Source organism: Oncorhynchus tshawytscha, linkage group LG29 (genome assembly GCF_018296145.1).
Source record: "Oncorhynchus tshawytscha isolate Ot180627B linkage group LG29, Otsh_v2.0, whole genome shotgun sequence".
Classification (NCBI taxonomy): Eukaryota; Metazoa; Chordata; class Actinopteri; order Salmoniformes; family Salmonidae; genus Oncorhynchus; species Oncorhynchus tshawytscha.
Window position 1 is genome coordinate 39,149,567 of NC_056457.1, and position 72,089 is coordinate 39,221,655.

The 72,089-nt window shown below is 45.2% G+C and overlaps 1 protein-coding gene and 1 long non-coding RNA gene across 3 annotated transcripts; one reads left to right on the forward strand and one right to left on the reverse strand.

Moving 5' to 3' along the window:
* The first annotated feature begins 33,902 nt into the window (after positions 1–33,902).
* Positions 33,903–59,329, forward strand: hhatlb (hedgehog acyltransferase like, b). 2 transcript variants are annotated; one of them, XM_042308815.1, is made up of 11 exons: positions 33,903–34,109; positions 45,786–45,968; positions 46,190–46,257; positions 46,377–46,490; positions 47,329–47,523; positions 53,672–53,881; positions 54,187–54,358; positions 57,436–57,580; positions 57,667–57,702; positions 58,266–58,467; positions 59,198–59,329. In XM_042308815.1, the coding sequence occupies exons 2-11, from the start codon at positions 45,863–45,865 to the stop codon at positions 59,294–59,296; spliced, it is 1,347 nt and encodes a 448-aa protein (XP_042164749.1). In that variant the 5' UTR covers positions 33,903–34,109; positions 45,786–45,862; the 3' UTR covers positions 59,297–59,329. The 2 variants fall into 2 exon arrangements, with proteins under 2 accessions (XP_042164749.1, XP_042164750.1); XM_042308816.1 differs by lacking the exon at positions 59,198–59,329 and adding an exon at positions 58,830–58,934.
* A 4,912-nt stretch (positions 59,330–64,241) lies between these two features.
* LOC121841338 lies at positions 64,242–64,889 on the reverse strand. The gene is made up of 3 exons (XR_006080309.1): positions 64,818–64,889; positions 64,682–64,731; positions 64,242–64,320 (listed from the first exon to the last, which is right to left on the reverse strand). It is a non-coding gene; the product is annotated as an uncharacterized LOC121841338 (long non-coding RNA).
* Between the last annotated feature and the right edge of the window lie 7,200 nt (positions 64,890–72,089).

Below are 72,089 nucleotides of genomic sequence, written 5' to 3' on the forward strand. Positions count from 1 at the left end.
CCACCAGCCTGTTGACTACACTTCCCAGCCTTCAGAATAACCACCAGCCTGTTGACTTCACTTCCCAGCCTTCAGGATAGCCACCAGCCTGTTGACTACACTTCCAGGCCTTCAGGATTACCACCAGCCTGTTGAGTACACTTCCCTGCCTTCAGCCTAACCACCAGCCTGTTGACTAAGCTTCCTAGCCTTCAGGAAAGCCACCAGCCTGTTGACTACACTTCCCAGCCTTCAGACTAACCACCAGCCTGTTGACTACACTTCCCTGCCTTCAGACTAACCACCAGCCTGTTGACGACACTTCACAGCCTTCAGGATTACAGCCAGCCAGTTGACTACACTTCACCAGCCTTCAGCCTAACCACCAGCCTGTTGACTACACTTCCCAGCCTTCAGCCTAACCACCAGCCTGTTGACAACACTTCCTAGCCTTCAGACTAAACACTAGCCTGTTGACTACACTTCCCAGCCTTCAGCCTAACCACCAGCCTGTTGACTACACTTCCCAGCCTTCAGGATTACCACCAGCCTGTTGACTACACTTCCCAGCCTTCAGTATGGCCACCAGCCTGTTGACTACACTTCCCAGCCTTCAGGATTACCACCAGCCTGTTGAGTACACTTCCCTGCCTTCAGACTAACCACAAGCCTGTTGACTACACTTCCCAGCCTTCAGGAAAGCCACCAGCCTGTTGACTACACTTCCCAGCCTTCAGGAAAGCCACCAGCCTGTTGACAACACTTCCCAGCCTTCAGGAAAGCCACCAGCCTGTTGACTACACTTCCCAGCCTTCAGACTAACCACCAGCCTGTTGACTACACTTCCCTGCCTTCAGACTAACCACCAGCCTGTTTACTACACTTCCCAGCCTTCAGGACAACCTCCAGCCAGTTGACTACACTTCCCAGCCTTCAGCCTAACCACCAGCCTGTTGACTACACTTCCCAGCCTTCAGGAAAGCCACCAGCCTGTTGACAACACTTCCCAGCCTTCAGGAAAGCCACCAGCCTGTTGACTACACTTCCCAGCCTTCAGACTAACCACCAGCCTGTTGACTACACTTCCCTGCCTTCAGACTAACCACAAGCCTGTTGACTACACTTCCCAGCCTTCAGGAAAGCCACCAGCCTGTTGACTACACTTCCCAGCCTTCAGGAAAGCCACCAGCCTGTTGACAACACTTCCCAGCCTTCAGGAAAGCCACCAGCCTGTTGACTACACTTCCCAGCCTTCATACTAACCATCAGCCTGTTGTCTACACTTCCCAGATTTCAGGATAGCCACCAACCTGTTGACTACACTTCCAGGCCTTCAGGATTACCACCAGCCTGTTGAGTACACTTCCCTGCCTTCAGACTAACCACCAGCCTGTTGACTACACTTCCCAGCCTTCATCCTAACCATCAGCCTGTTGACTACACTTCCCAGACTTCAGGATAGCCACCAGCCTGTTGACTACACTTCCAGGCCTTCAGGATTACCACCAGCCTGTTGAGTACACTTCCCTGCCTTCAGACTAACCACCAGCCTGTTGACTAAGCTTCCTAGCCTTCAGGAAAGCCACCAGCCTGTTGACTACACTTCCCAGCCTTTCAACCACCAGCCTGTTGACAGCCTAACCACCAGCCTGTTGACTACACTTCCAGCCTTCAGATTAACCACCAGCCTGTTGACTACACTTCACAGCCTTCAGGATTACCACCAGCCTAGTTGACTACACTTCACAGCCTTCAGGATTACCACCAGCCTGTTGACTACACTTCCCAGCCTTCAGCCTAACCACCAGCCTGTTGACTACACTTCCCAGCCTTCTCAGGATACCACCAGCCTGCCTGTTGACTACACTTCCCAGCCTTCAGGATGTACCAGGAACCACCAGCCTGTTGACTACACTTCCCAGCCTTCAGACTAACCACCAGCCTGTTGACTACACTTCCCCTTCAGCCTTCCAGCCTGACTACCACCAGCCACCAGCCAGTTGACTACACTTCCCAGCCTTCAGACTAACCACCAGCCTGTTGACTACACTTCCCAGCCTTCAGGATTACCACCAGCCTGTTGACTCCACTTCCAAGCCTTCAGCCTAACCACCAGCCTGTTGATTACACTTCCCAGCCTTCAGGATAGCCACCAGCCTGTTGACTACACTTCCCAGCATTCAGGATTACCACCAGCCTGTTGAGTACACTTCCCTGCCTTCAGACTAACCACCAGCCTGTTGACTACACTTCCTAGCCTTCAGGAAAGCCACCAGCCTGTTGACTACACTTCCCAGCCTTCAGACTAACCACCAGCCTGTTGACTTCACTTCCCAGCCTTCAGGATAGCCACCAGCCTGTTGACTACACTTCCAGGCCTTCAGGATTACCACCAGCCTGTTGAGTACACTTCCCTGCCTTCAGCCTAACCACCAGCCTGTTGACTAAGCTTCCTAGCCTTCAGGAAAGCCACCAGCCTGTTGACTACACTTCCCAGCCTTCAGACTAACCACCAGCCTGTTGACGACACTTCACAGCCTTCAGGATTACCACCAGCCAGTTGACTACACTTCCCAGCCTTCAGCCTAACCACCAGCCTGTTGACTACACTTCCCAGCCTTCAGCCTAACCACCAGCCTGTTGACAACACTTCCTAGCCTTCAGACTAAACACTAGCCTGTTGACTACACTTCCCAGCCTTCAGCCTAACCACCAGCCTGTTGACTCCATTTCCCAGCCTTCAGCCTAACCACCAGCCTGTTGACTACACTTCCCAGCCTTCAGGATTACCACCAGCCTGTTGACAACACTTCCCAGCCTTCAGGAAAGCCACCAGCATGTTGACTACACTTCCCAGCCTTCAGACTAACCACCAGCCTGTTGACTACACTTCCCAGCCTTCAGGAAAGCCACCAGCCTGTTGACAACACTTCCCAGCCTTCAGGAAAGCCACCAGCCTGTTGACTACACTTCCCAGCCTTCAGACTAACCACCAGCCTGTTGACTACACTTCCCTGCCTTCAGACTAACCACCAGCCTGTTTACTACACTTCCCAGCCTTCAGGACAACCTCCAGCCAGTTGACTACACTTCCCAGCCTTCAGCCTAACCACCAGCCTGTTGACTAAACTTCCCAGCCTTCAGGATTACCACCAGCATGTTGAGTACACTTCCCTGCCTTCAGACTAACCACCAGCCTGTTGACTCCACTTCCAAGCCTTCAGCCTAACCACCAGCCTGTTGACTACACTTCCCAGCCTTCAGGATTACCACCAGCCTGTTGACTACACTTCCCAGCCTTCAGGATAGCCTGTTGACTACACTTCCCAGCATTCAGGATTACCACCAGCCTGTTGAGTACACTTCCCTGCCTTCAGACTAACCACCAGCCTGTTGACTACACTTCCCAGCCTTCAGGAAAGCCACCAACCTGTTGACTATACTTCCCAGCCTTCAGACTAACCACCAGCCTGTTGACTACACTTCCCAGCCTTCAGGATTACCACCAGCCTGTTGACTATACTTCCCAGCCTTCAGCCTAACCACCAGCCTGTTGACTCCACTTCCCAGCCTTCAGCCTAACCACCAGCCTGTTGACTCCACTTCCCAGCCTTCAGGATTACCACCAGCCTGTTGACTCCTCTTCCCAGCCTTCAGCCTAACCACCAGCCTGTTGACTACACTTCCCAGCCTTCAGGGTTACGACCAGCCTGTTGACTACACATCCCAGCCTTCAGCCTAACCACCAGCCTGTTGACTACACTTCCCAGCCTTCAGGATTACCACCAGCCTGTTGACTACACTTACCAGCCTTCAGCCTAACCACCAGCCTAACCAACTATTCTCCTCGGCCCTCGTGCCACTGCAGGGGCCACTGTGTTTCCCAAGTTGGAAAACCTACCACCTGGTGCAGATTCGAGAGCGGGACGAGTGGAAGACCGCCTTCAACACAGCCAGTGGCCTCTACGAGTATCTGGTCATGGCCTTTGGCCTCACCAACACCCCTGCGGTGTTCCAGGCTCTGGTGAATGATGTCCTCCGCGACATGTTGAACCGGTTCATCTTCGTCAACATTGATGACATCCTCGTATTCTCCCGCTCCTTTCAAGAACACATGCTCCACATCGGCAGGTCCTTCAACGCCTTCTGGAATCAGCTGTATGTGAAGGCAGAGCAGTGTGAGTTCCATCGCTCCACCATCCCCTTTCTGGGTTACATCATCTCTGTTGGGAGTGTCCAGATGCATCCGAGGAAGGTGAGAGCAGAGATGGATTGGCCTCAGCCTACGTCCAGGGTGCAGCTGAAATGGTTCCTTGGGTTCGTCAACTTCTATCGCCGCTTTATCCAGGGATATAGCACACTGGCTTCACCCCTGTCAGCACTCACCTTGCCCAAGGTTCCATTCACGTGGTCTCCAGCTGCTGACCGGGCGTTCCGGGACCTCAAACATCGCTACACCACAGCTCCCATCCTGGTTCATCCTGACCCATCTTGTCAGTTTGTGGTGGAGGCCGATGCTTCGGATGTCGATGTGGGGGCTGTCCTGTCCCAGCATTCTGCCCTTGACCTCAAGCTACATCCCTGCACCTTATTTTACAATCGCCTCAACGCCACGGGAAGGAACTATGATGTGAGAAATCGTGAACTTCTCGTGGTGAAGATTGAAGGGAGACACTGGCTGGAGGAGGAGGAATATCCATTCATTGTGTGGACTGACAACAAGAACCTGGAGTATCGCCAAACCGCCAAGCGCCTCAACTCCAGGCAAGCCAGGTGGGTCCTGTTGTTTACACGGTTCAACTTCTCCCTCTCATAGTGGCCAGGATCCAAGAATGTCAAGCAGGATGCACTGTCCCATGACTATTACCCCAGAACCCATCCTTCCCACTTCATGTCTGGTGACATGAAGATGCAGATGCGTGAGGCACAGCATTCCCAGCCGAACCCCGAGGGGGCCTAATAACTGGATGTCCGTTCCTGACACCGTCTGCTCCATGGTCCTGGAGTGGGCCAAGTCCATCAGGCTTGCCTGCAACCGGGTGCCCGTCAATCCCTGGCCTTTGTGCGACAGCATCTTTGGTGGCTTACTATGGTTCCTGACGTGTCCGCATTTGTCGCCACTTGCGCTGTGTGTGCACAGAACAAGACTCCTCGGCAAGCTCCGGCTGGTCTCCTCCAACCTCTGCCTGTCCCCCACCGTCCCTGGTCTCATCTCTCCCTGGACTTTGTCACGGGTCTTCCCCCATCTGAGGGGAACACCACCATCCTGAGCGTGGTGGATTGATTTTCCAAAGCTGCCCACTTCCTTCCTCTCCCCCAAACTACCCTCTGCCAAAGAGACGGCCCAGCTCATGGTGCAGCACATCTTCGGGGCCCATGGACTGCCTGTGGACATGGTCTCCGACCGGGGTCCTCAGTTCTCGTCCCAGTTCTGGAAGTCGTTCTGCACCTTCATTGGGACGTCGGCCAGACTGTCCTTCAGGTTCCACTCCCAGTCCAACGGCCAGTCAGAGCGAACAAACCAGGACCTCGAGACCGCGCTGCCTGGTCTCCACCAACCCCACCACCTGAAGACAGCAGCTTGTTTAGGTCAAATACGCCCGCAACACCCCTCCCTGCTCTGCCACGGGCCTATCTCCCTTTGAGTGTTCCCTGGGGTATCAGCCCCCGCTCTTCCCTGAGCAGGAAGACGAGGTCGGCATACCTTCTACCCAGATGTTTTTTGTCCGCCTCTGTCGTCGTACCAGGAGGAGAGCCCGGTCGGCCCTATAATGTGGTGATCACAATATAATAGCCATATCTCAAATCAAATAAAATGTTATTTGTCACATACACATGGTTAGCAGATTTCATTGTGAGTGTAGTGCACTTCTTGTGCTTCTAGTTCCGACAGTGCAGTAATATCTAACAAGTAATCTAACAATTTCACAACAACTACCAAATACACACAAATCTAAAGGGATGGAATAAGAATATGTAAATATAAATATATGGATATATCTTTATAACAATTTTATTTAACCTTGCCTTTAACTAGGCAAGTCATTTAAGAACAAATTCTTATCTACAATGACAGCCTACCAAAAGGCAAAAGGCCTCCTGCGGGGACCTGGGATTAAAAATAAAAAAATATGTAAATATGTAAATATAGTACAAAACACACATCACGACAAGAAAGACAACACAACACTACATAAAGAGAGACCTAAGACAACAACACAGCAACGCAGCAACACATTTTATTTCTTATTTTGGTTAGGTCAGGGTGTGACGAGGGTAGTTTTTGTATTGTCTAGGTGTTAATGTAATTTCATAATTCCAATATGTTTTCATTAACCTCTAACCTTGAATTCACTTAGTCTATTTTATGAGAATTTGTAAGATTCTTATTTGCACAAAATAGACAGAGACCAGTCTTATCAAAATTAGATGATAGTACTTATTGTCAGAGCGCACTCCCATGTAACCACCAACAACAGTTTATATACAAAATATGACATCATAGGTTATAAAATGTTCTTCCTCCTATCGACCAGGACAGAACAGGTTCAACAGTTTATTCCAACCCCCTAGCTCGCTCACTCCAGACACACACTTATCTAGATTAACTTCTGGAATCTTCACCTTCATCCATCACTATTTAGAAGACAGTTCCAGATAATGGAAAACCCAGGAAAACACTCTCTGCCTATCTAAATATCCAGAGCTAAGTTGAGTCGGTTCAACCATAGGTTAAAGACCCTTTTTGCTTACTTAAAAACCCACAATTCCAGTCCCCTCCAACCTGGCTGGAATGGTATTTATTGCATTTAATTACCCCCTGTTTCATGCTCCACAAACCCTTCCTTATGAATTAATATTATTAATCAGATATAATAAAACAGAGTATAAGTTTCATTAGTTATAGTTCTATTTCAAATGTAGATATTTAGTCATTATTCATAAAATTCCTAACACTAGGGGTTTTTGTATGCCATGGGGTTTTTGTATATCTAGGTGTTTATATGTCTATGGTTGCCTTGATTGGTTCCCAATCAGAGGCAGCTGTTTATCGTTGTCTCTGATTGGGGACCATATTTAGGTAGCCATATTCCTTGGGTATTTTGTGGGTTATTGTCTATGTGTAGTTGCCTGTCAGCACTTGTGTTATATAGCTTCACATTAGTTTGTTCTGTGTTATTACTTCATTAAAAGAGGAATGTATTCATATCACGCTGTGCCTTGGTCTCATCCTTACGACGAACGTGACATGACCACACAGCATGGTAGCAACACAACATGACAATATGGATGAGCGATGATCGAGCAGCATAGGCAAGATGCAATAGATAGTATAAAATACAGTATATACATATGAGATGAGCAATGCAAGACATGTAAACATTATGAATTGAGTCTGTATGTAGGCAGCAACCTCTCTGTGTTAGTGATGGCAGTTTAACAGTCTGATGGCCTTGAGATAGAAGCTGTTTTTCAGTCTCTCTGTCCCAGCAATGTACTGACCTCTCCTTCTGGATGGAAACGGGGTGAACAGGCAGTGGATCAGGTGGATGTTGTCCTTGATGATCTTTTTGGCCTTCCTGTGACATCGGGTGCTGTAGGTGTCCTGGAGGACAGGTAGTTTGCACCCAGTGTTGCATTGTGCAGACCTCACCACATTCTGGAGATCCATACGGTTGTGGGTGGTGCAGTTGCCGTACCAGGCGGTGATACAGCCCGACAGGATGCTCTCGATTGTGCATCTGTAAAAGTTTGTGAGGGTTTTAGGTGACAAGCCAAATTTCTTCAGCCTCCTAAGGTTGAAGATGCGCTGTTGCGCCTTCTTCACCATACTGTCTGTGTAGGTGGGCCATTTCAGTTTGTCTGTGATGTGTACACCGAGGAACTTAAAACTTTCCACTGCTGTCTTGTCAATGTGGATAGTGGGGATGCTCCCTCTGCTGTTTTATTGAAGTCCACGATTATCTGTATTGTAACACTGTATTGATGAGGCTGTATTGCTGTATTGATAAGGCTGTAGTGTAACACTATTGATGAGGCTGTATTGATAAGGCTGTAGTGTAACACTATTGATGAGGCTGTATTGATAAGGATGTATTGCTGTGTTGTAACACTGTATTGATAAGACTGTAGTGTAACACTATTGATGAGGCTGTATTGATAAGGATGTATTGCTGTATTGTAACACTGCATTGATGATACTGTATTGCTGTATTGTAACACTGTATTTTTTTTATATATTTTTTTTTATATTTCACCTTTATTTAACCAGGTAGGCTAGTTGAGAACAAGTTTTCATTTGCAACTGCGACCTGGCCAAGATAAAGCATAGCAGTGTGAACAGACAACAACAATTGATAAGACTGTATTGTAACACTGTATTGATGAGGCTATATTGATGATACTGTATTGATGAGGCTGTATTGATGATACTGTATTGATGAGGCTGTATTGTAACACTGTATTGATGAGGCTGTATTGTAACACTGTATTGATAAGGCTGTATTGTAACACTGTATTGATAAGGCTATATTGATAAGGCTATATTGCTGTATTGTAACACTGTATTGATAAGGATGTATTGATAAGGCTGTATTGATAAGGATGTATTGTAGCACTGTATTGATAAAGCTATACTGTAACATTGTATTGGATTCACCAGTAGGAGGTGTGTATCACTCTACAAGTCAATACAGAGAACTACATGTTCAGACTCTCCCCAAACAGACCTGGCAACACAGAGAACTACAGGTTCAGACTCTCCCCAAACAGACCTGGCAACACAGAGAACTACAGGTTCAGACTCTCCCCAAACAGACCAGTCAACACAGAGAAATACAGGTTCAGACCCTCCCCAAACAGACCAGTCAACACAGAGAACTACAGGTTCAGACCCTCCCCAAACAGACCAGTCAACACAGAGAACTACAGGTTCAGACTCTCCCCAAACAGACCTGGCAACACAGAGAACTACAGGTTCAGACTCTCCCCAAACAGACCAGTCAACACAGAGAAATACAGGTTCAGACCCTCCCCAAACAGACCAGTCAACACAGAGAACTACAGGTTCAGACCCTCCCCAAACAGACCTGTCAACACAGAGAACTACAGGTTCAGACCCTCCCCAAACAGACCAGTCAACACAGAGAACTACAGGTTCAGACCCTCCCCAAACAGACCTAGCAACACAGAGAACTACAGGTTCAGACCCTCCCCAAACAGACCTGGCAACACAGAGAACTACAGGTTCAGAACGGTATTTGCACCTGCTCCTGTCCTGCTGCATAGATAACTGTGGTTTTCACTGTTCTGTTGAGACACAATATATTTTGAATAGATTATCAGAAGAAAATAATGGACTGTTAGGCAGCTGGTGGACAGTTAGCTTCAAGTTATTTCCTCAACTTTTAGTCAATTATTTATTGTAATGAAAATTATTTTGATATAATTCAACAAGCAAAGAAACTGAACATTTTCTCAGGACATCAGAGGAAGGAAGACTTAAAATTTGAATCCTGACATTGATACCCTTATGACCCTCTCTGTGTCAGCACATCCTGGCTATGAAACTATCTCCCTTGTTTCAGCTCATCCTGGCTATGCAACTAACTCCCTTGTGTCAGCACATCCTGGCTATGCAACTAACTCCCTTGTTTCAGCACATCCTGGCTATGAAACTATCTCCCCTGTTTCAGCTCATCCTGGTCATGACCCTCTCTCCCCTGTTTCAGCTCATCCTGGTCATGACCCTCTCTCCCCTGTTTCAGCTCATCCTGGTCATGACCCTCTCTCCCCTGTTTCAGCACATCCTGGCTATGCAACTAACTCCCTTGTTTCAGCACATCCTGGCTATGAAACTATCTCCCCTGTTTCAGCTCATCCTGGCCATGACCCTCTCTCTCATGTTTTAGCTGATCCTGGCCGTGACCCTCTCTCCCATGTTTCAGCTCATCCTAGTCATGACCATCTTTCCACTGTTTCAGCTCATCCTGGTCATGACCCTCTCTCCCTTGTTTCAGCTCATCCTGGTCATGACCCTCTCCCCCTTGTTTCAGCACATCCTGGCTATGCAACTAACTCCCTTGTTTCAGCACATCCTGGCTATGCAACTAACTCCCTTGTTTCAGCACATCCTGGCTATGCAACTAACTCCCTTGTTTCAGCACATCCTGGCTATGAAACTATCTCCCTTGTTTCAGCACATCCTGGCTATGAAACTCTCTCCCTTGTTTCAGCTCATCCTAGCTATGAAACTCTCTCCCCTGTTTCAGCTCATCCTGGTCATGACCCTCTCTCCCCTGTTTCAGCTCATCCTGGTCATGACCCTCTCTCCCCTGTTTCAGCACATCCTGGCTATGAAACTCTCTACCCTGTTTCAGCTCATCCTGGTCATGACCCTCTCTCTCTGTCCTGCTGCATAGATAACTGTGGTTTTCACTGTTCTGTTGAGACACAATATATTTTGAATAGATTATCAGAAGAAAATAATGGACTGTTAGGCAGCTGGTGGACAGTTAGCTTCAAGTTATTTCCTCAACTTTTAGTCAATTATTTATTGTAATGAAAATTATTTTGATATAATTCAACAAGCAAAGAAACTGAACATTTTCTCAGGACATCAGAGGAAGGAAGACTTAAAATTTGAATCCTGACATTGATACCCTTATGACCCTCTCTGTGTCAGCACATCCTGGCTATGAAACTATCTCCCTTGTTTCAGCTCATCCTGGCTATGACCCTCTCTCCCCTGTTTCAGCACATCCTGGACATGACCCTCTCTCCCCTGTTTCAGCTCATCCTGGCTATGACCCTCTCTCCCCTGTTTCAGCACATCCTGGCCATGACCCTCTCTCTCATGATTTAGCTGATCCTGGCCGTGACCCTCTCCCCCATGTTTTAGCTCATCCTGGTCATGACCCTCTCTCCCCTGTTTCAGCTCATCCTGGCTATGACAATCTCTCCCTTGTTTCAGCTCACTCTGGTCATGACCCTCTCTCCCTGTTTCAGCTCATCCTGGTCATGACCCTCTCTCCCCTGTTTCAGCTCATCCTGGTCATGACCCTCTCTCCCCTGTTTCAGCTCATCCTGGTCATGACCCTCTCTCCCCTGTTTCAGCTCATCCTGGCTATGACCCTCTCTCCCCTGTTTCAGCACATCCTAGCCATGACCCTCTCTCTCATGTTTTAGCTGATCCTGGCCGTTACCCTCTATCCCATGTTTCAGCTCATCCTAGTCATGACCATCTTTCCACTGTTTCAGCTCATCCTGGTCATGACCCTCTCTCCCTTGTTTCAGCTCATCCTGGTCATGACCCTCTCTCCCTTGTTTCAGCACATCCTAGCTATGAAACTATCTTGCTTGTTTCAGCACATCCTGGCTATGAAAATATCTCCCCTGTTTCAGCTCATCCTGGCTATGAAAATATCTCCCCTGTTTCAGCACATCCTGGCTATGAAACTATCTCCCCTGTTTCAGCTCATCCTGGCTATGAAACTCTCTCCCTTGTTTCAGCTCATCCTAGCTATGAAACTCTCTCCCCTGTTTCAGCTCATCCTGGTCATGACCCTCTCTCCCCTGTTTCAGCTCATCCTGGTCATGACCCTCTCTCCCCTGTTTCAGCACATCCTGGCTATGAAACTCTCTACCCTGTTTCAGCTCATCCTGGTCATGACCCTCTCTCTCCTGTCCTGCTGCATAGATAACTGTGGTTTTCACTGTTCTGTTGAGACACAATATATTTTGAATAGATTATCAGAAGAAAATAATGGACTGTTAGGCAGCTGGTGGACAGTTAGCTTCAAGTTATTTCCTCAACTTTTAGTCAATTATTTATTGTAATGAAAATTATTTTGATATAATTCAACAAGCAAAGAAACTGAACATTTTCTCAGGACATCAGAGGAAGGAAGACTTAAAATTTGAATCCTGACATTGATACCCCTATGACCCTCTCTGTGTCAGCACATCCTGGCTATGAAACTCTCTCCCTTGTTTCAGCACATCCTGGCTATGAAACTCTCTCCTTGTTTCAGCTCATCCTAGCTATGAAACTCTCTCCCCTGTTTCAGCTCATCCTGGTCATGACCCTCTCTCCCCTGTTTCAGCACATCCTGGCTATGAAACTCTCTACCCTGTTTCAGCTCATCCTGGTCATGACCCTCTCTCTCCTGTCCTGCTGCATAGATAACTGTGGTTTTCACTGTTCTGTTGAGACACAATATATTTTGAATAGATTATCAGAAGAAAATAATGGACAGTTAGCTTCAAGTTATTTCCTCAACTTTTAGTCAATTATTTATTGTAATGAAAATTATTTTGATATAATTCAACAAGCAAAGAAACTGAACATTTTCTCAGGACATCAGAGGAAGGAAGACTTAAAATTTGAATCCTGACATTGATACCCTTATGACCCTCTCTGTGTCAGCACATCCTGGCTATGAAACTATCTCCCTTGTTTCAGCACATCCTGGCTATGAAACTCTCTCCCCTGTTTCAGCTCATCCTGGTCATGACCCTCTCTCCCCTGTTTCAGCTCATCCTGGCTATGACCCTCTCTCCCCTGTTTCAGCACATCCTGGCCATGACCCTCTCTCCCCTGTTTCAGCACATCCTGGCTATGCAACTAACTCCCTTGTTTCAGCACATCCTGGCTATGCAACTAACTCCCTTGTTTCAGCACATCCTGGCTATGAAACTATCTCCCCTGTTTCAGCTCATCCTGGTCATGACCCTCTCTCCCCTGTTTCAGCTCATCCTGGTCATGACCCTCTCTCCCCTGTTTCAGCTCATCCTGGTCATGACCCTCTCTCCCCTGTTTCAGCACATCCTGGCTATGAAACTATCTCCCCTGTTTCAGCTCATTCTGGCTATGAAACTCTCTCCCTGTTTCAGCTCATCCTAGCTATGAAACTCTCTCCCTGTTTCAGCTCATCCTGGTCATGACCCTCTCTCCCCTGTTTCAGCTCATCCTGGCTATGACCCTCTCTCCCCTGTTTCAGCACATCCTGGCTATGCAACTAACTCCCTTGTTTCAGCTCATCCTAGCTATGAAACTCTCTCCCTGTTTCAGCTCATCCTAGCTATGAAACTCTCTCCCCTGTTTCAGCACATCCTGGCTATGCAACTAACTCCTTGTTTCAGCTCATCCTAGCTATGAAACTCTCTCCCCTGTTTCAGCACATCCTGGCTATGAAACTCTCTCCTTGTTTCAGCTCATCCTAGCTATGAAACTCTCCCCCTGTTTCAGCTCATCCTGGTCATGACCCTCTCTCCCTGTTTCAGCTCATCCTGGTATGACCTCTCTCCCCTGTTTCAGCTCATCCTGGCATGTTTTAGCTGATCCTGGCCATGACCCTCTCTCCCTGTTTCAGCTTCAGTTTCAGCTCATCCTGGTCATGACCCTCTCCCCCTTGTTTCAGCACATCCTGGCTATGAAACTATCTTGCTTGTTTCAGCACATCCTGGCTATGAAAATATAACTCCCTTGTTTCAGCACATCCTGGCTATGAAACTATCTCCCCTGTTTCAGCACATCCTGGCTATCCTTGTTTCAGCACATCCTGGCTATGAAACTCTCTCCCTTGTTTCAGCTCATCCTAGCTATGAAACTCTCTCCCCTGTTTCAGCTCATCCTGGTCATGACCCTCTCTCCCTGTTTCAGCTCATCCTGGTCATGACCCTCTCTCCCCTGTTTCAGCACATCCTGGCTATGAAACTCTCTACCCTGTTTCAGCTCATCCTGGTCATGACCCTCTCTCTCCTGTCCTGCTGCATAGATAACTGTGGTTTTCACTGTTCTGTTGAGACACAATATATTTTGAATAGATTATCAGAAGAAAATAATGGACAGTTAGCTTCAAGTTATTTCCTCAACTTTTAGTCAATTATTTATTGTAATGAAAATTATTTTGATATAATTCAACAAGCAAAGAAACTGAACATTTTCTCAGGACATCAGAGGAAGGAAGACTTAAAATTTGAATCCTGACATTAATACCCCTATGACCCTCTCTGTGTCAGCACATCCTGGCTATGAAACTATCTCCCTTGTTTCAGCTCATCCTAGCTATGAAACTCTCTCCCCTGTTTCAGCTCATCCTGGTCATGACCCTCTCTCCCCTGTTTCAGCTCATCCTGGCTATGACCCTCTCTCCCCTGTTTCAGCACATCCTGGCCATGACCCTCTCTCCCTTGTTTCAGCTCATCCTGGCTATGCAACTAACTCCCTTGTGTCAGCACATCCTGGCTATGCAACTAACTCCCTTGTTTCAGCACATCCTGGCTATGAAACTATCTCCCCTGTTTCAGCTCATCCTGGTCATGACCCTCTCTCCCCTGTTTCAGCTCATCCTGGTCATGACCCTCTCTCCCCTGTTTCAGCTCATCCTGGTCATGACCCTCTCTCCCCTGTTTCAGCACATCCTGGCTATGAAACTATCTCCCCTGTTTCAGCTCATTCTGGCTATGAAACTCTCTCCCTTGTTTCAGCTCATCCTAGCTATGAAACTCTCTCCCCTGTTTCAGCTCACCCTGGTCATGACCCTCTCTCCCCTGTTTCAGCTCATCCTGGCTATGACCCTCTCTCCCCTGTTTCAGCACATCCTGGCTATGCAACTAACTCCCTTGTTTCAGCTCATCCTAGCTATGAAACTCTCTCCCCTGTTTCAGCTCATCCTAGCTATGAAACTCTCTCCCCTGTTTCAGCACATCCTGGCTATGCAACTAACTCCCTTGTTTCAGCTCATCCTAGCTATGAAACTCTCTCCCCTGTTTCAGCACATCCTGGCTATGAAACTCTCTCCCTTGTTTCAGCTCATCCTAGCTATGAAACTCTCTCCCCTGTTTCAGCTCATCCTGGTCATGACCCTCTCTCCCCTGTTTCAGCTCATCCTTGCTATGAAACTCTCTCCCCTGTTTCAGCTCATCCTGGCCATGACCCTCTCTCTCATGTTTTAGCTGATCCTGGCCGTGACCCTCTCTCCCATGTTTCAGCTCATCCTAGTCATGACCATCTTTCCACTGTTTCAGCTCATCCTGGTCATGACCCTCTCCCCCTTGTTTCAGCACATCCTGGCTATGAAACTATCTCCTTGTTTCAGCACATCCTGGCTATGACCCTCTCTCCCCTGTTTCAGCTCATCCTGGCTATGACCCTCTCTCCCCTGTTTCAGCACATCCTAGCCATGACCCTCTCTCTCATGTTTTAGCTGATCCTGGCCGTTACCCTCTATCCCATGTTTCAGCTCATCCTAGTCATGACCATCTTTCCACTGTTTCAGCTCATCCTGGTCATGACCCTCTCTCCCTTGTTTCAGCTCATCCTGGTCATGACCCTCTCTCCCTTGTTTCAGCACATCCTAGCTATGAAACTATCTTGCTTGTTTCAGCACATCCTGGCTATGAAAATATCTCCCCTGTTTCAGCACATCCTGGCTATGAAACTATCTCCCTTGTTTCAGCACATCCTGGCTATGAAACTCTCTCCCTTGTTTCAGCTCATCCTAGCTATGAAACTCTCTCCCCTGTTTCAGCTCATCCTGGTCATGACCCTCTCTCCCCTGTTTCAGCTCATCCTGGTCATGACCCTCTCTCCCTGTTTCAGCACATCCTGGCTATGAAACTATCTACCCTGTTTCAGCTCATCCTGGTCATGACCCTCTCTCTCCTGTCCTGCTGCATAGATAACTGTGGTTTTCACTGTTCTGTTGAGACACAATATATTTTGAATAGATTATCAGAAGAAAATAATGGACTGTTAGGCAGCTGGTGGACAGTTAGCTTCAAGTTATTTCCTCAACTTTTAGTCAATTATTTATTGTAATTAAAATTATTTTGATATAATTCAACAAGCAAAGAAACTGAACATTTTCTCAGGACATCAGAGGAAGGAAGACTTAAAATTTGAATCCTGACATTGATACCCCTATGACCCTCTCTGTGTCAGCACATCCTGGCTATGACCCTCTCTCCCCTGTTTCAGCACATCCTGGCCATGACCCTCTCTCTCATGATTTAGCTGATCCTGGCCGTGACCCTCTCCCCCATGTTTCAGCTCATCCTGGTCATGACCCTCTCTCCCCTGTTTCAGCTCATCCTGGCTATGACAATCTCTCCCTTGTTTCAGCTCATTCTGGTCATGACCCTCTCTCCCCTGTTTCAGCTCATCCTGGTCATGACCCTCTCTCCCCTGTTTCAGCTCATCCTGGTCATGACCCTCTCTCCCTGTTTCAGCTCATCCTGGCCATGACCCTCTCTCCCCTGTTTCAGCTCATCCTGGTCATGACCCTCTCTCCCCTGTTTCAGCTCATCCTGGCTATGACCCTCTCTCCCCTGTTTCAGCACATCCTAGCCATGACCCTCTCTCTCATGTTTTAGCTGATCCTGGCCGTTACCCTCTATCCCATGTTTCAGCTCATCCTAGTCATGACCATCTTCCACTGTTTCAGCTCATCCTGGTCATGACCCTCTCTCCCTTGTTTCAGCTCATCCTGGTCATGACCCTCTCTCCCTTGTTTCAGCACATCCTAGCTATGAAACTATCTTGCTTGTTTCAGCACATCCTGGCTATGAAAATATCTCCCCTGTTTCAGCACATCCTGGCTATGAAACTATCTCCCTTGTTTCAGCACATCCTGGCTATGAAACTCTCTCCCTTGTTTCAGCTCATCCTAGCTATGAAACTCTCTCCCCTGTTTCAGCTCATCCTGGTCATGACCCTCTCTCCCCTGTTTCAGCTCATCCTGGTCATGACCCTCTCTCCCCTGTTTCAGCACATCCTGGCTATGAAACTCTCTACCCTGTTTCAGCTCATCCTGGTCATGACCCTCTCTCTCCTGTCCTGCTGCATAGATAACTGTGGTTTTCACTGTTCTGTTGAGACACAATATATTTTGAATAGATTATCAGAAGAAAATAATGGACTGTTAGGCAGCTGGTGGACAGTTAGCTTCAAGTTATTTCCTCAACTTTTAGTCAATTATTTATTGTAATTAAAATTATTTTGATATAATTCAACAAGCAAAGAAACTGAACATTTTCTCAGGACATCAGAGGAAGGAAGACTTAAAATTTGAATCCTGACATTGATACCCCTATGACCCTCTCTGTGTCAGCACATCCTGGCTATGAAACTATCTCCCTTGTTTCAGCACATCCTGGCTATGAAACTATCTCCCTTGTTTCAGCTCATCCTAGCTATGAAACTCTCTCCCCTGTTTCAGCTCATCCTGGTCATGACCCTCTCTCCCCTGTTTCAGCTCATCCTGGCTATGACCCTCTCTCCCCTGTTTCAGCACATCCTAGCCATGACCCTCTCTCTCATGATTTAGCTGATCCTGGCCGTGACCCTCTCCCCCATGTTTCAGCTCATCCTGGTCATGACCCTCTCTCCCCTGTTTCAGCTCATCCTGGCTATGACAATCTCTCCCTTGTTTCAGCTCATTCTGGTCATGACCCTCTCTCCCCTGTTTCAGCTCATCCTGGTCATGACCCTCTCTCCCCTGTTTCAGCTCATCCTGGTCATGACCCTCTCTCCCCTGTTTCAGCTCATCCTGGCCATGACCCTCTCTCCCCTGTTTCAGCTCATCCTGGTCATGACCCTCTCTCCCCTGTTTCAGCTCATCCTGGCTATGACCCTCTCTCCCCTGTTTCAGCACATCCTAGCCATGACCCTCTCTCTCATGTTTTAGCTGATCCTGGCCGTTACCCTCTATCCCATGTTTCAGCTCATCCTAGTCATGACCATCTTTCCACTGTTTCAGCTCATCCTGGTCATGACCCTCTCTCCCTTGTTTCAGCTCATCCTGGTCATGACCCTCTCTCCCTTGTTTCAGCACATCCTAGCTATGAAACTATCTTGCTTGTTTCAGCACATCCTGGCTATGAAACTATCTCCCCTGTTTCAGCTCATCCTGGCTATGAAAATATCTCTCCTGTTTCAGCACATCCTGGCTATGAAACTATCTCCCCTGTTTCAGCTCATCCTGGCTATGAAAATATCTCCCCTGTTTCAGCACATCCTGGCTATGAAACTCTCTCCCTTGTTTCAGCTCATCCTAGCTATGAAACTCTCTCCCCTGTTTCAGCTCATCCTGGTCATGACCCTCTCTCCCCTGTTTCAGCTCATCCTGGTCATGACCCTCTCTCCCCTGTTTCAGCTCATCCTGGTCATGAACATCTCTCCCCTGTTTCAGCACATCCTGGCTATGAAACTATCTCCCTTGTTTCAGCACATCCTGGCTATGAAACTATCTCCCTTCTTTCAGCACATCCTGGCTATGAAACTATCTCCCCTGTTTCAGCACATCCTGGCTATGAAACTCTCTCCCCTGTTTCAGCTCATCCTGGTCATGACCCTCTCTCCTCTGTTTCAGCTTATCCTGGTCATGACCCTCTCTCCCCTGTTTCAGCACATCCTGGCTATGAAACTCTCTCCCATGTTTCAGCTCATCCTGGTCATGATCTTCTCTCCCCTGTTTCAGCTCATCCTGGCCATGACGCTCTCTCCCATGTTTCAGTTCATCCTGGTCATGACCCTCTCTCCCCTGTTTCAGCTCATCCTGGCTATGACCCTCTCTCCCTTGTTTCAGCTCATTCTGGTCATGACCCTCTCTCCCCTGTTTCAGCTCATCCTGGTCATGACCCTCTCTCCCCTGTTTCAGCTCATCCTGGTCATGACCCTCTCTCCCCTGTTTCAGCTCATCCTGGCCATGACCCTCTCTCCCCTGTTTAAGCTCATCCTGGTCATGACCCTCTCTCCCCTGTTTCAGCTCATCCTGGCTATGACCCTCTCTCCCCTGTTTCAGCACATCCTGGCCATGACCCTCTCTCTCATGATTTAGCTGATCCTGGCTGTGACCCTCTCTCCCATGTTTCAGCTCATCCTGGTCATGACCCTCTCTCCACTGTTTCAGCACATCCTGGCTATTAAAATATCTCCCCTGTTTCAGCACATCCTGGCTATTAAAATATCTCCCCTGTTTCAGCACATCTTGGCTATGAAACTATCTCCCCTGTTTCAGCACATCCTGGCTATGACCCTCTCTCCCCTGTTTCAGGACATCCTGGCCATGACCCTCTCTCCCCTGTTTCAGCTCATCCTGGCTATGACCCTCTCTCCCCTGTTTCAGCACATCCTGGCCATGACCCTCTCTCTCATGATTTAGCTGATCCTGGCCGTGACCCTCTCTCCCATGTTTCAGCTCATCCTGGTCATGACTCTCTCTCCCCTGTTTCAGCTCATCTTGGCTATGACAATCTCTCCCTTGTTTCAGCTCATTCTGGTCATGACCCTCTCTCCCCTGTTTCAGCTCATCCTGGTCATGACCCTCTCTCCCCTGTTTCAGCTCATCCTGGTCATGACCCTCTCTCCCCTGTTTCAGCTCATCCTGGCCATGACCCTCTCTCCCCTGTTTCAGCTCATCCTGGCTATGACCCTCTCTCCCCTGTTTCAGCACATCCTAGCCATGACCCTCTCTCTCATGTTTTAGCTGATCCTGGCCGTTACCCTCTATCCCATGTTTCAGCTCATCCTAGTCATGACCATCTTTCCACTGTTTCAGCTCATCCTGGTCATGACCCTCTCTCCCTTGTTTCAGCACATCCTGGCTATGAAACTATCTCCCCTGTTTCAGCACATCCTGGCTATTAAAATATCTCCCCTGTTTCAGCACATCTTGGCTATGAAACTATCTCCCCTGTTTCAGCTCATCCTGGCTATGAAACTCTCTCCCTTGTTTCAGCTCATCCTAGCTATGAAACTCTCTCCCCTGTTTCAGCTCATCCTGGTCATGACCCTCTCTCCCCTGTTTCAGCTCATCCTGGTCATGACCCTCTCTCCCCTGTTTCAGCACATCCTGGCTATGAAACTCTCTACCCTGTTTCAGCTCATCCTGGTCATGACCCTCTCTCCCTTGTTTCAGCTCATCCTGGTCATGACCCTCTCTCCCTTGTTTCAGCACATCCTAGCTATGAAACTATCTTGCTTGTTTCAGCACATCCTGGCTATGAAACTATCTCCCCTGTTTCAGCTCATCCTGGCTATGAAAATATCTCCCCTGTTTCAGCACATCCTGGCTATGAAACTATCTCCCTTGTTTCAGCACATCCTGGCTATGAAACTCTCTCCCTTGTTTCAGCTCATCCTAGCTATGAAACTCTCTCCCCTGTTTCAGCTCATCCTGGTCATGACCCTCTCTCCCCTGTTTCAGCTCATCCTGGTCATGACCCTCTCTCCCCTGTTTCAGCACATCCTGGCTATGAAACTCTCTACCCTGTTTCAGCTCATCCTGGTCATGACCCTCTCTCTCCTGTCCTGCTGCATAGATAACTGTGGTTTTCACTGTTCTGTTGAGACACAATATATTTTGAATAGATTATCAGAAGAAAATAATGGACTGTTAGGCAGCTGGTGGACAGTTAGCTTCAAGTTATTTCCTCAACTTTTAGTCAATTATTTATTGTAATTAAAATTATTTTGATATAATTCAACAAGCAAAGAAACTGAACATTTTCTCAGGACATCAGAGGAAGGAAGACTTAAAATTTGAATCCTGACATTGATACCCCTATGACCCTCTCTGTGTCAGCACATCCTGGCTATGAAACTATCTCCCTTGTTTCAGCACATCCTGGCTATGAAACTATCTCCCTTGTTTCAGCTCATCCTAGCTATGAAACTCTCTCCCCTGTTTCAGCTCATCCTGGTCATGACCCTCTCTCCCCTGTTTCAGCTCATCCTGGCTATGACCCTCTCTCCCCTGTTTCAGCACATCCTGGCCATGACCCTCTCTCTCATGATTTAGCTGATCCTGGCCGTGACCCTCTCCCCCATGTTTCAGCTCATCCTGGTCATGACCCTCTCTCCCCTGTTTCAGCTCATCCTGGCTATGACAATCTCTCCCTTGTTTCAGCTCATTCTGGTCATGACCCTCTCCCCCTGTTTCAGCTCATCCTGGTCATGACCCTCTCTCCCCTGTTTCAGCTCATCCTGGTCATGACCCTCTCTCCCCTGTTTCAGCTCATCCTGGCCATGACCCTCTCTCCCCTGTTTCAGCTCATCCTGGTCATGACCCTCTCTCCCCTGTTTCAGCTCATCCTGGCTATGACCCTCTCTCCCCTGTTTCAGCACATCCTAGCCATGACCCTCTCTCTCATGTTTTAGCTGATCCTGGCCGTTACCCTCTATCCCATGTTTCAGCTCATCCTAGTCATGACCATCTTTCCACTGTTTCAGCTCATCCTGGTCATGACCCTCTCTCCCTTGTTTCAGCTCATCCTGGTCATGACCCTCTCTCCCTTGTTTCAGCACATCCTAGCTATGAAACTATCTTGCTTGTTTCAGCACATCCTGGCTATGAAACTATCTCCCCTGTTTCAGCTCATCCTGGCTATGAAAATATCTCCCCTGTTTCAGCACATCCTGGCTATGAAACTATCTCCCCTGTTTCAGCTCATCCTGGCTATGAAAATATCTCCCCTGTTTCAGCACATCCTGGCTATGAAACTCTCTCCCTTGTTTCAGCTCATCCTAGCTATGAAACTCTCTCCCCTGTTTCAGCTCATCCTGGTCATGACCCTCTCTCCCCTGTTTCAGCTCATCCTGGTCATGACCCTCTCTCCCCTGTTTCAGCTCATCCTGGTCATGAACATCTCTCCCCTGTTTCAGCACATCCTGGCTATGAAACTATCTCCCTTGTTTCAGCACATCCTGGCTATGAAACTATCTCCCTTGTTTCAGCACATCCTGGCTATGAAACTATCTCCCCTGTTTCAGCACATCCTGGCTATGAAACTCTCTCCCCTGTTTCAGCTCATCCTGGTCATGACCCTCTCTCCCCTGTTTCAGCTTATCCTGGTCATGACCCTCTCTCCCCTGTTTCAGCACATCCTGGCTATGAAACTCTCTCCCATGTTTCAGCTCATCCTGGTCATGATCTTCTCTCCCCTGTTTCAGCTCATCCTGGCCATGACGCTCTCTCCCATGTTTCAGTTCATCCTGGTCATGACCCTCTCTCCCCTGTTTCAGCTCATCCTGGCTATGACCCTCTCTCCCTTGTTTCAGCTCATTCTGGTCATGACCCTCTCTCCCCTGTTTCAGCTCATCCTGGTCATGACCCTCTCTCCCCTGTTTCAGCTCATCCTGGTCATGACCCTCTCTCCCCTGTTTCAGCTCATCCTGGCCATGACCCTCTCTCCCCTGTTTAAGCTCATCCTGGTCATGACCCTCTCTCCCCTGTTTCAGCTCATCCTGGCTATGACCCTCTCTCCCCTGTTTCAGCACATCCTGGCCATGACCCTCTCTCTCATGATTTAGCTGATCCTGGCTGTGACCCTCTCTCCCATGTTTCAGCTCATCCTGGTCATGACCCTCTCTCCACTGTTTCAGCACATCCTGGCTATTAAAATATCTCCCCTGTTTCAGCACATCCTGGCTATTAAAATATCTCCCCTGTTTCAGCACATCTTGGCTATGAAACTATCTCCCCTGTTTCAGCACATCCTGGCTATGACCCTCTCTCCCTGTTTCAGGACATCCTGGCCATGACCCTCTCTCCCCTGTTTCAGCTCATCCTGGCTATGACCCTCTCTCCCCTGTTTCAGCACATCCTGGCCATGACCCTCTCTCTCATGATTTAGCTGATCCTGGCCGTGACCCTCTCTCCCATGTTTCAGCTCATCCTGGTCATGACTCTCTCTCCCCTGTTTCAGCTCATCCTGGCTATGACAATCTCTCCCTTGTTTCAGCTCATTCTGGTCATGACCCTCTCCCCCCTGTTTTAGCTCATCCTGGTCATGACCCTCTCTCCCCTGTTTCAGCTCATCCTGGTCATGACCCTCTCTCCCCTGTTTCAGCTCATCCTGGCCATGACCCTCTCTCCCCTGTTTCAGCTCATCCTGGCTATGACCCTCTCTCCCCTGTTTCAGCACATCCTAGCCATGAACCTCTCTCTCATGTTTTAGCTGATCCTGGCCGTTACCCTCTATCCCATGTTTCAGCTCATCCTAGTCATGACCATCTTTCCACTGTTTCAGCTCATCCTGGTCATGACCCTCTCTCCCTTGTTTCAGCACATCCTGGCTATGAAACTATCTCCCCTGTTTCAGCACATCCTGGCTATTAAAATATCTCCCCTGTTTCAGCACATCTTGGCTATGAAACTATCTCCCCTGTTTCAGCTCATCCTGGCTATGAAACTCTCTCCCTTGTTTCAGCTCATCCTAGCTATGAAACTCTCTCCCCTGTTTCAGCTCATCCTGGTCATGACCCTCTCTCCCCTGTTTCAGCTCATCCTGGTCATGACCCTCTCTCCCCTGTTTCAGCACATCCTGGCTATGAAACTCTCTACCCTGTTTCAGCTCATCCTGGTCATGACCCTCTCTCTCCTATCCTGCTGCATAGATAACTGTGGTTTTCACTGTTCTGTTGAGACACAATATATTTTGAATAGATTATCAGAAGAAAATAATGGACTGTTAGGCAGCTGGTGGACAGTTAGCTTCAAGTTATTTCCTCAATTTTTAGTCAATTATTTATTGTAATGAAAATTATTTTGATATAATTCAACAAGCAAAGAAACTGAACATTTTCTCAGGACATCAGAGGAAGGAAGACTTAAAATTTGAATCCTGACATTGATACCCCTATGACCCTCTCTGTGTCAGCACATCCTGGCTATGAAACTATCTCCCTTGTTTCAGCACATCCTGGCTATGAAACTATCTCCCTTGTTTCAGCTCATCCTAGCTATGAAACTCTCTCCCCTGTTTCAGCTCATCCTGGTCATGACCCTCTCTCCCCTGTTTCAGCTCATCCTGGCTATGACCCTCTCTCCCCTGTTTCAGCTCATCCTGGCTATGACCCTCTCTCCCCTGTTTCAGCACATCCTGGACATGACCCTCTCTCCCCTGTTTCAGCTCATCCTGGCTATGACCCTCTCTCCCCTGTTTCAGCACATCCTGGACATGACCCTCTCTCCCCTGTTTCAGCTCATCCTGGCTATGACCCTCTCTCCCCTGTTTCAGCACATCCTGGCCATGACCCTCTCTCTCATGATTTAGCTGATCCTGGCCGTGACCCTCTCCCCCATGTTTTAGCTCATCCTGGTCATGACCCTCTCTCCCCTGTTTCAGCTCATCCTGGCTATGACAATCTCTCCCTTGTTTCAGCTCATTCTGGTCATGACCCTCTCTCCCCTGTTTCAGCTCATCCTGGTCATGACCCTCTCTCCCCTGTTTCAGCTCATCCTGGTCATGACCCTCTCTCCCCTGTTTCAGCTCATCCTGGTCATGACCCTCTCTCCCCTGTTTCAGCTCATCCTGGCTATGACCCTCTCTCCCCTGTTTCAGCACATCCTGGCCATGACCCTCTCTCTCATGATTTAGCTGATCCTGGCCGTGACCCTCTCTCCCCTGTTTCAGCTCATCCTGGTCATGACCCTCTCTCCCCTGTTTCAGCTCATCCTGGCCATGACCCTCTCTCCCCTGTTTCAGCTCATCCTGGTCATGACCCTCTCTCCCCTTTTTCAGCTCATCCTGGCTATGACCCTCTCTCCCCTGTTTCAGCACATCCTGGCCATGACCCTCTCTCTCATGATTTAGCTGATCCTGGCCGTGAACCTCTCTCCCATGTTTCAGCGCATCCTGGTCATGACCCTCTCTCCACTGTTTCAGCTCATCCTGGTCATGACCCTCTCTCCCTTGTTTAAGCTCAACCTGGTCATGACCCTCTCTCCACTGTTTCAGCACATCCTGGCTATTAAAATATCTCCCCTGTTTCAGCACATCCTGGCTATTAAAATATCTCCCCTGTTTCAGCACATCCTGGCTATGACTATCTCTCCCCTGTTTCAGCACATCCTGGCCATGACCCTCTCTCCCCTGTTTCAGCTCATCCTGGCTATGACCCTCTCTCCCCTGTTTCAGCACATCCTGGCCATGACCCTCTCTCTCATGATTTAGCTGATCCTGGCCGTGACCCTCTCTCCCATGTTTCAGCTCATCCTGGTCATGACTCTCTCTCCCCTGTTTCAGCTCATCCTGGCTATGACAATCTCTCCCTTGTTTCAGCTCATTCTGGTCATGACCCTCTCTCCCCTGTTTCAGCTCATCCTGGTCATGACCCTCTCTCCCCTGTTTCAGCTCATCCTGGTCATGACCCTCTCTCCCCTGTTTCAGCTCATCCTGGCCATGACCCTCTCTCCCCTGTTTCAGCTCATCCTGGTCATGACCCTCTCTCCCCTGTTTCAGCTCATCCTGGCTATGACCCTCTCTCCCCTGTTTCAGCACATCATGGCTATGAAACTCTCTCCCATGTTTCAGCTCATCCTGGTCATGATCTTCTCTCCCCTGTTTCAGCTCATCCTGGCCATGACGCTCTCTCCCATGTTTCAGTTCATCCTGGTCATGACCCTCTCTCCCCTGTTTCAGCTCATCCTGGCTATGACCCTCTCTCCCTTGTTTCAGCTCATTCTGGTCATGACCCTCTCTCCCCTGTTTCAGCTCATCCTGGTCATGACCCTATCTCCCATGTTTCAGCTCATCCTGGTCATGACCCTCTCTCCCCTGTTTCAGCTCATCTTGGCCATGACCCTCTCTCCCCTGTTTCAGCTCATCCTGGTCATGACCCTCTCTCCCCTGTTTCAGCTCATCCTGGCTATGACCCTCTCTCCCCTGTTTCAGCACATCCTGGCCATGACCCTCTCTCTCATGCTTTAGCTGATCCTGGCCGTGACCCTCTCTCCCATGTTTCAGCTCATCCTGGTCATGACCCTCTCTCCACTGTTTCAGCACATCCTGGCTATGACCCTCTCTCCCCTGTTTCAGCACATCCTAGCCATGACCCTCTCTCTCATGTTTTAGCTGATCCTGGCCATTACCCTCTATCCCATGTTTCAGCTCATCCTAGTCATGACCATCTTTCCACTGTTTCATCTCATCCTGGTCATGACCCTCTCTCCCATGTTTCAGCTCATCCTAGTCATGACCATCTTTCCACTGTTTCATCTCATCCTGGTCATGACTCTCTCTCCCCTGTTTCAGATCATCCTGGCTATGACAATCTCTCCCTTGTTTCAGCTCATTCTGGTCATGACCCTCTCTCCCCTGTTTCAGCTCATCCTGGTCATGACCCTCTCTCCCCTGTTTCAGCTCATCCTGGCTATGAAACTCTCTCCCTTGTTTCAGCTCATCCTAGCTATGAAACTCTCTCCCCTGTTTCAGCTCATCCTGGTCATGACACTCTCTCCCCTGTTTCAGCTCATACTGGTCATGACCCTCTCTCCACTCTTTCAGCTCATCCTGGCTATGACCCTCTCTCCCCTGTTTCAGCACATCCTAGCCATGACCCTCTCTCTCATGTTTTAGCTGATCCTGGCCGTGACCCTCTCTCCCATGTTTCAGCTCATCCTAGTCATGACCATCTTTCCACTGTTTCAGCTCATCCTGGTCATGACCCTCTCTCCCTTGTTTCAGCACATCCTGGCTATGAAACTATCTTGCTTGTTTCAGCACATCCTGGCTATGAAACTATCTCCCCTGTTTCAGCACATCCTGGCAATGAAAATATCTCCCCTGTTTCAGCACATCCTGGCTATGAAACTCTCTCCCTTGTTTCAGCTCATCCTAGCTATGAAACTCTCTCCCCTGTTTCAGCTCATCCTGGTCATGACCCTCTCTCCCCTGTTTCAGCTCATCCTGGTCATGACTCTCTCTCCCCTGTTTCAGCTCATCCTGGTCATGAACATCTCTCCCCTGTTTCAGCACATCCTGGCTATGAAACTATCTCCCTTGTTTCAGCACATCCTGGCTATGAAACTATCTCCCTTGTTTCAGCACATCCTGGCTATGAAACTATCTCCCTGTTTCAGCACATCCTGGCTATGAAACTCTCTCCCCTGTTTCAGCTCATCCTGGTCATGACCCTCTCCCCTGTTTCAGCTTATCCTGGTCATGACCCTCTCTCCCCTGTTTCAGCACATCCTGGCTATGAAACTCTCTCCCATGTTTCAGCTCATCCTGGTCATGATCTTCTCTCCCCTGTTTCAGCTCATCCTGGCCATGATGCTCTCTCCCATGTTTCAGTTCATCCTGGTCATGACCCTCTCTCCCCTGTTTCAGCTCATCCTGGCTATGACCCTCTCTCCCTTGTTTCAGCTCATTCTGGTCATGACCCTCTCTCCCCTGTTTCAGCTCATCCTGGTCATGACCCTCTCTCCCCTGTTTCAGCTCATCCTGGTCATGACCCTATCTCCCCTGTTTCAGCTCATCCTGGCCATGACCCTCTCTCCCCTGTTTCAGCTCATCCTGGTCATGACCCTCTCTCCCCTGTTTCAGCTCATCCTGGCTATGACCCTTTCTCCCTGTTTCAGCACATCCTGGCCATGACCCTCTCTCTCATGATTTAGCTGATCCTGGCCGTGACCCTCTCTCCCTTGTTTCAGCTCAACCTGGTCATGACCCTCTCTCCACTGTTTCAGCACATCCTGGCTATTAAAATATCTCCCCTGTTTCAGCACATCTTGGCTATGAAACTATCTCCTCTGTTTCAGCACATCCTGGCTATGACCCTCTCTCCCTTGTTTCAGCACATCCTGGCCATGACCCTCTCTCCCCTGTTTCAGCTCATCCTGGCTATGACCCTCTCTCCCCTGTTTCAGCACATCCTGGCCATGACCCTCTCTCTCATGATTTAGCTGATCCTGGCCGTGACCCTCTCTCCCCTGTTTCAGCTCATCCTGGTCATGACCCTCTCTCCCCTGTTTCAGCTCATCCTGGCTATGACAATCTCTCCCTTGTTTCAGCTCATTCTGGTCATGACCCTCTCTCCCCTGTTTCAGCTCATCCTGGTCATGACCCTCTCTCCCCTGTTTCAGCTCATCCTGGTCATGACCCTCTCTCCCCTGTTTCAGCTCATCCTGGCCATGACCCTCTCTCCACTCTTTCAGCTCATCCTGGCTATGACCCTCTCTCCCCTGTTTCAGCACATCCTGGCCATGACCCTCTCTCTCATGTTTTAGCTGATCCTGGCCGTGACCCTCTCTCCCATGTTTCAGCTCATCCTAGTCATGACCATCTTTCCACTGTTTCAGCTCATCCTGGTCATGACCCTCTCTCCCTTGTGTCAGCACATCCTGGCTATGAAACTATCTCCCTTGTTTCAGCACATCCTGGCTATGAAACTATCTCCCTTGTTTCAGCTCATCCTAGCTATGAAACTCTCTCCCCTGTTTCAGCTCATCCTGGTCATGACGCTCTCTCCCTGTTTCAGCTCATCCTGGCTATGACCCTCCCCTGTTTCAGCACATCCTGGCTATTAAAATATCTCCCGTTTCAGCAAATCCTGGCTATTAAAATATCTCCCCTGTTTCAGCACATCCTGGCTATGAAACTCTCTCCCTTGTTTCAGCTCATCCTAGCTATGAAACTCTCTCCCCTGTTTCAGCTCATCCTGGTCATGACCCTCTCTCCCCTGTTTCAGCTCATCCTGGTCATGACCCTCTCTCCCCTGTTTCAGCACATCCTGGCTATGAAACAACTCCCTTGTTTCAGCACATCCTGGCTATGCAACTAACTCCCTTGTTTCAGCACATCCTGGCTATGACACTATCTCCCCTGTTTCAGCACATCCTGGCTATGAAACTCTCTCCCCTGTTTCAGCTTATCCTGGTCATGACCCTCTCTCCCCTGTTTCAGCACATCCTGGCTATGAAACTCTCTCCCATGTTTCAGCTCATCCTGGTCATGACCCTCTCTCCCCTGTTTCAGCTCATCCTGGTCATGATCTTCTCTCCCCTGTTTCAGCTCATCCTGGCCATGACGCTCTCTCCCATGTTTCAGTTCATCCTGGTCATGACCATCTCTCCCCTGTTTCAGCTCATCCTGGCTATGACCCTCTCTCCCTTGTTTCAGCTCATTCTGGTCATGACCCTCTCTCCCCTGTTTCAGCTCATCCTGGTCATGACCCTCTCTCCCCTGTTTCAGCTCATCCTGGCTATGACCCTCTCTCCCTTGTTTCAGCTCATTCTGGTCATGACCCTCTCTCCCCTGTTTCAGCTCATCCTGGTCATGACCCTCTCTCCCCTGTTTCAGCTCATCCTGGTCATGACCCTCTCTCCCCTGTTTCAGCTCATCCTGGCCATGACCCTCTCTCCCCTGTTTCAGCTCATCCTGGTCATGACCCTCTCTCCCCTGTTTCAGCTCATCCTGGCTATGACCCTCTCTCCCCTGTTTCAGCACATCCTGGCCATGACCCTCTCTCTCATGATTTAGCTGATCCTGGCCATGTCCCTCTCTCCCATGTTTCAGCTCATCCTGGTCATGACCCTCTCTCCACTGTTTCAGCTCATCCTGGTCATGACCCTCTCTCCCTTGTTTCAGCTCAACCTGGTCATGACCCTCTCTCCACTGTTTCAGCACATCCTGGCTATTAAAATATCTCCCCTGTTTCAGCACATCCTGGCTATTAAAATATCTCCCCTGTTTCAGCACATCCTGGCTATGAAACTATCTCCCTTGTTTCAGCACATCCTGGCTATGAAACTATCTCCCTTGTTTCAGCACATCCTGGCTATGAAATGATCTCCCTTGTTTCAGCACATCCTGGCTATGAAACTATCTCCCCTGTTTCAGCACATCCTGGCTATGAAACTCTCTCCCTGTTTCAGCTCATCCTGGTCATGACCCTCTCACCCCTGTTTCAGCTTATCCTGGTCATGACCCTCTCCCCCTGTTTCAGCACATCCTGGCTATGAAACTCTCTCCCATGTTTCAGCTCATCCTGGTCATGACCCTCTCTCCCCTGTTTCAGCTCATCCTGTCATGATCTTCTCTCCCCTGTTTCAGCTCATCCTGGCCGGCCATGACGCTCTCTCCCATGTTTCAGCTCATCCTGGTCATGACCCTCTCTCCCCTGTTTCAGCTTATCCTGGTCATGACCCTCTCTCCACTCTTTCAGCTCATCCTGGCTATGACCCTCTCTCCCCTGTTTCAGCACATCCTGGCCATGACCCTCTCTCTCATGTTTTAGCTGATCCTGGCCGTGACCCTCTCTCCCATGTTTCAGCTCATCCTAGTCATGACCATCTTTCCACTGTTTCAGCTCATCCTGGTCATGACCCTCTCTCCCTTGTGTCAGCACATCCTGGCTATGAAACTATCTCCCTTGTTTCAGCACATCCTGGCTATGAAACTATCTCCCTTGTTTCAGCTCATCCTAGCTATGAAACTCTCTCCCCTGTTTCAGCTCATCCTGGTCATGACGCTCTCTCCCCTGTTTCAGCTCATCCTGGCTATGACCCTCTCTCCCCTGTTTCAGCACATCCTGGCTATTAAAATATCTCCCGTTTCAGCAAATCCTGGCTATTAAAATATCTCCCCTGTTTCAGCACATCCTGGCTATGAAACTCTCTCCCTTGTTTCAGCTCATCCTAGCTATGAAACTCTCTCCCCTGTTTCAGCTCATCCTGGTCATGACCCTCTCTCCCCTGTTTCAGCTCATCCTGGTCATGACCCTCTCTCCCCTGTTTCAGCACATCCTGGCTATGAAACAACTCCCTTGTTTCAGCACATCCTGGCTATGCAACTAACTCCCTTGTTTCAGCACATCCTGGCTATGACACTATCTCCCCTGTTTCAGCACATCCTGGCTATGAAACTCTCTCCCTGTTTCAGCTTATCCTGGTCATGACCCTCTCTCCCCTGTTTCAGCACATCCTGGCTATGAAACTCTCTCCCATGTTTCAGCTCATCCTGGTCATGACCCTCTCTCCCCTGTTTCAGCTCATCCTGGTCATGATCTTCTCTCCCTGTTTCAGCTCATCCTGGCCATGACGCTCTCTCCCATGTTTCAGTTCATCCTGGTCATGACCATCTCTCCCCTGTTTCAGCTCATCCTGGCTATGACCCTCTCTCCCTTGTTTCAGCTCATTCTGGTCATGACCCTCTCTCCCCTGTTTCAGCTCATCCTGGTCATGACCCTCTCTCCCCTGTTTCAGCTCATCCTGGCTATGACCCTCTCTCCCTTGTTTCAGCTCATTCTGGTCATGACCCTCTCTCCCCTGTTTCAGCTCATCCTGGTCATGACCCTCTCTCCCCTGTTTCAGCTCATCCTGGTCATGACCCTCTCTCCCCTGTTTCAGCTCATCCTGGCCATGACCCTCTCTCCCCTGTTTCAGCTCATCCTGGTCATGACCCTCTCTCCCCTGTTTCAGCTCATCCTGGCTATGACCCTCTCTCCCCTGTTTCAGCACATCCTGGCCATGACCCTCTCTCTCATGATTTAGCTGATCCTGGCCATGTCCCTCTCTCCCATGTTTCAGCTCATCCTGGTCATGACCCTCTCTCCACTGTTTCAGCTCATCCTGGTCATGACCCTCTCTCCCTTGTTTCAGCTCAACCTGGTCATGACCCTCTCTCCACTGTTTCAGCACATCCTGGCTATTAAAATATCTCCCCTGTTTCAGCACATCCTGGCTATTAAAATATCTCCCCTGTTTCAGCACATCCTGGCTATGAAACTATCTCCCTTGTTTCAGCACATCCTGGCTATGAAACTATCTCCCTTGTTTCAGCACATCCTGGCTATGAAATGATCTCCCTTGTTTCAGCACATCCTGGCTATGAAACTATCTCCCCTGTTTCAGCACATCCTGGCTATGAAACTCTCTCCCCTGTTTCAGCTCATCCTGGTCATGACCCTCTCACCCCTGTTTCAGCTTATCCTGGTCATGACCCTCTCTCCCCTGTTTCAGCACATCCTGGCTATGAAACTCTCTCCCATGTTTCAGCTCATCCTGGTCATGACCCTCTCTCCCCTGTTTCAGCTCATCCTTGTCATGATCTTCTCTCCCCTGTTTCAGCTCATCCTGGCCGGCCATGACGCTCTCTCCCATGTTTCAGCTCATCCTGGTCATGACCCTCTCTCCCCTGTTTCAGCTTATCCTGGTCATGACCCTCTCTCCCCTGTTTCAGCACATCCTGGCTATGAAACTCTCTCCCATGTTTCAGCTCAACCTGGCCATGACCCTCTCTCCCCTGTTTCAGTTCAACCTGGTCATGACCATCTCTCCACTGTTTCAGCTCATCCTGGTCATGACCCTCTCTCCCTTGTTTCAGCTCATCCTGGCTATGACCCTCTCTCCCTTGTTTCAGCTCATCCTGGTCATGACCCTCTCTCCCCTGTTTCAGCTCATCCTGGCTATGACCCTCTCTCCCTTGTTTCAGCTCATCCTGGTCATGACCCTCCCTCCTTTGTTTCAGGTTATCCTGGTCATGACCCTCTCTCCCCTGTTTCAGGTCGTCCTGGCTATGACCCTCTCTTCCTTGTTTCAGCTCATCCTGGTCATGACCCTCTCTCCCCTGTTTCAGCTCATCCTGGTCATGACCCTCCCTTGTTTCAGCTCATCCTGGCTATGACCCTCTCTCCCTTGTTTCAGCTCATCCTGGTCATGGCCCTCTCTCCACTGTTTCAGCTCATCCTGGTCATGACCCTCTCTCCCCTGTTTCAGCTCATCCTGGTCCTGACCCTCCCTTGTTTCAGCTCATCCTGGCTATGACCCTCTCTTCCTTGTTTCAGCTCATCCTGGTCATGACCCTCTCTCCCCTGTTTCAGCTCATCCTGGTCATGACCCTCCCTTGTTTCAGCTCATCCTGGCTATTAAAATATCTCCCCTGTTTCAGCACATCCTGGCTATTAAAATATCTCCCCTGTTTCAGCACATCCTGGCTATTAAAATATCTCCCCTGTTTCAGCACATCCTGGCTATGAAACTATCTCCCTTGTTTCAGCACATCCTGGCTATGAAACTATCTCCCTTGTTTCAGCACATCCTGGCTATGAAACGATCTCCCTTGTTTCAGCACATCCTGGCTATGAAACTATCTCCCCTGTTTCAGCACATCCTGGCTATGAAACTCTCTCCCCTGTTTCAGCTCATCCTGGTCATGACCCTCTCGCCCCTGTTTCAGCTTATCCTGGTCATGACCCTCTCTCCCCTGTTTCAGCACATCCTGGCTATGAAACTCTCTCCCATGTTTCAGCTCATCCTGGTCATGACCCTCTCTCCCCTGTTTCAGCTCATCCTTGTCATGATCTTCTCTCCCCTGTTTCAGCTCATCCTGGCCGGCCATGACGCTCTCTCCCATGTTTCAGCTCATCCTGGTCATGACCCTCTCTCCCCTGTTTCAGCTTATCCTGGTCATGACCCTCTCTCCCCTGTTTCAGCACATCCTGGCTATGAAACTCTCTCCCATGTTTCAGCTCAACCTGGCCATGACCCTCTCTCCCCTGTTTCAGTTCAACCTGGTCATGACCATCTCTCCACTGTTTCAGCTCATCCTGGTCATGACCCTCTCTCCCTTGTTTCAGCTCATCCTGGCTATGACCCTCTCTCCCTTGTTTCAGCTCATCCTGGTCATGACCCTCCCTCCCTTGTTTCAGCTTATCCTGGTCATGACCCTCTCTCCCCTGTTTCAGGTCGTCCTGGCTATGACCCTCTCTTCCTTGTTTCAGCTCATCCTGGTCATGACCCTCTCTCCCCTGTTTCAGCTCATCCTGGTCATGACCCTCCCTTGTTTCAGCTCATCCTGGCTATGACCTTCTCTCCCCTGTTTCAGCTCATCCTGGCCATGACCCTCTCTCCCATGTTTCAGCTCATCCTGGTCATGACCCTCTCTTCCTTGTTTCAGCTCATCCTGGTCATGACTTCCAGAACCAACAGAGCTCTTCTGTATAACCTGGACTTGTCATGGAAACCCAATGAACCTTTATCTATTTGATACGGGATGAATTGACAGATAATAATAGTTACATTAGAGATATTACTGGGCAACAGATATAACGGTGAGCTACAGTTACCACTATATTTTGTTGTGACAGGCACTAAAACGGGTCCGCCCCCTCTGAGAAAATAAATAAATCCAGATGCACCTTTAATTGTTGTCCGCTTCCTCCCGGGGAGTCAGTGGTCCCGCGCTACGACCACACCACTGGACCGATAACAACACTGCAGATGCACGAGACTGCTTTTTTTCCCCACCTTCATTTTCCATTTGGTCTTTTTATTTAGTTTTAAGGGGGATTGCATTTACTTTGTTGACTTGTTTGGGGGTTACAGCTACTTTGCCTCCTCAAGGTCAGTACCGCAACAGGTGTTGCTATTATAAGCGCAATAAGGTTACAAACTGCAATGCATGACCATGTGACATTTAACCAGCTAACATCACAGAGAAGTGATTTTAATAGCAGCAACAGTTTTCATTATGGAGATCAAATGTGCATGTTTAATGCAATGTGGGCTATTATTCCTAGCAAGCAGAATAAAGTAGCCTAGTAAAAATATTAAGTAGACTAAAATTGGTCAATAGTCAATGACCCTTCGACTAATACAATAGGCTACACTGGAAAACCATGAAACGTGACACGTTCATAACCTAAATATCAATGTTTAAAACGTAAAGATAAAGCATTTATATTAGCCAACAAGTGTTTAGCATGCTAGATTAAACACTATAGTCAGCTTTTTCCAGTCCGTTTCCAACCAGGATAACACCTACATCTGCAAAGTATTCAGATGTTAAACACTAGTGTTTACCTTCACATGGTCCTGTTTAGAGTCTATTTAGTCATTAGAAATGTATGTGACTTTCCATGGCTTTTTTTTCAGATCAGTGTTATGAATGTCTGTCACCTTATCTACATTTCAGGACAACTGAACAGGACATTTGATTCAATAAATAGGTTTAACCGCATGTTGTTGTTTTTACTTGACTGTATTGAGGTAATTACCATGAACTTTCTAGAGTGAAAAAGACGTGAAAGGGGCCTCATTATCATATTTCCCAGCATGCTTTGTTGCAGGTTAGTTTTTAGAATAGTTTGTTTTAATATCTATGGTTTTATCATGTATGTTGATTGATTTATTGATCTTTTACTATACAAAGATAAATAACTTACATTTTTCTAAAATAATCCAATCTGTAAAGGGGTTGGACATATTGCACCTGAAAACTAATCCAATCTGAAAGGGGTTGGATTTATTGCACCCGAAAACTAATCCAATCTGAAAGGGGTTGGACATATTGCACCTGAAAACTAATCCAATCTGAAAGGGGTTGGATTTATTGCACCCATTACTGAGATGGTTGTTCCAGTTGAGATGGTTGAGCTAGTACTGTTTGATAAGTGAATTGCCATAGCAGTAATAATGATTGCAGATTGTGGGTGATACAAATATTTCAATTGTTGGATACTCTCTCTTTGGCTGGATTCAGATAGGAATTTCTAATCACTTCACAAACCAGTGTAATTTGACTTGTTCTGATGTGGCCCTTTATCCTGGATTTTTAGGACACAATTTCGAGGATAACTAGGTCATAACTAAAGACTGAGGATAACTAGACCATAACTAAAGACTGAGGATAACTAGGTCATAACTAAAGACTGAGGATAACTAGACCATAACTAAAGACTGAGGATAACTAGGACATAACTAAAGACTGAGGATAACTAGGTCATAACCTGAGGATAACTAGGTCATAACTAAAGACTGAGGATAACTAGACCATAACTAAAGACTGAGGATAACTAGGTCATAACTAAAGACTGAGGATAACTAGACCATAACTAAAGACTGAGGATAACTAGGACATAACTAAAGACTGAGGATAACTAGGTCATAACTAAAGACTGAGGATAACTAGGTCATAACTAAAGACTGAGGATAACTAGGACATAACTAAAGACTGAGGATAACTAGGTCATAACTAAAGACTGAGGATAACTAGTCCATAACTAAAGACTGAGGATAACTAGACCACAACTAAAGACTAACTAGTCCATAACTAAAGGCCTTATGACCTGTCTAATTAATATGTGGTCATAAAAGGTTAACTTTTTATTGAAAGACATTCACTTAGACGGTTTCTGATAAAAGGCTTCCAGAGTAGATCTTACTAAATGCAACAACCATGACTCTGTCACTAACAAACACAGTCATGGGTGGGTATCTCTCACATTCACTCGAAAGGAAAGCTTGGATATACGCAAATACAGCTTTATACCCTACAGTGTTAAAACAACACCCCCAGTATTTAGTGTTTAAAATGCCTTGTGCTGAATAAATGTGTTCTTGTGTTTAAAAAATGCTACATGTTTTGGTGTTTACAATCTAAACACTGACGCGTTTGCATTGAAATTCTAAATGCCTTGACGCGTTTAAATAGAGTTTCATAAAAGCGTTTAGTTATATGTTCAGATCGTAAACACTTGGTTTAGCAGTTTAGGCAGTTCCATATATGTTACAATGTCATTTGAGACCAAAAAAGCACTAATAATCAATGTAATGAACATACACCACCGTTCAACAGTTTGGGGTCACTTAGAAATGTCCTTGTTTTCCATGAAAACAGACATGAAATTAGTTGCAAAATGAATAGGAAATACAGTCAAGACGTTGACAAGGTTATAAATAATGATTTTTAATGGAAATAATAATTGTGTCCTTCAAACGTTGCTTTCGTCAAAGAATGCTACTTTTGCAGCAATTACAGTTGTCAATTTGTTGAGGAAATCTGGAGAGATTTCACCCCATGCTTCCTGAAGCACCTCCCACAAGTTGGATTGGCTTGATGGGCACTTCTTACGTACCATACGGTCAAGCTGCTCCCACAACAGCTCAATAGGGTTGGGATCCGGTGACAGTGCTGGCCACTCCATTATAGACAGAATACCAGCTGACTGCTTCTTCCCTAAATAGTTCTTGCATAGTTTGGAGCTGTGCTTTGGGTCATTGTCCTGTTGTAGGAGAAAATTGTCTCCAATTAAGGACCGTCCACAGGGTATGGCATGATGTTGCAAAATGGAGTGATAGCCTTCCTTCTTCAAGATCCCTTTTACCCTGAACAAATCTCTCACTTTACCACCACCAAAGCACCCCCAGACCATCACATTGCCTCCACCAGGCTTGACAGATGACGTCACTCCTCCAGCATCTTTCCATTTTTTCTGCGTCTCAGTAATGTTCTTCTTTCTGATCCGAACACCTCAAACTTAGACTCGTCTGTGTCTGTGTTCTCTCTTTTGCCCATCTTAATCTTTTATTTTTATTGGCCAGTCTGAGATATAGCTTTTCACTTTGCAACTCTGCCTAGAAGGCCAGCATCCTGGAGTCGCCTCTTCACTGTTGACGTTGAGACTGGTGTTTTGCAGGTACTGTTTAATGAAGCTGCCAGTTGAGTACTTGTGAGATGTCTGTTTATCGAACTAGACGCTCTAATGTACTTGTCCTCTTGCTCAGTTGTGCACTGATGCCTCCCACTCCTCTTTCTATTCTGGTTAGAGCCAGTTTGCGCTTTTCTGTGAAGGGAGTAGTACACAGCGTTGTACGAGGATTTTCATTTTCTTGGCAATTTCTCACATGGAATAGCCTTCATTTCTCAGGACAAGAATAGACTGACGAGTTTCAGAAAAAAGGTCTTTGTTTCTGTCCATTTTGAGCCTGTAATCGAACCCGCAAATTCTGATGCTCCAGATACTCAACTAGTCTAAAGAAGGCCCGTTTTATTGCTTCTTTAACCAGAACAAAAGTTTTCAGCTGTGCTAACATAATTACAAAAGGGTTTTCTAATGATCAATTAGCCTTTTAAAATGATAAACTTGGATTAGCTAACACAACGTGCCATTGGAACACAGGAGTGATGGTTGCTGATAATGGGCCTCTGTACGCCTATGTAGATATTCCATAAAAAATCTGCCATTTCCAGCTACAGTAGTCATATACAACATTAACAATGTCTACACTGTATTTCTGATCAATTTGATGTTATTTTAATGGACAAAAAAATATGCCTTTCTTTCAAAAACAAGGACATTTCTAAGTGACCCCAAACTTTTGAATGGTAGTCTATATATATATAACAAATCAGTGTCAGAAATGTTCAGCAGTTAGCTCCAAATAGGCAACAGCTGCTGTATAGGAATAGATGACCTCTCAGAGTCCTTGTCTGTCCTGTTGTTCCTCTCCTTCTAGATACACATGAACCATGTTCAAAGACATTATATTAAAGGTCCAGTCAGATATAAAGCTGATGACAGCCTATCCGTCCTGTGTCTGGACAAACATTGACAAGTGATCAGTATCTTGTAGTAATAATATGTTAATATGATCTAGTATCTACACAACATCTAAATGGAGGAAGAAGTGCTGTACATCGGACCATATGCATGTCAAGGTAAAATAACAACCCGATGTTCATCTCCCAGGACAAAATAGCTAGCTAAAGCTAGCTAGCTGAAATGTCCATCAGCGACTCTGATCCACCCGTAAAATACATTGTGCCCTTGGACTGAGAGGATGGAAGTTCAATATGTAGCAAGATGTAGAAAGCTAATGTTAACTAGCTAACGTTGCCCATGAAAGGACGTATCTAATAACACTACTGTATATAATTCCAGAGAAATAGAGAGAGGTCTCTAGGTTCTCTACCATCTCTGATAACACTACTGTATATAATTCCAGAGAAATAGAGAGAGGTCTCTAGGTTCTCTACCATCTCTGATAACACTACTGTATATAATTCCAGAGAAAGAGAGAGGTCTCTAGGTTCTCTACTATCTCTAATAACACTACTGTATATAATTCCAGAGAAATAGAGAGAGGTCTCTAGGTTCTCTACCATCTCTGATAACACTACTGTATATAATTCCAGAGAAAGAGAGTGGTCTCTAGGTTCTCTACCATCTCTGATAACACTACTGTATATAATTCCAGAGAAATAGAGAGGTCTCTAGGTTCTCTACCATCTCTGATAACACTACTGTATATAATTCCAGAGAAAGAGAGTGGTCTCTAGGTTCTCTACCATCTCTGATAACACTACTGTATATAATTCCAGAGAAAGAGAGAGGTCTCTAGGTTCTCTACCATCTCTGATAACACTACTGTATATAATTCCAGAGAAAGAGAGAGAGGTCTCTAGGTTCTCTGCTATCTCTGATAACACTAGTGTATATAAATGACCGCTTTTTATGACTCAGAGAGGGAGAGTTACTGTGAATACAGTAGTCATTAGTCTACTAGTACTGCAGCCAAATACAGTAGTTTGTCCAAACGTGACACTGACCTGAATGTAAACTGGAGGGCGAGGGACTATTTTTAAGTCATAGCCTGCCGCTCCATCACATTGATATCTGACTCTGATTGAAACAGTGGTAACTATAGACCAGGCCTGACTGCATCTCAAATGGGACACTATTCCATATTTAGTGCACTACTTTTGACCAAGACCTTTAGGAAATAGGGTGCCATTTGGGACACAGCCCTAGCCTGTTGATGACATGGGGCTGGTGCTAACAGAGAGAATTGCTAGCTTTACAGATAGCTGAGCTACAATGTGACATTTGTTCACTTTGAGAGAGTGAGAGAGACTCATGGCTCTATTCAATACAGATTGCCCACTAGAAATGTGAAGGTAATTTCCCATTGAGCTGACATATGCAGCATTTACCGTGAATGTACAGTCGTCTCCGAAACCACGGGAACATTGCCAATAATTGTCAATTTCACTATGAAGCTGAATTTATATGGATTGAATAGAGCCCTAAGTTCAGAAAAGGTTTAGGAAAGAGGAAGTCCAATTCAATCAAGGTTTATTGGTCGCCTACACAGCTTTACAGATGTTCAAATCATATCAAAGTAACTTGTTATCATGCTGTGAAATGCTCATTTTTCTAGCTCCAATAGAGCAATAATATACATCAACACAATAACAATACACACTGAATACACAAAGTTACAAATATCAGAGTCTGGAATAGATATACAGGACCAGTCAATAGTTTAGACACACCTACTCATTCCAGGGTTTGTCTTTATTTTTACTATCTTCTACATTGTAGAATAATAGTGAAGACATTAAAACTATGAAATAACATATATGGAATCATGTAGTAACCAAAAAAAGTGTTAAACATATCAAAATACAGATTCTTTAACGTAGCCACCCTTTGCCTTGATGACAGCTTTTCACACTCTTGGCATTCTCTCAACCAGCTTCACCTGGAATGATTTTCCAACAGTCTTGAAGACTGTTGCTGAGCACTTGTTGACTGCTTTTTCTTCACTCTGCGCTCCAATTCATCCCAAACCATCTCAATTGGGTTGAGGTTGGGTGATGCAGCACTCCATCACTCTCCTTCTTGGTCAAATAGCCAATACACAACCTGGAGGTGTGTTGGGTCATTGTCCTGTTGAAAAACAAATTATTGTCCCACTAAGCGCAAACCAGTTAGGATGGCATATCGCTGAAGAATTCTGTGTCAGCCATGCTGGTTAAGTGTGCCTTGAATTGTAAATAAATCACAGACAGTGTCACCAGCAAAGCACCCCCATACCATCATACCTCTTCCTCCATGCTTCACGGTGGGAACCACGCATGTGGTAATCATCCGTTCAACTACTCTGCTTCTCACAAAGACACGGCGGTTGTAAACAAACATCAAATGTGGTCTCATCAGACCTAAGGACAGATTTCCACCAGTCTAATGTCCATCTAATGTGGACTCATCAAACCTGAGGACAAATTTCCACCAGTCTAATGTCCATCTAATGTGGACTCATCAGACCTAAGGACAGATTTCCACCAGTCTAATGTCCATCTAATGTGGACTCATCAAACCTGAGGACAAATTTACATCAGTCTAATGTCCATCTAATGTGGTCTCATCAAACCTGAGGACAAATTTCCACCAGTCTAATATCCATCTAATGTGGACTCATTATACCAAAGGACAGATTTCCACCAGTCTAATGTACATCTAATGTGGTCTCATCAGACCTAAGGACAGATTTCCCCCAGTCTAATGTCCATCTAATGTGGACTCATCATACCAAAGAACAGATTTCCACCAGTCTAATGTCCATCTAATGTGGACTCATCATACCAAAGGACAGATTTCCACCAGTCTAATGTCCATCTAATGTGGACTCATCATACCAAAGGACAGATTTCTACCAGTCTAATGTCCATCTAATGTGGTCTCATCAGACCTAAGGACAGATTTCCACCAGTCTAATGTCCATTGTGCGTGTTTCTTGGATCAATCAAGTCTCTGACTAGAATACAGTACATCCTGTACATATATACTGTGCATAAACTCAGCAAAAAAATAAATGTCCTCTCACTGTCAACTGCATTTATTTTCAGCAAACTTAACATGTGTAAAAATACGTATGAACACAACAAGATTCAACAACTGAGACATAAACTGAACATGTTCCACAGACATGTGACTAACAGAAATGGAATAATGTGTCCCTGAACAAAGGGGGGGTCAAAATCAAAAGTAACAGTTAGTATCTGGTGCATCTCCTCCTCATGAACTGGACCAGATTTCCCAGTTCTTGCTGTGACTATCCTGTCTTGCAGGAAATCACGCATAACAGGTCCCAGACATGCTCAGGGATTGAGATCAGTATGGCTGGTGGCATTGTCATGCTGGAGGGTCATGTCAGGATGAGCCTGCAGGAAGGGTACCACATGAGGGAGGAGGATGTCTTCCATCTAACGCACAGCGTTGAGACTACCTGCAATGACAACAAGCTCAGTCCGATGATGCTGTGACACACCATGACAGACCCTCCACTTCCAAATCGATCCCGCTCCAGAGTACAGACCTCGGTGTAATGCTCTTTCGACGATAAACGCGAATCCGACCATCACCCCTGGTGAGACAAAACCGTGACACATCAGAGAAGAGCACTTTTTGTCAGTCCTGTCTGGTCCGGCGACGGTGGGTTTGTGACCATTAGCGACGGTGTTACCGGTGATGTCTGGTGAGGATCTGCCTTACAACAGGACTACAAGCCCTCAGTCCAGCCTCTCTCAGCCTATTGCGGACAGTCTGAGCACTGATGGAGGGATTGTGCGTTCCTGGTGTAACTCGGGCAGTTGTTGTTGCCATCCTGTACCTGTCCCTCAGGTGTTCGGATATACCGATCCCGTGTTGTTACATGTGGTCTGAAACTGCGTGGACGATCAGCTTTCCGCCCTGTCTCCCTCTATCTCCGTCTTAGGTGTCTCACAGTACGGACATTGCAATTTATTGCCCTGGCCACATCTGCAGTCCTCATGCCTCCTTGCAGCATGCCTAAGTCACATTCATGCAGATGAGCAGGGACCCTGGGAATCTTTCTTTTGGTGTTTTTCAGAGTCAGTAGAAAGGCCTCTTTAGTGTCCTAAGTTTTCATAACTGTGACCTTAATTGCCTACCGTCTGTACACTGTTAGTGTCTTAACGACCGTCCCACAGGTGCAGGTTCATGAATTGTTTATGGTTCATTAAACAAGCATGGGAAACAGTGTTTAAACCCTTTACAATGAAGATGTGTGAAGTTATTTGGATTTTTACGAATTACCTTTGAAAGACAGGGTCCTGAAAAAGGGACGTTTCTTTTTATAAAGTGGGTAAAACAGCATGTAAACATTGTTAAAGTTCCCAGTGTTCAATGTCTCTAAGGTGCTGGGCAGAGTACCAGGCGGTGGCTGGCCAGTGATGGCTGTTCAAAAGTCTGATGGCCTTTTTATCAACCTCTTGGTCTCGGCAAACTGGCTCTAACCAGAATAAAAAGCAGAGTCGGAGGCCCCAGTGCACAAATGAGCAAGAAGACAAGTACATTAGAGTGTCTAGTTTGAGAAACAGACGCCTCACAAGTCCTCAACTGGCAGCTTCATTAAATAGCACGTGCAAAACACCAGCTTCAACAGTGAAAAGGCGACTCCGGGATGCCATTTCTCAGACTGGCCAATAAAAATAAAAGATTAAGATGGGCAAAAGAACACAGACACTGGACAGAGAAACTCTGCCTAGAAGGCCAGCATCCAGGAGTCACCTCTTCCATGTTGATGTTGAGACTGATGTTTTGCGTGTACTATTTAATAACGCTACCAGTTGAGGACTTGAGGCGACTGTTTCTCGAACTAGACGCTCTAATGTACTTGTCCTCTTGCTCAGTTGTGCACCAGGACCTCCCACTCCTCTTTCTATTCTGGTTAGTGCCAGTTTGTGCTGTTCTGTGAAGGGAGTAGTACACAGCGTTGTACGAGATCTTCAGTTTCTTGGCAATTTCTCACATGGAATAGTTTTCATTTCTCAGAACAGGAATAGACTGACGAGTTTCAGAAGAAAGGTCTTTGTTTCTGTCCATTTTAAGCCTGTAATTTGCTTGCTTGGGTATCGGAAACAATGGTGGACGTCTTGAAGCAAGTGGGGATGACAGACCTGGATAGGGAGAGATCGAATATGTTTGTAAATACTCCAGTCAGCTGGTCTGCCATACTCTGAGGACGCGGCTAGGGATGCCATCTGGGCCAGCAGCCTTGCGAGGGGTAACAATATTAAATGTTTTACTCATGTCGGCCACGGAGAACGAGAGCTCACAGTCCTCGAGAGAGGTTGTGGCCCTTGTTGGCAGCATTATGTTTTCCTCAAAGTGGACGAAGAAGGTGTTTAGCTTGTCCGGGAGCAAGCCATCGATGGCTGGTTTTCCCTTTATAATCTGTGATGGTCTAGAGTCCCTGCCACATACGTCTAATGTCCGAGCCATTGAATTGCATCTCCACTTTGTCTCTGTACTGATGTTTTGCCTCTTTATTTGCCTTTCAAAGGGCATAACTGGACTGTTTGTACCCAACCATGTTCTCAGTCCCCTTGTTCGCTCTTTCAGTTTTGTGCGAATGCTGCCCTTCTATCCATGTTTTTTGGTTTGGATAGGTGCAACATCCTCTATACACTTCCTGATGAACCTAGTGACTGAGTCAGTGTAATCATCAATGCTATTCTCAGAGGCAACCCGGAATATAATCCAGTCCACTTGATCAAAACAGTCCTGATGTTAGTGATGTTAACTGATGTTAACTGATATTAGTGATGTTAACTGATGTTAGTGATGTTAACTGATATTAGTGATGTTAACTGATATTAGTGATGTTAACTGATATTAGTGATGTTAACTGATGTTAACTGGTGTTAGTGATGTTAACCGATGTTAAGTGATGTTAAGTGATGTTAGTGATGTTAACTGATGATAGTGATGTTAACTGATGTTAACTGGTGTTAACTGATGTTAACCGATGTTAAGTGATGTTAAGTGATGTTAACTGATATTAGTGATGTTAAGTGATGTTAACTGATATTAGTGATGTTAACTGATGTTAACTGATATTAGTGATGTTAACTGATATTAGTGATGTTAACTGATATTAGTGATGTTAACTGATATTAGTGATGTTAACTGATATTAGTGATGTTAACTGATATTAGTGATGTTAACTGATATTAGTGATGTTAACTGATATTAGTGATGTTAACTGATATTAGTGATGTTAACTGATGTTAGTGATGTTAACTGATGTTAACTGATATTAGTGATGTTAACTGATGTTAGTGATGTTAACTGATATTAGTGATGTTAACTGATATTAGTGATGTTAACTGATATTAGTGATGTTAACTGATATTAGTGATGTTAACTGATATTAGTGATGTTAACTGATATTAGTGATGTTAACTGATATTAGTGATGTTAACTGATATTAGTGATGTTAACTGATATTAGTGATGTTAACTGATGTTAGTGATGTTAACTGATATTAGTGATGTTAACTGATATTAGTGATGTTAACTGATATTAGTGATGTTAACTGATATTAGTGATGTTAACTGATATTAGTGATGTTAACTGATATTAGTGATGTTAACTGATATTAGTGATGTTAACTGATATTAGTGATGTTAACTGATGTTAGTGATGTTAACTGATGTTAACTGGTGTTAGTGATGTTAACCGATGTTAAGTGATGTTAAGTGATGTTAACTGATATTAGTGATGTTAACTGATGTTAACTGATATTAGTGATGTTAACTGATGTTAACTGATGTTAACTGATGTTAGTGATGTTAACTGATGTTAACTGATGTTAACTGGTGTTAAGTGATGTTAAGTGATGTTAACTGATATTAGTGATGTTAACTGATGTTAACTGATGATAGTGATGTTAACTGATGTTAACTGACATTAGTGATGTTAACTGATGTTAACTGATATTAGTGATGTTAACTGATGTTAACTGGTGTTAGTGATGTTAACCGATGTTAAGTGATGTTAAGTGATGTTAACTGATATTAGTGATGTTAACTGATGTTAGTGATGTTAACTGATGTTAGTGATGTTAACTGATGTTAGTGATGTTAACTGATGTTAGTGATGTTAACTGATGATAGTGATGTTAACTGATGTTAACTGGTGTTAGTGATGTTAACTGATGTTAAGTGATGTTAAGTGATGTTAACTGATGTTAGTGATGTTAACTGATATTAGTGATGTTAACTGATGTTAAGTGATGTTAAGTGATGTTAACTGATGATAGTGATGTTAACTGATGTTAACTGATATTAGTGATGTTAACTGATATTAGTGATGCTAACTGATGTTAGTGATGTTAACTGATGATAGTGATGTTAACTGATGTTAACTGGTGTTAGTGATGTTAACCGATGTTAAGTGATGTTAAGTGATGTTAACTGATATTAGTGATGTTAACTGATGTTAGTGATGCTAACTGATGTTAGTGATGTTAACTGATGATAGTGATGTTAACTGATGTTAACTGATGTTAACTGATATTAGTGATGTTAACTGATGTTAACTGATGTTAACTGATGTTAACTGATATTAGTGATGTTAACTGATGTTAACCAATGATAGTGATGTTAACTGATGTTAACTGATGTTAGTGATTGTTCCACCTCTGCAGGTCCCTTCTGAGTGGAGGGTGTCTGTCCCTACCCTCCAGGTTCTGAGTGTGTGGGTTCCACCAGCTGATCGGTCACCATGGGGATCAAGGCAGCCCTGCCCAGATATGAGCTGTACTTCTATAACACAGTGGTCTATCTGGGCTTGTTGTGGGCTGCCAGCTGGATCTTTGATGTGTCCAGCTGTAAGTATACGCACACACATACACGCACGCAGGCGCGCATGTACGCACAAACACACACACACACACCCCCACACACCCCCACGCACACACACACACACACACACACACACACACACACACACACACACACACACACACACGGTCCTAAGCATTACAGAATGGATTTTTTTGTCACATTTTTCTAACTTAAAATCTAAGCTAATCAAAGTTGTATTTTCCAGCGAATGCAAACAGAAAGACGTTCAAGTCCAGCGTGACACCAGGATGGTACTACTTCGGCAGGAGGATGGTGAGAGGAACGCTTTAAATTCAGGCTGACTTGTGGACCTTTTATATGTTAGTAACAACTAAGATCCAAATCATCCTCTGATATGACTGAGATCCCTACTCTATTTTATCTGGCTGCAGGATACGGCTGACTTTGAGTGGGTGATGTGGTTCTCTACGTTCCGGGACCACATCCTCTTCGCCCTGTCTGGTCATGTGATCTTCGCTAAGATCTGCTCCATGCTGGCTCCACAGGTGGATTTACATCTGCAACTCTGTATCCAACATGGTCAAATGTAGTGCCCTATGTAGGGAATAGGGTACCATTTAGGACACAGACATCATCTTTCCAGTTAAGAATATCAGCTTCATCATCCTTTGGAACCAGTTTTGTCACCCTCCAAAGCCATGCTACATTGTACAGTAGCTTTTAATATCTTTAGATACTTAGTGATGGGAGGGAGGGAGGGAGGGAGGGAGGGAGGGAGGGAGGGAGGGAGGGGGAGGGAGGGAGGGAGGGAGGGAGGGAGGGAGGGAGGGAGGGAGGGAGGGAGGAGCTAACCTGGTTGTGTCTGTGTGACTGCCCTGTCAGCAAACTCATTCTATAGAGGACAAGGATCTTCAGAAATATATATATATCCATACGTTTAAATATATACAGTACATAAAGATCTATCCATAGATTTGTCTCTGTGTATGCTTACGACCTTGGAGAAAAAAGAAAACAGTTTATAATTGGTGCATCACATCAAGGACTGAATCAAGGTACCTACACCCAATATCATGATGTACACAGAGGACTGAATCAAGGACAGCCTGTCTGTCTCTCCACATCATAGGTCCCAGTTGTACATGTTGATTCTGTCTGTCTGTCTGTCTGTCTGTCTGTCTGTCTGTCTGTCTGTCTGTCTGTCTGTCTGTCTGTCTGTCTGTCTGTCTGTCTGTCTGTCTGTCTGTCTGTCTGTCTGTCTGTCTGTCTGTCTGTCTGTGTCTGTCTGTCTGTCTGTCTGTCTGTCTGTCTGTCTGTCTGTCCACAGCAGAGGAGCCTGATGTACCTGTGTTACGGTACCCCTGTCTGTCTGTCTGTCCACAGCATAGGAGCCTCATGTACCTGTGTTACGGTACCCTGGCGGTGCTGGTCACTATGGGTTGGACCTACACCACTCTGATCCTGTCCCACTGTGTGCTGCTCTACAGTATCTCTCTGGTTAAACTGCGCTGGCTCTGCTTCCTAGCTGGACTCACCACCCTGTCCACATTCAAGATGGAACCATTCATATCCTGGCAGGTAAGAAGAATACACTACAATACATTACTACTGGGTGGCAGGTAGCCTCGTGGTTAGAGAGGTGAGCCAGCAACTGGAGGGGAGAAATCCTTCGGGAAGTGAGCTGGTTAGAGGTTAAAGGTTAGGGTTAGGGCTTCCAGTGTTGAGTTAGAGGTTAGAGGTTAGGGTTAGAGGTTAAAGGTTAGGGTTAGGGCTTCCAGTGTTGGGTTAGAGGTTAGAGGTTAGGGTTAGAGGTTAAAGGTTAGGGTTAGGGCTTCCAGTGTTGGGTTAGAGGTTAGGGTTAGAGGTTAAAGGTTAGGGTTAGGGCGTCCAGTGTTGGGTTAGAGGTTAGAGGTTAGGGTTAGAGGTTAAAGGTTAGGGTTAGGGCTTCCAGTGTTGGGTTAGAGGTTAGAGGTTAGGGTTAGAGGTTAAAGGTTAGGGTTAGGGCTTCCATTGTTGGGTTAGAGGTTAGGGTTAAGGTTAGAGGTTAGGGTTAGGGTTAGGGCGTCCAGTGTTGGGTTAGAGGTTAGAGGTTAGGGTTAGAGGTTAAAGGTTAGGGTTAGGGCTTCCAGTGTTGGGTTAGAGGTTAGGGTTAGGGTTAGGGTTAGGGCGTCCAGTGTTGGGTTAGAGGTTAGGGTTAGGGTTAGGGTGTCCAGTGTTGGGTTAGGGTTAGGGCATCCAGTGTTGGGTTAGGGTTAGAGATTAGTGGTTAGAGTTAGGGTTAGGGCGTCCAGTGTTGGGTTAGGGTTAGAGGTTAGAGTTAGGGTTAGGGTTAGAGGTTAGAGGTTAGGGTTAGGTTTAGGGCGTCCAGTGTTGGGTTAGGGTTAGGGTTCGGGTCAGAGGTTAGAGGTTAGAGTTAGGGTTAGGGCGTCCAGTGTTGGGTTAGGGTTAGGGTTAGTGCGTCCAGTATTGGGTTAGGGTTAGAGGTTAGGGTTAGGGTTAGGGCGTCCAGTGTTGGGTTAGGGTTAGGGTTAGAGGTTAGGGTTAGGGTTAGAGGTTAGAGGTTAGGGTTAGAGGTCAGAGTTAGGGTTGGGGCGTCCAGTGTTGGCTTAGGGTTAGGGTTAGAGGTTAGAGTTAGGATTAGGGCATCCAGTGTTGGGTTAGGGTTAGGGTTATTGCTACTACCATAGTATTAATGTACTATTACTACTACACTACTACTATCATATTGCTATAATGCTACTATACTGCTACAACTATTACTGTACTATTGCTACTATACTACTACTACTATCATATTACTATACTGCTACTACTATAGTATTAATGTAATATTACTACTATACTACTCGTAGGCTAACCCTATTATTATACTTCTACTATATTATTACTGTTTTAATACTATACTTTTACTATACTATTACTATTGATGGGTTCGTATTTCAAACTTTAAATATTGTTAATCATCAGCTAAACTAGAGACATGAGGAGTGCCATAGTCTGGTTTCTACACCAGAAGTGAATGGGTATCTGTAGGAGGGTCAAGTTGGATAGGAGCCAGGGGGCTTTGGGAGATGCTGAGTAGAGGAGAGGCAATCGCATGATTGCAGTCACTGATGATAATGGCAGGAGAGCTGTGGAGTAGTGAGGAAGGGGTTTAGGTCATGTCAGGTCACCTTAAGGGAGAATGAACAGTTTGAGGGCCGTATTACTTAACTTCCTGCCTAGTAATAAAGCTGTTTAGAAGGAAGGAGGAGACCCAAGTCTGTTTTTTTTTACCACTGGTGGAAATATGTCTTTGTCTTATGCAGCTGTATCGACCCAATGGGTGAATAAACTTGGTTTAAACTTTACTAATCGTCAGTGAGTTTTACTAGGTTATATTAGAACCTAACAGTATACGAGTAACATACTGCTACTCTACTATTACTAATATACCATGACGATACTACTACAACATTATTAATGTACTATCACTGTAATACCACTATACTGTTACTAAACTACTACTGCACTATTACTACACTACCACTGTACTAAAGCTATATACTAGTAAACTAATACTATACTATGGCAATACTATTACTACACTACCACTACACTAAAGCTATATACTAGTAAACTAATACTATACTATGGCAATACTATTACTACACTACCACTACACTAAAGCTATATACTAGTAAACTAATACTATACTATGACAATACTATTACTACACTATTACTACACTACCACTACACTAAAGCTATATACTATTAAACAATTACTATACTATGGCAATACTATTACTACACTACCACTACACTAAAGCTATATACTAGTAAACTAATACTATACTATGGCAATAGTATTATTGCACTACCACTACACTAAAGCTATATACTAGTAAACTAATACTATACTATGGCAATACTATTACTACACTACCACTACACTCAAGCTATACACTAGTAAACTAATACTATACTATGACAATACTATTACTACACTAGTACAACACTAAAGCTATATACTAGTAAACTAATACTATACTATGGCAATACTATTACTACACTACCACTACACTAAAGCTATATACTAGTAAACTAATACTATACTATGACAATAATATTACTACACTATTACTACACTACCACTACACTAAAGCTATATACTAGTAAACTAATACTATACTATGGCAATAGTATTACTGCACTACCACTACACTAAAGCTATATACTAGTAAACTAATACTATACTATGGCAATAGTATTACTACACTACCACTACACTAAAGCTATATACTCGTAAACTAATACTATACTATGGCAATACTATTACTACACTAAAGCTATATACTAGTAAACTAATACTATACTATGACAATACTATTACTACACTATTACTACACTACCACTACACTAAAGCTATATACTATTAAACAATTACTATACTATGGCAATACTATTACTACACTACCACTACACTAAAGCTATATACTAGTAAACTAATACTATACTATGGCAATAGTATTATTGCACTACCACTACACTAAAGCTATATACTAGTAAACTAATACTATACTATGGCAATACTATTACTACACTACCACTACACTAAAGCTATATACTAGTAAACTAATACTATACTATGGCAATACTATTACTACACTATTACAACACTGCTGCTATACTACAACAATATTACTATGCTGTTGCTGTAGTATTACTATAATACTACCATACTGCTACTATACTGCTACTATACTATTTCTACTATACTAACACCATGGTACAACTACACTGGTACTATACTATCACTATAGCATTACTATATACAACCATACTATTAATACACTACTATAATAATATTACTGAACTGCTACTGCACTACTACTATATCGCCACCACTAAACTATTACTATACTACTACTATACTATTACTACATGTGTACTATACTGTTACGGTACTACCACTATACTATTGATATACTGGTACTATACTATTGCTATGCTACCGATGTACTATACTGATACTATGATATTACTATACTATTATAATACTGCTACTGTACTGTTACTATACTGCTGATATACTAGTATTATACTATTACCAAACCACTACTATACTGCTACTATACAAGTACTATACTGCTACTATACTATTACTATGCTACCACTATGATATTACTATACTACTACTACTACTACTATACAATCACTGTACTATTTTTACTGATATAATACTATTACTATTCCACAACTATATATTAATATAATGTTACCATACTATTACAATGTGTTACTTACTATTACAATACCATTACTATCTAGCTGCACTATCTATCACTATACTATACTGCCAATATTCCATTACTACTACTGCTACTATACTACCACTATACTATTTCTGCACTACTACTATACTACTATGCCACCACTATGCTACCACTATTTTATCACTATACCATTACTATAATATTGCTATGCTGCCACTGTACTACTACTATACTGCTACTATACTATTACTATGCTGCTACTATACAAATACTATGCTTCCACTATACTACCACTATTACTACTTCTGCAACTATACTATCACTATGATACCACTATACTATTAAAATCTACCACTATACTAATACTATACTGCTGGTATACTATTAATACCCTATTACTATACTGCCACTATACTATTAATATGCTGCCACTATACTATTGCTATACTGCTAATATACTATTAATAGACTGAATATGCTGCTCCTATACTATTACTACACTATTGCCATACTCTTAGTGTACTGCTGCTATACTATTACTACACTATTGCCATACTCTTACTGTACTGCTGCTATACTATTACTACACTTTTGCCATACTCTTATTGCTATACTATCACCATACTATTACTATACTGCAACCATACTTTTAATATGTTACCATTATACTATTGGTGTACTAATATGACTATACTATTACTCTACTATCTACTATTTACTTATTACTCTACTATACTGCTACTATACTATTACTATAACAGTACTACACTGCTACTACTGTACTATTACTGCACTGCTTTACTATACTATTGATATTCTGTTTCTATACTATTACTGCACTGCTACTACTCTACTATTACTGTACTTCTTTTAATACTTTACTATACTATTACAATTCTGTTTCTATACTATTACTGCACTGCTACTACTCTACTATTACTGTACTACTTTTAATACTTTACTATACTATTAATATTCTGTTTCTATACTATTACTGCACTGCTACTACTCTACTATTACTGTACTTCTTTTAATACTTTACTATACTATTACAATTCTGTTTCTATACTATTACTGCACTGCTACTACTCTACTATTACTGTACTACTTTTAATACTTTACTATACTATTACAATTCTGTTTCTATACTATTACTGCACTGCTACTACTCTACTGTTACTGTACTACTTTTAATACTTTACTATACTATTACAATTCTGTTTCTATACTATTACCGCACTGCTACTACTCTACTATTACTGTACTACTTTTAATACTTTACTATACTATTACAATTCTGTTTCTATACTATTACTGCACTGCTACTACTCTACTATTACTGTACTACTTTTAATACTTTACTATACTATTACAATTCTGTTTCTATACTATTACTGCACTGCTACTACTCTACTATTACTGTACTACTTTTAATACTTTACTATACTATTACTATTCTGTTTCTATACTATTACTGCACTGCTACTATACAATTACTGTGCTACACATATACTGTTACTATACTACTGCTACTGCACTATTACTATAATATTACTATTACATTACTTTGCTAAAACAATACTATTACTATACTTTTACTGTATTTATATTACTATATTATTACTGTAACTAGACTATTACTATGCTACCCCTATACTATTACTATACTATTAATGTACTACTTATACTATACTATTACTATGCTATTACCATGGTAGTACTATGGCATTACTATACTGCTACTGTACTACTACTACTATACTATTACCATACTATGCCTGTACTATTTATATGCTACCGTTATACTACTACTGCTATAATATTACTGTACCATTATACTACTACTACCATTACTATGCAGCTACTATGCTATTATTAAGCTACCACTATACTATTACTGTAATATTACTATACTGCTACCACTATACTATTACTGTAATATTACTCTACTGCTACCACTGTACTATTACCATGCTACTAACATACTACAGCTAAACAATTACTATACTTACACTATAATATTACTATACTACCGCTGTACTACACTCCTACTATACTACTCCTATAATACCACTATGCTATTACTTTACTAAAACTGTAATGTTGTACTATCACTCTAACCATCCTTTTCCTCTCTTTCCTCTCCCTCTCCATCCTCTCCTACAACCCTCCTCTTCCTCTCTTTCCCCTCCCTCTCTGTCCTCTCCTACAACCCTCCTCTTCCTCTCTTTTGTCTCCCTCTCCGTCCTCTCCTACAACCCTCCTCTTCCTCTCTTTTGTCTCCCTCTCTGTCCTCTCCCTGCTCCCCTCTAACCCTCCTCTAACCCTCCTCTTCCTCTCTTTCCTCTTCCTCTTCCTCCTCCCCTCTAACACTTCTCTTCCTCTCCTTCCTCCCCTCTAACCCTCCTCTTCCTCTCTTTCCTCTCCCTCCTCCCCTCTAACCCTCCTCTTCCTCTCCCTCTCCACCAGGCTGGTTTTGTGACGGGGGATTTTGAGCTCCGTTCCGTCCTGTTCTACGGCGGTTGTGGGTTCACCATCATGCGCTGTATGAGTTTTGCTCTGGAGAACTGTGAGAAGAAAGAAGGAAACTACAGCATTCTGGAACTCCTCAAGTACAACTTCTACCTGCCCTTCTTCTACTTCGGACCAATTATGACCTTCGACAAGTTCTATGTTCAGGTACACATCATGTAACCAATGGATTCAGTTCTATGTTCAGGTAAACATTATGTAACCTACGATTTCAGTGCTATGTTCAGATAAACATTATGTAACCAATGGATTCAGTGCTATGTTCAGGTACATATCACGTATATGCACACAGAATATCATATGCAAAATGGAGAGAGCATCGGTGACTGGCATTTTTGATGTCTCCTGTCATCTATAGGCTCATCTTACCTGTGTGTGTGTGTGTGTGTGTGTGTGTGTGTGTGCGTGCGTGTGTGTGTGTGTGTGTGTGCGTGTGTGTGTCTCTCCTCCAGGCCAACAAGGCTGACCTGACCCGACAGGAGGGGGCGATATGGAACATATCTCTGCAGGGACTCATTCACCTGGGGGCCATATTAACAGTGGACATCCTCTTCCACTTCCTGTACATCCTGAGCATCCCTACGGACATGAAGCTGCTCAAACACATGTCTGACTGGGCTGTAGGTCTGTAACAGTAACATGTCTGACTGGGCTGTAGGTCTGTAACAGTAACATGACTGACTGGGCTGTAGGTCTGTAACATTAACATGACTGACTGGGCTGTAGGTCTGTAACAGTAACATGTCTGACTGGGCTGTAGGTCTGTAACAGTAACATGTCTGACTGGGCTGTAGGTCTGTAACAGTAACATGACTGACTGGGCTGTAGGTCTGTAACAGTAACATGACTGACTGGGCTGTAGGTCTGTAACAGTAACATGTCTGACTGCGCTGTAGGTCTGTAACAGTAACATAACTGACTGGGCTGTAGGTCTGTAACAGTAACATGACTGACTGGGCTGTAGGTCTGTAACAGTAACATGTCTGACTGCGCTGTAGGTCTGTAACAGTAACATGTCTGACTGGGCTGTAGGTCTGTAACAGTAACATGTCTGACTGGGCTGTAGGTCTGTAACATTAACATGTCTGACTGGGCTGTAGGTCAAATCAAATCAAATCAAATTTATTTATATAGCCCTTCGTACATCAGCTGATATCTCAAAGTGCTGTACAGAAACCCAGCCTAAAACCCCAAACAGCAAGCAATGCAGGTGTAGAAGCACGGTGGCTAGGAAAAACTCCCTAGAAAGGCCAAAACCTAGGAAGAAACCTAGAGAGGATCCAGGCTATGTGGGGTGGCCAGTCCTCTTCTGGCTGTGCCGGGTGGAGATTATAACAGAACATGGTCAAGATGTTCTACTGTTCATAAATGACCAGCAGGGTCAAATAATAATAAGGCAGAACAGTTGAAACTGGAGCAGCAGCACGGCCAGGTCTGTAACAGTAACATGTCTGACTGGGCTGTAGGTCTGTAACAGTAATATGACTGACTGAGCTGTAGGTCTGTAACAGTAACATGTCTGACTGGGCTGTAGGTCTGTAACAGTAACATGTCTGACTGGGCTGTAGGTCTGTAAGAGTAACATGACTGACTGGGCTGTAGGTCTGTAACATTAACATGTCTGACTGGGCTGTAGGTCTGTAACAGTAACATGTCTGACTGGGCTGTAGGTCTGTAACAGTAACATGTCTGACTGGGCTGTAGGTCTGTAACATTAACATGTCTGACTGGGCTGTAGGTCTGTAACAGTAACATGTCTGACTGGGCTGTAGGTCTGTAACAGTAACATGACTGACTGGGCTGTAGGTCTGTAACATTAACATGTCTGACTGGGCTGTAGGTCTGTAACAGTAACATGTCTGACTGGGCTGTAGGTCTGTAACAGTAACATGACTGACTGGGCTGTAGGTCTGTAACAGTAACATGTCTGACTGGGCTGTAGGTCTGTAACAGTAACATGTCTGACTGGGCTGTAGGTCTGTAACAGTAACATGTCTGACTGGGCTGTAGGTCTGTAACATTAACATGACTGACTGGGCTGTAGGTCTGTAACAGTAACATGTCTGACTGAGCTGTAGGTCTGTAACAGTAACATGTCTGACTGGGCTGTAGGTCTGTAACAGTAACATGTCTGACTGGGCTGTAGGTCTGTAACATTAACATGACTGACTGGGCTGTAGGTCTGTAACAGTAACATGTCTGACTGGGCTGTAGGTCTGTAACAGTAACATGACTGACTGGGCTGTAGGTCTGTAACAGTAACATGACTGACTGGGCTGTAGGTCTGTAACAGTAACATGTCTGACTGGGCTGTAGGTCTGTAACAGTAACATGACTGACTGGGCTGTAGGTCTGTAACATTAACATGTCTGACTGAGCTGTAGGTCTGTAACAGTAACATGTCTGTCTGGTCTCTCTGTCTCCTGTAGTTGGTCTGTCCTACTGTAACCTGGTGTCTGACTGGTCTCTCTGTCTCCTGTAGTTGGTCTGGCCTACTGTAACCTGGTGTCTGACTGGTCTCTCTGTCTCCTGTAGTTGGTCTGTCCTACTGTAACCTGGTGTCTGACTGGTCTCTCTGTCTCCTGTAGTTGGTCTGGCCTACTGTAACCTGGTGTACGTCTGGTCTCTCTGTCTCCTGTAGTTGGTCTGGCCTACTGTAACCTGGTGTCTGACTGGTCTCTCTGTCTCCTGTAGTTGGTCTGTCCTACTGTAACCTGGTGTCTGACTGGTCTCTCTGTCTCCTGTAGTTGGTCTGGCCTACTGTAACCTGGTGTCTGACTGGTCTCTCTGTCTCCTGTAGTTGGTCTGTCCTACTGTAACCTGGTGTCTGACTGGTCTCTCTGTCTCCTGTAGTTGGTCTGGCCTACTGTAACCTGGTGTCTGACTGGTCTCTCTGTCTCCTGTAGTTGGTCTGTCCTACTGTAACCTGGTGTCTGACTGGTCTCTCTGTCTCCTGTAGTTGGTCTGTCCTACTGTAACCTGGTGTCTGACTGGTCTCTCTGTCTCCTGTAGTTGGTCTGGCCTACTGTAACCTGGTGTCTGACTGGTCTCTCTGTCTCCTGTAGTTGGTCTGTCCTACTGTAACCTGGTGTATGTCTGGTCTCTCTGTCTCCTGTAGTTGGTCTGTCCTACTGTAACCTGGTGTCTGACTGGTCTCTCTGTCTCCTGTAGTTGGTCTGGCCTACTGTAACCTGGTGTCTGACTGGTCTCTCTGTCTCCTGTAGTTGGTCTGTCCTACTGTAACCTGGTGTCTGACTGGTCTCTCTGTCTCCTGTAGTTGGTCTGGCCTACTGTAACCTGGTGTCTGACTGGTCTCTCTGTCTCCTGTAGTTGGTCTGTCCTACTGTAACCTGGTGTCTGACTGGTCTCTCTGTCTCCTGTAGTTGGTCTGGCCTACTGTAACCTGGTGTCTGACTGGTCTCTCTGTCTCCTGTAGTTGGTCTGGCCTACTGTAACCTGGTGTCTGACTGGTCTCTCTGTCTCCTGTAGTTGGTCTTGCCTACTGTAACCTGGTGTCTGACTGGTCTCTCTGTCTCCTGTAGTTGGTCTGGCCTACTGTAACCTGGTGTCTGACTGGTCTCTCTGTCTCCTGTAGTTGGTCTGTCCTACTGTAACCTGGTGTCTGACTGGTCTCTCTGTCTCCTGTAGTTGGTCTGTCCTACTGTAACCTGGTGTCTGTATGGTCTCTCTGTCTCCTGTAGTTGGTCTGGCCTACTGTAACCTGGTGTACGACTGGGTGAAGGCAGCTGTGATGTTTGGGGTGATCAACACTGTGTCTAGACTGGATCATCTGGACCCTCCTCAACCTCCAAAATGTATCACAATGCTCTACGTCTTCTCTGAGACGTACGTCAACAGACCTATCACACCTTCTCCCTTCCCCACATCTTTCTGTTTTCAACCAAATCATTTGTTATTTCTCTCCCTCATAGACACTTTGACAGAGGAATAAATGACTGGCTGTGCAAGTAAGTCACCGGCATGTTATTTCATTCATAGCAAACATCAGAGCTGTAATCTCAGAGCTGTGTCTGTCTGTGTCTCCAGTTATGTGTCTGTGTCTCCAGGTATGTGTCTGTGTCTCCAGGTATGTGTCTGTGTCTCCAGGTATGTGTCTGTGTCTCCAGGTATGTGTCTGTGTCTCCAGGTATGTGTATGATTACCTGTGTCTGTGTCTCCAGGTATGTGTCTGTGTCTCCAGGTATGTGTCTGTGTCTCCAGGTATGTGTCTGTGTCTCCAGGTATGTGTCTGTGTCTCCAGGTATGTGTCTGTGTCTCCAGGTATGTGTATGATTACCTGTGTCTGTGTCTCCAGGTATGTGTCTGTGTCTCCAGGTATGTGTATGATTACCTGTGTCTGTGTCTCCAGGTATGTGTCTGTGTCTCCAGGTATGTGTATGATTACCTGTGTCTGTGTCTCCAGGTATGTGTCTGTGTCTCCAGGTATGTGTATGATTACCTGTGTCTGTGTCTCCAGGTATGTGTCTGTGTCTCCAGGTATGTGTATGATTACCTGTGTCTGTGTCTCCAGGTATGTGTATAACTACCTGGGAGGGAAGCATGACACTGTGTGGGATGAGGCCATTGCTACGCTGTGTACTTTTGGCATCACTGTGCTGTGGCTGGGACCCTGTCAGGTGGTGTTCATCTGGGCCTTCTTCAACTGCTTCGGACTCAACTTCGAGCTCTGGACTGCCAAGTTCGTCTGCATGGAACCCTTTGCTTCTCTAGAGGTAAGAGAGAACAATGCTAGTCGATACCTACAAACTTCCAATCATTGCGCTATTGCTAGTTAACATTGGCTCGCTCTCCTCTCCTCTCCTCTCCTCTCCTCTCCTCTCCTCTCCTCTCCTCTCCTCTCCTCTCCTCTCCTCTCCTCTCCTCTCCTCTCCTCTCCTCTCCTCTCCTCTCCTCTCCTCTCCTCTCCTCTCCTCTAGATGGTGATGTCTCCTGCTGTGTCTCGTATGATCAGAGCTCTGTTTAACATCTCCCTCTCCCCTCCTCTAGATGGCGATGTCTCCTGCTGTTTCGTAGGATCAGAGCTCTGTTTAACATCTCTCTCTCTTCCTCTCCCTCATCCTGTCCTCTCCTCTAGATGGCGATGTCTCCTGCCATGTCTCATAGGATCAGAGCTCTGTTTAACATCTCCCTCTCTTCCTCTCCCTCATCCTGTCCTCTCCTCTAGATGGCGATGTCTCCTGCCATGTCTCATAGGATCAGAGCTCTGTTTAACATCTCCCTCTCCCCTCCTCTAGATGGCGATGTCTCCTGCCATGTCTCAGGATCAGAGCTCTGTTTATCATCTCCCTCTCCCCTCCTCTAGATGGCGATGTCTCCTGCCATGTCTCATAGGATCAGAGCTCTGTTTAACATCTCCCTCTCCCCTCCTCTAGATGGTGATGTCTCCTGCCATGTCTCGTAGGATCAGAGCTCTGTTTATCATCTCCCTCTCCCCTCCTCTAGATGGCGATGTCTCCTGCCATGTCTCGTAGGATCAGAGCTCTGTTTATCATCTCCCTCTCCCCTCCTCTAGATGGCGATGTCTCCTGCCATGTCTCGTAGGATCAGAGCTCTGTTTATCATCTCCCTCTCCCCTCCTCTAGATGGCGATGTCTCCTGCCATGTCTCGTAGGATCAGAGCTGTTTTCAACACCTTTAACTTCTGGACCATCGTCCTCTACAACATCATCGCTCTCAACAGCCTGGAGTTCACTAAGCTGGTCGCCAGGAGACTGCTGCTTAAAGGTAACAGTTAGATGTCCTTCTGACCTGTCTCTTGATCTCGATGTTGAAGAACGTCAATGTTTTGGTTTTGGTACTGGCATACTATGATCACACTATATGTTACTATGTTATATAGTAACTAGACCTAGTATTTCCTTGAGTAACAGTAGACACACTATGACTGACTCCTCCGCCTCCAAGCTTCCCCATCACCACCATCACTGTGATGACAACTAGTATGTTAATGTATATATAGTTATTAAACTATGTTGACTTGTTCCTCCCCCTCCAGGCTTCCCCATCACCACCATCACTGTGATGACAACTAGTATGTTACTTTATATATAGCTATTACACTTAAGTGATAATGCCCGAGAAGCTGCCAATATGTCCTCCAAACGTCGGCTTAAAGGGCATTTTCATTTTTATACAACGGGCGAACAACACATTCAAATAATGACTTGACATATTTTCATTAAAGACATTATTTGGAAGACTTTATTCATACTATTTCATCCTTCCACAAGATATAGTCCCGACACAAATCTAGGGTTGCTACCCAAGCTAGCTGGTCGTTCGTTCTATAGGTTCGGTTGCCAGAGACGCGACCCAGCCTTTCAGTCTTTTTGTTCTGTATCTATGGATGCGACCCAGATGTTCATTCTACATGTTCGATTGCCATACTGGCTGGCAACGTTCGTATCCCTTGCTAACTAGCCAACTAACTTACAGTCACGTCAAACAGTGCAGCCAGAATAACAACAAAGTAGCCACATTTGCATTTGTTTAAGCAGTTTTCTAGTGACATTTATTTGGATACATCCATAACAATGAACTAATGGGGTGTGATTTCATCATCTCGTTAGGACACTGTTGTTCAGAGGAGCTAGCCAACAACACAGTAACAACACAGCTAAAAACACAGCTACAGTAATACAACACAGCAACAACACAGACATCAACACAGCCAACAACACAGCTAAAAACACAGCTACAGTAATACAACACAGCAACAACACAGACAACAACACAGCCAACAACACAGCTAAAAACACAGCTACAGTAATACAACACAGCAACAACACAGACATCAACACAGCCAACAACACAGCAACAACACAGCAACAACACAGCAACAACACAGCAACAACACAGCAACAACACAGCAACAACACAGCAACAACACAGCAACAACACAGCAACAACACAGACAAACACAGACAACAACACAGCAACAACACAGCAACAACAACACAGACAACAACACAGACATCAACACAGACAACAACACAGCAACAACACAGACAACAACACAGACATCAACACAGCCAACAACACAGCAACAACACAGCAACAGACACAGAGCAACAACACAGACAACAACACAGCAACAACACAGACAACAACACAGACAACAACACAGCAACAACACAGCAACAACACAGCAACAACACAGACAACAACACAGCAACAACACAGCAACACAGACAACAACACAGACAACAACACAGACAACAACACAGACAACAACAACACAGACAACAACACAGACAACAACACAGACAACAACAACAGACAACAACACAGACAACAACACAGACAACAACACAGACAACAACACAGACAACAACACAGCAACAACACAGCAACAACACAGACAACAACACAGCAACAACACAGACAACAACACAGACAACAACACAGACAACAACACAGCAACAACACAGACAACAACACAGCCAACAACACAGCAACAACACAGACAACAACACAGACAACAACACAGCAACAACACAGCAACAACACAGCAACAACACAGACAACAACACAGCAACAACACAGACAACAACACAGACATCAACACAGACAACAACACAGCAACAACACAGCAACAACACAGACAACAACACAGCAACAACACAGACATCAACACAGACATCAACACAGACAACAACACAGCAACAACACAGACAACAACACAGACAACAACACAGACAAACACAGACAACAACACAGCAACAACACAGCAACATCAACACAGACAACAACACAGACAACAACACAGCAACAACACAGCAACAACACAGACAACAACACAGCAACAACACAGACAACAACACAGACATCAACACAGACAACAACACAGACAACAACACAGCAACAACACAGACAACAACACAGACAACAACACAGACAACAACACAGCAACAACACATCAACAACACAGCCAACAACACAGCTAAAAACACAGCTACAGTAATACAACACAGCAACAACACAGCAACAACACAGCTAACAACACAGCTAACAACACAGCTAACAACACAGCTAACACAATCACTTCAAACTGAAGCTGGAAAGACTGTAAACTAGCTGCACTTTGTTTCATTTCACCTTTTTTCAATTTACATTTCCTTGTATAAATCCATAAAAATGATGCCAACTGATTCATGATTTCGACCGGCTGAGAAATACCTCCTGTCTGTCCGTCTCTTCCCGACTCCCGACTCCGACACGTTCATTACAGCTGGAGATCGAAGTTCAATATTGAAACAATGTTGCAAATGTCAGAGAGACAGACAGCAAGGTTTATACAAATCTCAGCTGTTGGAAACTAAATGTTAGTGTAAAAGAAATGTGAGATAATGTGTAGATACTTTTTATAGTGGAGATCAAGTTTATAAATTACCTGGCTGGGCTGATGAGACATTGCGCAGTCAGATGGAACAGAGCAAATGGGCATTTTAACATCATAGATTTAGACTGTGGTAACTTGTGGAATAAACACCAGCTGGAATAAGGTGTTAACCAATCAGCATTAAGGATTAGACCCACCCGTTGTATAAATATAGTTATTAGTGCCCCATGTTGACTTGTTCCTCCCCCTCCAGGCTTCCCATCACCACCATCACTGTGTTGATAACTAGTATGTTACTTGATATATAGTTATTATGATATAGTTATTAGTGTCCCATGTTGACTTGTTCCTCCCCCTCCAGGCTTCCCATCACCATCATCACTGTGTTGATAACTAGTATGTTACTTGATATTTTGTTATTATGATACAGTTATTAGTGCCCCATGTTGACTTGTTCCTCCCCCTCCAGGCTTCCCATCACCACCATCACTGTGTTGATAACTAGTATGTTACTTGATATTTTGTTATTATGATATAGTTATTAGTGTCCCATGTTGACTTGTTCCTCCCCCTACAGGATTCCCCATCACCACCATCACTGTCTTCATAGTGACCTATTGTCTTGTCCAGCTCATCAAGGAGAGAGAGAGAAGACAGGCTCTGATCGATGACCCCGACCCCGTCCCTCCCCCAGCAACAACACAGCCCCAGTCCCCCCCAGCAACAACAGACCCCCGCCCCACAACAGTCACGTCCACAGCCCCATTCAGCCGGTGGTGGACCCCAGCAAGGAGAAAGCAGAGTAGTGATTGGAGGGTGACAGTGTCTGTCAAAGTCCCAAATGTCTTTATGAGTCATGGTTTCCTCTGTGTCATCATGGAGATGGCGAGGCTACAGTTAATCGACCAGGTATATTTAGAAGTTCTTCATAGCAATAAAATCTATTGAGCAGCAATATCTATCTACTGTAATATCGACAAAGAGCAATATCTAAGATTTCTACTCAGTCTACTGCCTAAAACACCCTGAGAGTGCTGTCATAATATAGATTTTCTACAATGTTTTAATCAGAAGTTGTGTTTCATTGCTAATCATGTAAAACTGACTTTAAATGAAATCCTCTAAGTGGTGCTCAAAGATGTGGTTTTAACTAAGATACACACCTCTGGTTTTAACTAAGATCCACACCTCTGGTTTTAACTAAGATCCACACCTCTGGTTTTAACTAAGATACACACCTCTGGTTTTAACTAAGATCCACACCTCTGGTTTTAACTAAGATCCACACCTCTGGTTTTAACTAAGATCCACACCTCTGGTTTTAACTAAGATACACACCTCTGGTTTTAACTAAGATCCACACCTCTGGTTTTAACTAAGATACACACCTCTGGTTTTAACTAAGATACACACCTCTGGTTTTAACTAAGATACACACCTCTGGTTTTAACTAAGATCCACACCTCTGGTTTTAACTAAGATCCACACCTCTGGTTTTAACTAAGATCCACACCTCTGGTTTTAACTAAGATACACACCTCTGGTTTTAACTAAGATACACACCTCTGGTTTTAACTAAGATCCACACCTCTGGTTTTAACTAAGATCCACACCTCTGGTTTTAACTAAGATACACACCTCTGGTTTTAACTAAGATCCACACCTCTGGTTTTAACTAAGATCCACACCTCTGGTTTTAACTAAGATCCACACCTCTGGTTTTAACTAAGATCCACACCTCTGGTTTTAACTAAGATCCACACCTCTGGTTTTAACTAAGATACACACCTCTGGTTTTAACTAAGATACACACCTCTGGTTTTAACTAAGATCCACACCTCTGGTTTTAACTAAGATACACACCTCTGGTTTTAACTAAGATACACACCTCTGGGAGTCTTATGGTTTTAACTAAGATACACACCTCTGGTTTTAACTAAGATACACACCTCTGGTTTTAACTAAGATCCACACCTCTGGTTTTAACTAAGATCCACACCTCTGGTTTTAACTAAGATACACACCTCTGGTTTTAACTAAGATCCACACCTCTGGTTTTAACTAAGATCCACACCTCTGGTTTTAACTAAGATACACACCTCTGGTTTTAACTAAGATACACACCTCTGGTTTTAACTAAGATACACACCTCTGGTTTTAACTAAGATACACACCTCTGGTTTTAACTAAGATCCACACCTCTGGTTTTAACTAAGATACACACCTCTGGGAGTCTTGTGGTTTTAACTAAGATACACACCTCTGGTTTTAACTAAGATCCACACCTCTGGTTTTAACTAAGATACACACCTCTGGTTTTAACTAAGATCCACACCTCTGGTTTTAACTAAGATACACACCTCTGGTTTTAACTAAGATACACACCTCTGGTTTTAACTAAGATACACACCTCTGGTTTTAACTAAGATACACACCTCTGGTTTTAACTAAGATCCACACCTCTGGTTTTAACTAAGATACACACCTCTGGTTTTAACTAAGATACACACCTCTGGTTTTAACTAAGATCCACACCTCTGGTTTTAACTAAGATACACACCTCTGGTTTTAACTAAGATACACACCTCTGGTTTTAACTAAGATACACACCTCTGGTTTTAACTAAGATACACACCTCTGGTTTTAACTAAGATCCACACCTCTGGTTTTAACTAAGATCCACACCTCTGGGAGTCTTATGGTTTTAACTAAGATACACACCTCTGGTTTTAACTAAGATACACACCTCTGGTTTTAACTAAGATACACACCTCTGGTTTTAACTAAGATCCACACCTCTGGTTTTAACTAAGATCCACACCTCTGGTTTTAACTAAGATACACACCTCTGGTTTTAACTATGATCCACACCTCTGGGAGTCTTATGGTTTTAACTAAGATACACACCTCTGGTTTTAACTAAGATACACACCTCTGGTTTTAACTATGATCCACACCTCTGGGAGTCTTGTGGTTTTAACTAAGATCCACACCTCTGGTTTTAACTAAGATACACACCTCTGGTTTTAACTAAGATACACACCTCTGGTTTTAACTATGATCCACACCTCTGGGAGTCTTATGGTTTTAACTAAGATCCACACCTCTGGTTTTAACTAAGATCCACACCTCTGGTTTTAACTAAGATCCACACCTCTGGTTTTAACTAAGATACACACCTCTGGTTTTAACTAAGATCCACACCTCTGGTTTTAACTAAGATACACACCTCTGGTTTTAACTAAGATACACACCTCTGGTTTTAACTAAGATACACACCTCTGGTTTTAACTAAGATCCACACCTCTGGTTTTAACTAAGATCCACACCTCTGGTTTTAACTAAGATCCACACCTCTGGTTTTAACTAAGATACACACCTCTGGTTTTAACTAAGATACACACCTCTGGTTTTAACTAAGATACACACCTCTGGTTTTAACTAAGATCCACACCTCTGGTTTTAACTAAGATACACACCTCTGGTTTTAACTAAGATCCACACCTCTGGTTTTAACTAAGATCCACACCTCTGGTTTTAACTAAGATCCACACCTCTGGTTTTAACTAAGATCTTATGGTTTTAACTAAGATCCACACCTCTGGTTTTAACTAAGATCCACACCTCTGGTTTTAACTAAGATACACACCTCTGGTTTTAACTAAGATCCACACCTCTGGTTTTAACTAAGATACACACCTCTGGGAGTCTTGTGGTTTTAACTAAGATCCACACCTCTGGTTTTAACTAAGATACACACCTCTGGGAGTCTTGTGGTTTTAACTAAGATCCACACCTCTGGTTTGAACTAAGATACACACCTCTGGTTTTAACTAAGATCCACACCTCTGGTTTTAACTAAGATACACACCTCTGGTTTTAACTAAGATACACACCTCTGGTTTTAACTAAGATCCACACCTCTGGTTTGAACTAAGATACACACCTCTGGTTTTAACTAAGATCCACACCTCTGGTTTTAACTAAGATACACACCTCTGGTTTTAACTAAGATCCACACCTCTGGTTTTAACTAAGATACACACCTCTGGTTTTAACTAAGATACACACCTCTGGGAGTCTTATGGTTTTAACTAAGATACACACCTCTGGATAGAATAGAAAGGGCTTTAACTCTGTGGAGCTTAGACACTCCTTTCCTGTCAAAAGTACTGTACATCCAAATATAATATATTGATTTACTGATACGTGACTCCAACTTTTTGTCTCTTTTACTTCATTCTCATTTAAAGAATGTGACCATTGACCTCTCTGATGCTGTAACTCAGAAAACTATTTGAGAAAGATGAGAGAGAAGAGAGAGAAAGAAAGAGACAGAGAAAGAATGAGAGAGACCGTGAGAGAGTCAGAGGGAGAAAGAGACCATGAGAGAGACTGTGAGAGAGTCAGAGATAGTGTGAGGGAGAAAGAGAGACAATGAGAGAGACCGTGAGAGAGTGTGAGGGAGAAAGAGAGACAATGAAAGAGACCGTGAGAGTCAGAGAGACAGTGTGAGGGAGAAAGAGAGACAATGAGAGAGACCGTGAGAGTCAGAGAGACAGTGTGAGGGAGAAAGAGAGACAATGAGAGAGACCATGAGAAACAGAGAGACAGAGAGAAAGAGAGACAATGAGAGAGACCATGAGAAACAGAGAGACAGTGTGAGGGAGAAAAGAGAGACCGTGAGAGTCAGAGAGATAGTGTGAGGGAGAAAGAGAGAGACAATGAGAGAGACCATGAGAGTCAGAGAGACAGAGAGAAAGAGAGACAATGAGAGAGACCATGAGAAACAGAGAGACAGTGTGAGGGAGAAAGAGAGACAATGAGAGAGACCGTGAAAAACAGAGAGACAGTGTGAGGGAGAAAGAGAGACAATGAGAGAGACTGTGAGAGTCAGAGAGACAGTGTGAGGGAGAAAGAGAGACAATGAGAGAGACCATGAGAAACAGAGAGACAATGAGAGAGACCGTGAGAATCAGAGAGACAATGAGAGAGACCGTGAGAATCAGAGAGACAATGAGAGAGACCGTGAGAAACAGAGAGACAGTGTGAGGGAGAAAGAGAGACAATGAGAAACAGAGAGACAGTGTGAGGGAGAAAGAGAGACAATGAGAGAGACCGTGAGAGTCAGAGAGAGAGAGTGAGGGAGGGAGAGAGACAATGAGAGAGACCATGAGAAACAGAGAGACAGTGTGAGGGAGAAAGAGAGACAATGAGAGAGACCGTGAGAAACAGAGAGACAGAGAGAAAAGAGACAATGAGAGAGACCATGAGAAACAGAGAGACAGTGTGAGGGAGAAAAGAGAGACAATGAGAGAGACCGTGAGAGTCAGAGAGACAGTGTGAGGGAGAAAGAGAGAGACAATGAGAGAGACCATGAGAGTCAGAGAGACAATGAGAGAGACCATGAGAAACAGAGAGACAGTGTGAGGGAGAAAGAGAGACAATGAGAGAGACCGTGAGAAACAGAGAGACAGTGTGAGGGAGAAAGAGAGACAATGAAAGAGGCCGTGAGAGTCAGAGAGACAGTGTGAGGGAGAAAGAGAGACAATGAGAGAGACCGTGAGAGTCAGAGAGACCGTGTGAGGGAGAAAGAGAGACAATGAGAGAGACTGTGAGAATCAGAGAGACAATGAGAGAGACCGTGAGAATCAGAGAGACAATGAGAGAGACCGTGTGAATCAGAGAGACAATGAGAGAGACCGTGAGAATCAGAGAGACAGTGTGAGGGAGAAAGAGAGACAATGAGAGAGACCATGAGAAACAGAGAGACAGTGTGAGGGAGAAAGAGAGACAATGAGAGAGACCGTGAGAGTCAGAGAGACAGTGTGAGGGAGAAAGAGAGAGACCATGAGAATCAGAGAGACAATGAGAGAGACCATGAGAAACAGAGAGACAGTGTGAGGGAAAAGAGAGACAATGAGAGAGACCATGAGAATCAGAGAGACAATGAGAGAGACCGTGAGAAACAGAGAGAAAGAGGCTTAATAAGCACTATAAATATGACTGAGTCACTCTAGTAGATCCTGCGTCTGACTCAGAGTCCACGCTTACACCCTCTAATATGGAGAATGACCTCAATCTCAATACTCTCACTGGCGTGGCCCACACCCCCCACAGACTCCGCAAGGCGGGGGACCCACGAGCCCCAATACCCCCGTCTGACAGCAAGTTCTCCGTAGCCGTTGACTAAGTCTTGTACGAGATTAAGTTTGTTGTTAAGGTCCCACTCAATGATGAGCACAAAACTTCATAGGAATCCTCAGACTGAGCGATGAATTAATCACTGCCAGCTCACAATCCATTGAAGTCCTCCTCATGGGTCAGGAGTCCGTAAAAACAGGAAAACAAAATACAACAAAATTCGATGTAACCCTGACTTAATCTACACTACCGGTCAAAAGTTTTAGAACACTTACTCATTCAGGGGTTTTTCTTTATTTGTACTATTTTCTACATCGTGGAATAATTTAATTTTTTGCAGGAATCAGGAGGATAGAATTAAAGTCAGATTTGCCAAATGGAGGGTGAGGGAGAGCTTTGTACGCGTCTCTGTGTGTGGAGTAAAGGTGATCCAGAGTTATTTTCCCTCTGGTTGCACATTTAACATGCTGATAGATATTTGGTGAAATGGATTGAAGTTTCCCTGCATTAAAGTCCCCGGCTACTAGGAGCACCCGTCTCTGGGTGACTGTTTTCTTGTTTGCTTATGGCAGAATACAGCTCATTGAATGCTGTCTTCGTGCCAAGAAACACAAATAAACAAACAAAAAAACACAATCAGTTGGGGACACAAAAAACGTCTTCCTTCTTCTCTTTGCTTGTTCTTGCCATAAAATGGACTTCCCAAATAGGGATATCTTCTGTATACCACCTTACCTTGTCACAACACAACTGATTGGCTCAAATGCATTAAGAAGGAAAGAAATTCCACAAATGAACTTTTAAGAAGGCTCCCCTGTTAATTTAAATGCATTCTAGGTGACTACCTCATGAAACTGGTTGAGAGAATGCCAAGAGTTGGCAAAACTGCCATCAAGGCAAAGGGTGGCTATTAGGTGTTCTAAAAAATTTGACCGGTAGTACACCTATTTCAAAACCAAAATGTATAAAACAAGATTAAATCTGCAAGCAGTATTACCGAGTTTCAAGCTGGACACTCAGTTGCTTCATTATATGGCAAGAAAAGCCTATCTAAGCTACATTATTATGGCCTCTGACACTGACATTACCCACTAAGTTAAACCTAAAAGTACGATCAGCTCAGAAACAACTTGTCACAGCTGTTGAAGGAGGAGAACCAAGGTTCAGTGTGGTGAGCGTACATTTTCTTTCATTAATCAAGCCGAAAAAAAGAAATAACACTACAAAAACAAACCGTGACGCTCAAAGGCTTTGTGCCCTAAACAAAGTCAACTTCCCACAAAGAAAGGAGGGAAAACGGGCTACTTAAGTATGGTTCCCAATCAGAGACAACGATAAACAGCTGTCCCTGATTGAGAACCATACCCGGCCAAAACATAGAAATACAAAAATGATAGATAACAAAACATAGAATGCCCACCCCAAATCACACCCTGACCAACCCAAATAGAGACATAAAAAGGCTCTCTAAGGTCAGGGCGTGACACAACTGGTACCATTATCAGACACAAACACTGTTTTGCTCAACAATCGACCATGTTAACTGATGTTAGCTAAACGCAGCAATAAAGAAACATCCTCTCGCTCTCAAATGTGTTTATTTTCAGCTAACTTAACATGTGTAAATATTTGTATGAACATAACAAGATACAACAACTGAGACATAAACTGAACAAGTTCCACAGACATGTGACTAACAGAGATGGAATAATGTGTTCTGAACAAAGGGGGGGGGTTCAAATCAAAAGTAACAGTCAGTATCTGGTGTGCTCGAACCTAGCGGAGAGCCACTGAATACTCGACAGTGGCTTCCTCATCTCATCGCTACTCCATCATCGCTCATCTAAACATATATGAAGAGCTGAACGCAATATGGTGGATGGACAACTACCAGGTCTCTACTTTCACCTGTCCACTTCTGTCACATCATTGCACATCTGAAGCAAAGAGGAGGAAGGAAGGTAGAAGGAGTGGAGAGGAGAAATTGAAGGAGTGGAGAGGGGGTAGAGAAGGGGTGGAGAGAAGGAAAGTGGGAGGAGTTTAGAGGAGGGAGGAAGGTAGAAGGAGTGGAGAGGAGAAATTGAAGGAGTGGAGAGGGGGTAGAGAAGGGGTGGAGAGGAGGAAAGTGGAGGGAAGGAATGGAGAAAGGAGAAAGGTGGAGGGAAGGAGTGGAGAAAGGAGGAAGGGAAGGAATGGAGAGGAGGAAAGTGGAGGGAAGGAATGGAGAAAGGAGGAAGGTGGAGGGAAGGAGTGGAGAAAGGAGGAAGGGAAGGAATGGAGAGGAGGAAAGTGGAGGGAAGGAATGGAGAAAGGAGGAAGGTGGAGGGAAAGGAGTGGAGAAAGGAGGAAGGGAAGGAATGGAGAGGAGGAAAGTGGAGAGAAGGAATGGAGAAAGGAGGAAGGTGGAGGGAAGGAGTGGAGAAAGGAGGAAGGGAAGGAATGGAGAGGAGGAAAGTGGAGAGAAGGAATGGAGAAAGGAGGAAGGTGGAGGGAAGGAGTGGAGAAAGGAGGAAGGGAAGGAATGGAGAGGAGGAAAGTGGAGGGAAGGAATGGAGAAAGGAGGAAGGTGGAGGGAAGGAGTGGAGAAAGGAGGAAGGGAAGGAATGGAGAGGAGGAAGGGAAGGAATGGAGAGGAGGAAGGTGGAGGGAAGGACTGGAGAAAGGAGGAACGGAAGGAATGGAGAGGAGGAAGGGAAGGTAGAGAGGAGGGAGGAGGAAGGGAAGGAGTGGAGAGGAGGTTGTTGGAAGGGAAAGAGTGGAACGGATGAAGGGAAGGAGTGGAGAGGAGGAAGGGAAGGTAGAGAGGAGGAAGGGGAGGAGTGGAGACGAGGAAGGTGGAAGGGAAGGAGTGGAGAGGAGAATGGAGGAAGCGAAGTAGTGGAGAGGAGGAAGGTGGAATGATTGGAGAGGAGAGGGGGAAGGATGAATGGAAGGAGTGGAGAGGAGGAAGGTGGGAGAGAAGGAGTGGAAAGGAGGAATGTGGAAGGGAAGGAGTGGAGAGGAGGAAGGTGGAAGGGAAGGAGTGGAGAGGAGGAAGGTGGAAGGGAAGGAGTGGAGAGGAGGAAGGTGGAAGGGAAGGAGTGGAGAGGAGGAAGGTGGAAGCGAAGTAGTGGAGAGGAGGAAGGTGGAATGATTGGAGAGGAGAGGGGGAAGGATGAATGGAAGGAGTGGAGAGAAGGAAGGAGGAGGAAAAGGAGTAGAGAGGAGGAAGGGGGAAGGGAAGGAGCAGAGAGGAGGAAGGTGGAAGGGAAGGAGTGGAGATGAGGAAGGATGAAGGGAAGGAGTGGAGAGGAGGAAGGTGGAAGGAAAGGAGTAGAGAGGAGAGGAGGAAGGTGGAAGGGAAGTAGTGGAGAGGGGGAAGGAGGTAGGGAAGGAGTGGAGATGAGGAAGGTGAAAGGCAAGGAGTGGAGAGAGGAAGGTGGAAGGGAAGTAGTGGAGAGGAGGAAGGTGGGAGAGAAGGAGTGGAGAGGGGGGAGGAGGTAGAGAAGGAGTGGAGAGGAGGAAGGTGGAAGGGAAGGAGTGGAGAGGAGAATGGAGGAAGCGAATTAGTGGAGAGGAGGAAGGTGGAAGGATTGGAGAGGAGGAAGGTGAAGGGATGGAGTGAAGAGGAGGAAGGAGGAAGGGAAGGAGTGGAGAGGAGGAAGGAGGAAGGGAAGGAGTGGAGAGGAGGAAGGTGGAAGGGAAGGAGTGGAGAGGAGAATGGAGGAAGAGAAGGAGTGGAGAGGAGGACGTTGGATGGAATGGAGAGGAGAATGGGAAGGTAAAGAGGAGGAAGGGAAGGAGTGGAGAGGAGAGGAGAATGGAGGATGGAAGGAGTGGAGAGGAGGAAGGTGAAAGGGAAGGAGTGGA

What these genes read in the sequence shown, in the direction of transcription:
- hhatlb (XM_042308815.1), top strand. Translation starts at nt 45,863, where the DNA reads ATGGGGATCAAGGCAGCCCTGCCCAGATATGAGCTGTACTTCTATAAC. An exon ending in CTCTACGTCTTCTCTGAGAC is followed by an intron (nt 57,581 to 57,666) that starts GTACGTCAACAG and finishes TCTCCCTCATAG; the next exon opens with ACACTTTGACAGAGGAATAA. An exon ending in AACCCTTTGCTTCTCTAGAG is followed by an intron (nt 58,468 to 59,197) that starts GTAAGAGAGAAC and finishes CCCCTCCTCTAG; the next exon opens with ATGGCGATGTCTCCTGCCAT.